Source organism: Lactuca virosa, chromosome 4 (genome assembly GCF_052849685.1).
Source record: "Lactuca virosa cultivar CGN04683 chromosome 4, Lactuca_virosa_CGN04683_v6, whole genome shotgun sequence".
NCBI lineage: Eukaryota > Viridiplantae > Streptophyta > Magnoliopsida > Asterales > Asteraceae > Lactuca > Lactuca virosa.
This window is the reverse complement of record NC_136429.1, coordinates 437,433,795-437,505,883: the sequence shown is the minus strand read 5'-3', so window position 1 is coordinate 437,505,883 and position 72,089 is coordinate 437,433,795.

Here is a 72,089-nt window from a genome sequence, read left to right as displayed (position 1 = left end):
TAATCTAATTTTGTATTTTTTGTAATGTTTTTTTGCTAGTTACTAGTTGGCTGGTTTTTATAGTAACTAGGTGGGAAACCCCGCTATGCGGGGTGTGGATTTGTTCATAGTTTTGGTCGTCTTCTCATCGGTTATGTGTGTTGTGTAGCGGAGAGGTAGCAATATTGTAAAAAACATAAAGTTATACTTATACATAGAATAGAAAAGGTGTACCTTTTGCATTAAAGTATAGTACATTGCATTACAAACGCATAATAGTCAAAGTAAAATGTCAACGAAATATTTGTCTTTCGGTAGGTCAAAGTCTAAGAAATCCATAAACATCTTCAACTCTTCTTTGTAATTTCTGCAAAGTGAAAAATATAATGCAGTAAAACTGCATTCATATAACTTTATGTTTCGGACGGATGAAAGACAGAGACATGGGAGGGGGTATTTTGGTCAAGTATTCACAAAGCATGACGACACATATCAATAATCTAAACATTCAAAAATTTTCATCTTACCTGTAACATGGAACTCAATGCGCTCAAAGATTGTTTTCAAAGAATGACGATTTTGGCCCATAATGACTTAATTTTCTAGCATAAAAAAGAAATTTCGAAAAATATTACCACGAATGTATTTATGTATTAAACCCCTTGAAACTCTTGGGACAATCACCACTTTGTAAAAGAAACGTATTTCCCCAAAGTATGCTTGCTTCAGTCCCTGCAAGATATGAGAATTAACAGCAACTAATAATAAATTACAAACCCACTTTAAGTTTAAAATTAAAGATCTGCCAAATACTAAAAATTACCTCAAGATCTGGTGGTTGAACATGGAATCTAGCACCGACCACACCTTTAAATTCTTTAATTACAATTTTTGAATCTGTCAAATACAACTTAAATACTTTTCAAAGTGTAATGCAATAATCGATGTGCCATCATAATGTTGGATTTGTGTCTAAGTCCATAACTATATTTGGTATGTACTTGACCCGGTTGTAGCATGGTCCTTTTGGGTTGCCTTCACACTGGTGATTAGACATGATGACTATTGAGGAGAGAGGCTGAGTTATTGTTAAGAATAATAAGTTGGGGTATAAATATGATTTGTTAATATATTATATGAATAATATATTAATTTGGAATCATATTATTAATTAGTATTTAATCAGAAATTAATTTGGAATTAATTTTGGGATTAAAGGAACTGATTAAAAGTGCAGGGGCTGTTTTGTAATTATTTGCTAGTTGAGGCTTGGGCCAATGGATCACCTTATCAGACAAGGGCCAAAAATCCTAGAAGGTTCTAGGAGTTTTCGTCCAAGGCTAATGGATAAGGTGTAACATCCGGATTCCCAGGTATCATATTTTAAGTATTTACTTCGAGTTTTGGGGAGGGACTCGGCGAATAGGCGCTCAGACTCGCCGAGTAGGATCGCGAATTCTTGTCTGGATTAATGAGGGACTCGACGAGTCGATGCGTGGACTCGGCGAGTCCGCGCTGTAAAGTGAAACCCTAAATCTCAGGGCCTGAGCCCTATTTAAAGGCCTTTATGGCCTCCATTTGCGGCTACCAGTCCAGAGAGAGATACCCTAGCGATTGTGAGTGAGTTGTGAGAGAGTTTGAGCCTTTTTGATCATTTTTGGTGTGATTTTGCAAAGGAGAAAGTGTTTCCAGCAAGGGTTGCCCCACGAGTCGAGTCGGGTTGCCCCACGATTCGCGACCTGTGATAACCTGTTGAGTGTAGGGTTGACTCAGTGAGTCGAGTGAGGACCAGGGGCGAAGAGGACACGCATGTACTCGTCGAGTCACGCGAGTGCACTCGACGAGTCCGGTCAATGTTGACCGTTGACTTTTAGGGTTTAGTCAGTGTTTGCACTTATGAGCCATTAGAGGGGTAGAATGGTCTTTTACCCTTCTTAGAGAACTTATAGAGATGGGTTAGCCTAGCCCTTAGAAGTTGTATTAATTAGAGTAATTATTATGTGATTAGGCGGAGGCTAGTGCAATATTTCAGAGTTCGAGGTTTACCGAGTTACCCGAGGTGAGTCTTCTCACTATACTTTACCTTGAGTGGCAAGTAGAGTTATGTGACAGAGTATCTTGTATGCTATGTATGTGATGTGTTGCACTGCATTATTTCTATGTGATTTATGCTGTGTGTATTCCAGAGTTTACAGAGTTAGGACCGGAAGGTCCACAGAGTTAGGACCAGAGGGTCCACAGAGTTAGGGCCAGTGGGCCCACAGAGTTATAGCCTCGAGTGGCTAATATGTGTTATATGTGGTATTTTGGGGAACTCACTAAGCATTTATGCTTACAGTGTTGTGTTATGTGTTTCAGGTACCAGTGAGGATCGCGGGAAGGCGCCGACATGATCAGTACACACACGAGGAGTTTTTATACATTATGATCTTGGGATGTGTTTCTATGGATTGATATGTGATACAATGAGATTTTTATAATATCTATGAATGAAAGTATGCTTTTAAAAATGTGAAAAATTGTTTGAAAAAATTACGGTGTTACATAAGGAGTCCATGGACCTGCTTAGGCCCTAAGCTAAGGGATTAGGGTTTCCACCCTGAAACCCTAGTTGACCTCAAGTATAAATAGACCCCTAAGGCACTACAATTTGACCACCCTTGGAGAAACCCTAGTAGAGCCAAATTTTGGAGCTTGTTACCCTCCCTCCTTTCTCTCATATTCATCCTCTCACTCAAGTGTGTTTGTGAGCCATTAGAGGTACTACACTCGTGGTACTTGCTTTCAAGAGCTAAGGAAAATCAAGGAACTAGTTGTTATTACCATATAGCAACAAAAGGTATGTATTCTATTCTTATTTTTGAATTTCGAAAATAATAGATGCATGCTAGGTTTCGTTTTGTGTTCATAAAGTTGTATGTCTAATAGTGAAAACATAGATCCAATTAGGGTTGCATGCACACATAGGATTGTTTGTATAAAACCCATAAGTGGTATCAGAGCCTTTGGTTTTTGTTTTCAATTAGATTTTATACAAGAGTATGAACATGAAAAATTAGGGTTTATGGCTAATAAACCCTAGGGCTTGGATTTTCGAAATTAGGGTTCCAAAACCCTAGTTTTCGAATTTTATTAGGGTTTCTTAAACCCTTTCCTTAGGCATCAAGATTTCGAAATTAGGGTTGTCTAACCCTAGGGTTTCGAAATGCCTTATCCCCAAGATAAGATTCCCAAATTTTAGGGATTAGGATAATACCATCTTTTGTAATTATCCCTTTAAATGTTTAAATAGATAATTAAAGATCTTTGAATTATCCCATCCCAAATTTTCGAATTTTAGGGGATAAAGGGATTAGGTTAAATTAATTGTTTAATTTAATGGATAATCCTCCAAGATTTAATAATAAATTAATTGTTTAATTTTGGATAATTATTAAATCAAAGTTTTAATATTTAAGATTTTAAAATTAAAAGGTTTTAATTTTCGAAAATTTTAAATTTGATTAAAACCCTAGTATTTTGAAATGTTTAAAATACACCCTTATACTATTATAATATTATAAGATTAATAATTATATATATGTATAAGATTAAGCTAGTATTACCGTTAGTAGGCCTCATTCACGAAGCCGATCTATAAGGGGGTATAAGGTTGCTGCCTATAAAATGGCAGTTTAATGGGTGTCCACTCTCACCCACCGCTCCCTTGATTGGTGGAGGGTCGTTAGCCGAACGGGTAGGATAGGACAACCAATTCCTCATTAAAAGTGTAATGATTAATAAAGTAAGTGAATGCTTTTATAAAATTCCCAATCTTAGTTACTTTAGGAAAAATGTGAAAATGATGCTATTCCATGAAATTACACTTTGTACCCTTGTCAAGTCGTTAGTGGAGCGTGCGTGGATAACCGACACTCTAATATGGACTAGCAAAGGTGGAAAAGGGTGACTCAATGTTTGTCATAGATCAATGGAGCGTGTGTGGTTAACCGGCACATTGATTAGGTGACTGTAACATTGAGGGCACCAAGTACATTTGCATGGTTATTCACACCTTGTTTGCGATCCTCGATATCTCAGTCACAAACTTGAAGGGCATATCGAGATTTAAACATGCCATTGAAAAGTTCAATGAATCTCAAAAGATCTAGGAGTTTTCAATACATTTAAAACTTAATTTCCTTTTCATTTTTCATGGTGGAAATTAGTGAATCGTCATTCACTTACCTTCAAATAATTTGTTGCTTAGATTACGACATCCCTCTTCTCAACTGCAAATAATGTTGTTGGATCCTAGCCCTAATTTCTCATTTGGGTGTTTAATTGGGGATTCTTATCTAATCAAGCTTTGTCTCTTTTCTTTTTCAGATGTCTAACTCAAACAACAACAACGATTCTGGCTCGAACTCTTCCGGCTCATTCTCACTCATGAATTTGTGTGGGAGGGTAATTTTCGATGGGACCAATTTCAATGATTGGATCCGCAACATTCGAATGGTTACCCGCTACGAGGACAAGGAGTATGTCCTCGACAAGGAGCTGAAATAAGTAAATGTCAATACTGCTACTCCCGAGGAGATCGCTGCCTTTGAGGCTCATGAGCGCAATGCTACGAAAGTCCATTGCATCATGCTCGCGACTATGACTGCCGAACTCCAAAATTCCTACGAGGACTTCTACCCCTATGAGATGCATCAGGATTTACTGGACAGGTACCACCAAAGTGCCAGACATGAGAGGTACAAGATCATCACTTCGATGATCACTACCAAGATTAGGGACAGAGAGTCCGTTACAACACACCTGCAGAAAATGCAGAGATATGTCGACCGACTGCTGAAGTTAAATGTTAACTTCGATGAGGAGCTGGCGATTGATATTATTCTTCACTCCTTGCCTCCTTGTTACAACTAGTTCCGCATGACCTACCACATGAGCAAGGAGGAGGTCACTTTGAGCAAGCTTCAAGGCCTGATGAGGACTGCTGAGAGCAACCTCAAGGAAAAAACTGTTGCATCAACTCCTGTTGTTACTGCCCCCGTCTTGGCTATTGGGCAGGGGAAGGGTAAGAAGAGGAAGGCTCCTTCCAAGAGCCACCATAAGGGAAAGTCCCATGATGACACCTCTTCTAGTGGAACCAAGGCTGTTCCCGCTGCACCCTCCTCCAACCCAAAGGATGCAGAGTGCTACTACTGCCACGAGAAAGGGCATTGGAAACGAAGCTGCCCGAAGTACTTGTAAGATATCAAGGATGGAAAGATCAAACCGTCCTTTGCAGGTACTTATACTATTCAATCTAATAACTCATCACATGCTATTTCTTGGGTTCTTGATACATGATGTGGTTTTCACATTTGTTTTGATTTGCAAGGCCTAAGAAGAAGTAGGGATGTGGATCATGGGAAGATAAACTTGATCATGGGGAACAGAAGAGCGTCTCCTGTCACCAAGATTGGAGTTTACTCTTTAGTGCTTAGTAGTGGGTTAGGACTAGATTTGAATAATCGTTGCTATTCGCCAGAAATGGAAAGAAACATCATTTCTTTTCATGGTTTATATAAACAAGGTTTTAGATATTCGTTTGATAATGAAAAGGGTTCTATTAATGCTTTCTTTAATGGTTTTTTCTATTTTGAAGCATTGCCTTGTAATGGAATATATGAAACTGTGATGGTTGTATACAATTTAGGAAATGATGTGTTGCATATCGACTCTTCCAAAAGTTTTGACAAAGCATGCTTGTGGCACTGTCGTCTTGGACATGTCAACAAGAAGCGCATAGCCCAACTCCAAAAGAATGGAGTGTTGGAGTCATTCGACCTTAGGGACGATGACGTGTGCGAGTCTTGTTTACTTGGAAAGATGACCAAGTCACCCTTCACTGGTACTTGTGAAAGGGGTGAGGGTTTATTGGATCTCATACACACCGATATGTGTGGGCCCTTTAGATCCACCACAAGGGATGCAAGCCGCTTCTATGTGACTTTCAACAATGATTATAGCAGGTATGGGCATATCTACTTAATCAAGCACAAGTCAGAAACCTTTGAAAAGTTCAAAGAGTTTAAGCAAGAAGTGGAGACTCAGTTGGGCAAGAAAATCAAGATGATTCGATCCGATCGAGGTGGAGAGTACCTCAGTCTTGAATTTTACGACTACCTCAAGGAATGTGGAATCGTTTTGCAATTGACACCGCCTAGGACACCGCAGTTGAACGGTGTGGCTGAGAGGCGTAATCGAACCTTGTTGGACATGGTTCGTTCCATGATGAGTCGGGCTTCGTTACCTATCTCATTTTGGGGGTATGCCTTAGAGACTGCCGCCCATATCCTTAATTTAGTCCCTACAAAGAAGGTTGGCAAAACACCTCACGAAATGTGGACAGGGAAAGCTCCCTCGTTGGCACATATCAAGGTTTGGGGGTGCGAGGCTTTCGTAAGACGAGAGACTCATGACAAGCTCGAACGTCGTAGTGAGCGGTGTATTTTCATCGGCTACCCACAAAAATCCTTTGGATATATCTTCTATAGACCGAGTGACAATGTTGTCTTCGTTGCGAGGAGAGGGGTTTTCCAAGAGCGAGAAGGAACCTCTAACACTAGCGCTCAACCCGAGGAGGAAACTCTGGTTGAACCGATTGACGAGTCCTTACCTCTTATACGTTCCAGTAGAGTTAGTGTTCCACCTGTGTTGTATGGTTTTCATATAACAAGTGAGGGTGATACGTTTATTAGTGCTAGTACACTAGTAAATTTGGATGAACCTAACAGCTTCAAGGAAGCCATGTCAGGCTCGGAGTCTGCAAAGTGGAAAGAGGCTATGGACAGCGAGATTCAGTCCATGTATGACAACCAAGTTTGGAATTTGGTTGACAATGTACCGGGTCGTAAGACGGTCGGGTGCAAGTGGATCTTCAAGAAGAAGACCGACATGGATGGGAAAGTACACACTTATAAGGCGCGATTGGTTGCGAAGGGCTTTACTCAAACTCCCAGAGTTGACTATGATGAGACCTTCTTGCCAGTTGCGAAGATAAAGTCTATTAGGGTTATGCTAGCCATAGCTGCGTTTCATGATTATGAAATATGGCAGATGGATGTCAAAACCGGTTTCCTTAATGGGAAGTTGGCCAAGGATGTTTACATGAGTCAGCCAGAGGGTTTTGTCGATGCAAATCATCCTAATAGAGTGTGTAAGCTTGATAAATCCATTTATGGATGGAAACAAGCATCTTGCAGATGGAATCTTTGTTTCGATGAGAAAGTCAAAGAGTTTGGTTTCTTGTGAAGCGAGGATGAGTCCTGCGTATATGTCAAAGCTAGTGGGAGTATAGTTAGATTTCTCGTTTTGTATGTCAATGACATACTACTCACAGGAAACGACGTCCCAACCCTGCAGGAGGTTAAGTCCTGGCTTGGGATGTGCTTCGCTATGAAGGACCTCGAAGAAGCTGCTTATATTCTTGGGATAAGGATAGTGAGTAACAGGAGTAAAAGACTAATAGGACTTAGTCAAAGTACTTACTTGGATAAAGTACTAAATCGTTTTAGTATGGAGAATTCCAAGAAAGGGGAGTTACCAATCCAAAGTAATACCAAATTGAGTAAGACTCAAAGTCCGAGTACCGAAGCCGAGATAGCAGAGATGAGCCGAGTACCTTATGCTTCCGCAGTTGGCTCGATCATGTATGCTATGACTTGTACTCGCCCTGATGTGGCCTTCGCTTTGAGCATGGTCATCAGATATCAAGGGAACCCTGGTAGAGCACATTGGACCGCAGTCAAGAATATTCTTAAGTACCTTCAGAGGACCAAGGAATGGTTTCTTATCCTCGGTGGGAGTGATAACTTAAGGGTGCGAGGGTATAGTGACGCCAGTTTTCAGACCGACCGAGACAACTTCCGCTCTCAGTCGGGCTGGGTCTTTACCATTAATGGAGGAGCATTGACTTGGAAAAGTTCCAAGCAGGAGACTGTAGTTGATTCAACGTGCGAATCAGAGTACATAGCAGTGAGCGAAGCGTCAAAGGAGGTGATATGGTTGAAGAACTTCATCGGAGACCTTGGAGTTGTGCCATCCATAAAGGAGCCTATGGAGATTTTCTGCGATAATGAAGGAGCGGTTGCCTTGACCAAGGAACCAAGGGATCATGGCAGATCCAGGCATATCGACAAGAAATATCACTTTATTAGACACCGGGTAGAAGAGGGACTCCTCGTAGTGAAGAGGGTATCGTCAAAGAATAACCTAACAGATCCCCTTACGAAGGGACCGAGTAGGGTTAAGCACTTGCAGCACGCTAGGAGCATTGGGCTGAAGAACGATATAAGTTTTAGTGATTAGATAGTTTTGAAACGTGTAATAGATAAATTGTAATTAATATTTAATGATTAAATAAAGGAGTATTATTTATAAGTAAAGTTACTGTCTTGTGTTAATTATTTACCTATTGTTTCACTTTGCATGTTTTGACTTCCTGAATGATAAGATTATTCGAACAGTCCACAGTCGCTCATACTTTGGAAGTAGTTATGAAAGAAGACGGTCATGAATTGGCTTGTAGATTGTCTAATGTGTATTAGACATAGCAAAAGTTTGCTGCAACGTTCATGAGTACTTATGAAATAAGATTTGAGTATTGGAATAAACCCGCGCTCACTTGAATCACTTCATGGAATTAATCACGAGTGATTGTGAGACGATAATATCATATAGTCTTTAAACCTAGATATATGGTTTATTGTTTGCATGTTGGTTGTGCATTGATAATGCGTAAATGCATCAGTAACTTGATGTTATAAAACTCATTTTTGTGTTTGATTTGATGAGTGAATAGTAAATGCATATAAGTCTAAGTTTATCTGCTCCTTTTATCCTACGAGGCTAAAAGCGATATCTTGGGCCCCTCGATGATTTGGTGTGAGTTATGTGTCAGGCTCGGTCAGGACTAAGTTGATGTGTTCAATTAAGTTCTATGTCAGACAAATCAAAGATCGAGAAACAAACTGTTGGACAATAAGTATTACTATGTTCCATGTAATTATCTGCACCATATCTTGAGAACGGAGGACTATACGATCCCTTATCTAAAGGACAAGTCAGAGTTCGACAGCGGCTTTTGAGAGCTACGATTGCTAATCGGATTTTGAAGTCATACTTGCATCTATTGTTATTAGACTTATCCAAGTGGGAGACTGTTGGATTAGTGTCTAAGTCCATAACTATATTTGGTATCTACTTGACCCGGTTGTAGCATGGTCCTTTTGGGTTGCCTTCACACTGGTGACTAGACAGGATGACTATTGAGGAGAGATGTTGATTTATTGTTAAGAATAATAAGTTGGGGTATAAATATGATTTTTTTAATATATTATATAAATAATATATTAATTTGGAATCATATTATTAATTTGTACTTAATCAAAAATTAATTTGAAATTAATTTTGGGATAAAAGGAACTGATTAAAAGTGCAGGGGCTGTTTTATAATTATTTTGATAGTTGAGGCTTAGGCCAATGGATCACCTTATTAGACAAGGGCCGAAAATCCTAAACGGTTCTAGGAGTTTTCGTCCAAAGCTAATGGATAAGGAGTCCATGGACTTGCTTAGGCCCTAAGCTAAGGGATTCGGGTTTCCACCCTGAAACTGTCACAATTAGCATTTTTAGCTAGGAAATTCTATTCTCATGTAAACATCATTTATTGTAAGGCAAGTGCTCTAAGTAAAAATCATACTCTATGCTCAATCAAAACAATCCATTTGGATCCAAAATCTTGACTTAAGTTCAAAACCTAATACAACATATTCTATATAGTCAACTATGGGTTGAAAACCCTAGAAATCCCGGTTCAAGCTAATATGGACTAGGATTCTCTTATTGGGCCTAATGGACCAATAAACTTTCAATTTGACTATTTTGGGCCAAGGAACTCTAATTGGGCTCTAATTGAAACCACATTCATGAAACTAACACATTTTGGGCCATGTGGGCCTAGAATAGTTCATATAATCTCTAATGGGCCATGTTGGGCCATAACTAATTTCATTAGCCCGAATGGGCCATAAACTCAAACTCTTTCATCTTATTGGGTCGTGAACCCTCATAAGGGCCTAATGGGCCGAGAACCATCCATTTGGGCCTGATAATATCGAAATCAAGTATAAAAGGCCCAAACTACTTCTCCTTCCTTCACTTCCTTCCCTCTCTCGGCCCAACATAAAAAAAGGAAACAAATGAAGGATATTTGAGGTGCTACCTCATGATTATCTAGTGGTTCTTCATGTTAATTACCCTTCAAATAAACCACTAATCTGATGCATCAAGGAACCTATCGCATCTCAATATCTCACCTCTCTTTCCCTCTTCTTCTATCTCTCGGCCGAACACACCCCTCACCACCTTCATTCTTCTTTCAAAATCTCTCAAAAACTCTCTCAAGAACTCCCCTCTTCTCCTCAAAATTTTGTGATTTTGGTGGGTGTTTTCAAGAGGCTTTCATCAAGTTTTTCACACTCTTGGTAAGTTGTTATCATACACAAACACCTACTCTTCATTTTATGTTGAGAACTCTTCCTTACTTAGGTTCATTTCGTGTTCTAGCTTGCTAGGGCCATCTAATTTCGAAAACTTCCTCAAGGAGTTTGCTAGGGCCGAAATCTTCTCATCTTCTCACCAAAAACCAAAAGCATCAAATCAAAGTGAGTTCATACCCCTTGATTTTCGGTTTTACTATGTTTTGGGGGAGGATACAAGTTAATATGTGCTAGATCTATGTATTTGTGCATGTTTATGTGTGTTCTTTAAGTTATATGTGTGATTTTGTGAAGAACTTCATAGATCTCGACAATATATGTTAACTAAAACACTTTATACAACTTACCACAAAGATAAAAGTGTTAAACATGTTAAGAATGTTGGAAAAACTAAACAAAAGCTTGTAAAGGGACCATTTTTGACAAATAAACAAAAAGAAGGTGGTTTTATGAAACTTATGGTTTTACATGGACTAAAAGAGTCAAATATACATAAAAATGGTTGTTTATGATAATCATAGTTTTAAAAGGGCTAAAAGTGTTAAATTTCATAATATGGGACTTAATGTGGGCCTTCACGGTTTTGTTGGGCCAAATTTGTAAATTTAAGATTTTTATGGATTAAATTGTCATTTAACACAAACTTGAGCCAAAAATGTAAATTTACGATTTTATGGGCTGAAAACGTCACCTTATTTGAATTTGGGCCTAAAATGTTATTTTTACAAACCTTGGGCCGAATATGACATTTTATCTAAAAAGGGGCTGAAAATGTAAATTATATATATAAATAGGCCGGAAATGTAAACTTTATATTAATGGGCCGAAAACATCAATTTATATTTACTTGGGCCAAAAATGTCAACTTATATACAATTGGACTAAAGGTGTAATTTTTCATGTTTATTGGGCCTAACATGTATAATCCATGTTATTGGGATCTAGTGGCCCATTTACATGCTTATTGGGTCTGGATTATACATCACATGTTTATTGGGCCTCAGTGGCCCATTTACATGCTTATTGGGCCTGGATTATACATTACATGTTTATTGGGCCTTAGTGGCCCAAATACATGCTTATTGGGCCTAGACTATACATCACATGCTTATTGGGCCTTAGTGGTCCTTCTACATGTCTGTTGGGCCTCGTACATTCATATACATACTCGTTGGACTATTCAAACATAAAACGTACTCGGAAACATTATACATATAACATAATACCATATTCGCGTAAACTCAGTTAAGGATGCTAGTGAGACATGTCGGTTGACACCTCTCGAGTGTACAATCGTAGCCTATAGTTATAACCAGAGTCTCCTGGAGGGAGAGCGAGAATTTGTGTATAGATCTATACGAGGTGACACCCAACACCTGAGCTGTTCGCTACAGTTAGACTAGGCCAGTCTAGGGTGACAAACCTTACCGTAATCAAGTCGACGCCTAAGAACGCAACGACAGGCGAATTCGTCATAATCAAGTATGGTTAAAACGGCTCACCAAGAGATCCTCTCCAACATAATTTTATGGAACACCTATAAAATGTTGTTGATACAATAACATACATACACTGATATTCGGTCTTAGGGTTTAGACCACAACACTTTTATAAACAGAAAATATAGGATTTTATGAGGAAATACACAGCTAAATAATACATTTTCTTACAACAGAAAATACATGATTTTTATCCGGATTACATTTTTATATACATTCCAAAAACAGAAAACACACATGCATTAATACTTGATTTTGATACATCACTTTCAAACCATCTTTCAGAAAATATCGGATTTTCTGGGGAAATACACAGCTAAACAATACCTTTTCTTACAACAGAAAATTCTGGATTTTTATCCGAATTACATTTTTATATACATTCCAAAAACAGAAAACACACATGCATTAATACTTGATTTTGATACATCACTTTCAAACCATTTTTTTCAGAAGATATCGGATTTTCTAGTGTTTTACGAACAATACAAAACTTTTCATTCAAATATGCTTATGAACTCACCAACATTATATATGTTGACGTTTTCAAAATAACTTGTATTCTCAGGAAATCGTTAAGCGGAAAGATCAGCAAGAAGTGTGGAATTTGTTATATTTTGTTATCATCATACATTGAATATTTTGGACATGTAATTTATGATACTATACTTGATGTAAACAATGTTGGTTGTATTTTGATATGTATAATGATGGTGTTGTCTTGTTTCAATTATATACATTGTGATGATATTACAAGATGAAGTCACGCACAAGCCCCCAGACGTTTTCCGCCGTCTCGTTCAGAGGTGTGACAGATTGGTATCAGAGCATTGTTTATAGTGAACTGGCATATCTAATCATACAGGATATGCAACTATAAATACAATGAGACTAAAACACTCTGAATAAAATGCATACCTAGGGGTACATTAAAACTATAACACAAAAAGTCTCTGGGAGAAGTTGAACACCATGGTTAAACCCGGACAGTTATGTAGTCGTATTGGGGATAAATATAGCCCGATCAACTATATTTGTTCAAAATACGACCAACATGTGTTCGGGAGTGACCATGATGGGAAATGAACCTAGAAACTTACCTCGTATCCAAAAGCTTTAGGGAACTCAAACATAAACAATTAAAATAATATAGGAGTATTTTGAAATACTATCTACATACTCTCCTTACACGCTTCTCACCCTTCCAGTTTCACACACAGCCTTCATGTAAGAAGTACAACAAGGACTCCTTTACTATCAGGCTTTGGTAGCCAATGGGCTAATCGAAGGAGACCCTGCAATGGGCCAAGAGGCAGAACCCGGTGTGGGGCCTGAGGAGTACATGGAGACGGACTACGAGTTCGGAGAATCTGATGAGGTTATGGTGGTGGAGGGGGACACTAATGAAGTTCCCAGTGAGCCTCCCATTCAGGGATAGTACAGGAACACTCCGCAGCACCACGGGATCCCATCGATAGGACTCGTTCCTTAGAGGAGGAGGTTGCCACCCTTCGGCAACAGCTATTAGCAGCAGAGGCTCGAGCCGTACAGGCGGAGCATGAGAGGGACGAGGTCATCAGGGAGATGACCGAGATGGCTGATCTTGTGGCACGACATTTTGGCACGTGATTTCACCACCAGTCCCTTCTCGTCACGACTAGTACCCATTATCGTTATGATTTTCTTTTATGTACTACTTTATGTACTATCGACTACATGATTAAGTGATTACATTACTCATGGAGTCGTTACTCTGTCGGATTTTATTTCACTTCATGTATTGTATGCCCTATGTAGGAAAATTTTCATGTACTCAAAAGATTATCATTAAGGAAAACGGCTATATATTTTCTCGTGATGTGGTTATCCGTTATGTATCCTATTACTATTATTATATGTTGATTACATGCACTCACTTGCTTATACATAACCAAATCACCGACACCATTCTATAATCAAGAAATCGTGAAACTAAAATACACTGGATTCTCAACATCTTTCCGTTTCATGACAGAAAGATGTCTCGAAGACAGACACGCAGAAACCACAATGCAACACCACCATCGCCGCCTCCACCAGAAATGAACTCAGCAACATTTCAAGCAGTAGTTTCAGCTGCAGTTACAGCAGCACTGGCTCATATTCACCACGTGAACAACGGTGGAGTTAATGGGCAAGGGAATGGAAGCTCAAACCACGGGATGAACCAAGGACCTGCCAGAACCTGTACCTACAAAGACTTCACAAACGCCAAGCCTCGAACCTTCAATGGGACGGGAGGCGTGATAACTCTAAAGAGGTGGTTAGAAAAGGTGGAATCAGTGTTCGAGATCTGCGGGTGTCCCTAGGAGTGCAAGGTGAAGTTTGCGGCCTGCACATTCGTTGATCAAGCTCTCTCCTGGTGGAATGGTCACGTAGAGGCCATGACACTCTCGGTGGCGAACGCTATGCCTTGGGAGGAGCTTAAGGAAATGCTGTTGGCTGAATACTGTCCAAGGGGAGAAATCCAGAAAATGGAACAAGAGCTGTGGAACCTCACGGTAATGGATACATATCAAGGTTTAGTGAGCTGTCTCTCTTGTGCCCAGGAATGATTACATCTGAAGGGAAGAAGATTGAAAGATTTATCTGGGGATTGACCACGCCAATTCAGGGGAATGTGATAGCAGCAAACCCGACCACGTACGACAGTGCAAAGAGGCTAGCCAAGAAACTATATGACCATGGCAACAAAAAGGGTGCCAAAGCAGGGGAAGCGGAAATTAAGAAAGAAGGTGATAACAATAAGGGGAAAAACAACAAGCGGAAGGGAAGACAAAACTCAGAATCATCAAAGAAACAACAAATTGTGGCTGTCCATGCTGCTACTCAAGCCACCACAACACCACATGCTCCAGCCTCATCCACACCAAATGCTCCCAAACAGTACTCAGGGACCCTATCCAAGTGCAACAAATGCAATTTCCACCATCACGGAGAATGCAGAAAGTTTGAATACTGGTGCCATCAAAAAAATTCCGAATAAATCTAAAATAGTAGTTGCACTCATATTTCAAGACATTGCACATAATAAAAAAATTACACTAACGACCCGAATCAGAGTAGTGGCCCGGACCCCCCCCCCCCCCCCCCCAAACACCACATGAGTTTGCCATTGGTTTTCGGTTAGAAAACATTACAATAAGTGAACCGCTCAATTCTTTTATGAAAGATTGTTTATGTCTCATTTAATTGGTTTTCGGTTAGAAAACGTTAAGGCCTTTAAGAATTAGAATGCATAGATACATAATCTAATTTTGTATTTTTTGTAATGTTTTTTGCTAGTTACTAGTTAGCTGGTTTTTATAGTAACTAGGTGGGAAACCCCGCTATGCAGGGTGTGGATTTGTTCATAGTTTTGGTCGTCTTCTCATCGGTTATGTGTGTTGTGTAGCGGAGAGGTAGCAATATTGTAAAAAACATAAAGTTATACTTATACATAGAATAGAAAAGGTGTACCTTTTGCGTTAAAGTATAGTACATTGCATTACAAACGCATAATACTCAAAGTAAATGTCAACGAAATATTTGTCTTTCGGTAGGTCAAAGTCTAAGAAATCCATAAACATCTTCAACTGTTCTTTGTAATTTCTTCAAAGTGAAAAATATAATGCAGTAAAAATGCATTCATATAACTTTATGTTTCGGACGAATGAAAGACAGAGACATGGGAGGGGGTATTTTGGTCAAGTATTCACAAAGCATGACGACACCTATCAATAATCTAAACATTCAAAAATTTTCATCTTACCTGTAACATGGAACTCAATGCGCTCAAATATTGTTTTCAAAGAATGACGATTTTGGCCCATAATGACTTAATTTTCTAGCATAAAAAAGAAATTTCGAAAAATATCATCACGAATGTAGTTATGCATTAAACCCTTTGAAACTCTTGGGACAATCACCACTTTGTAAAAGAAACGTATTTCCCCAAAGTATCCTTTCTTCAGTCCCTGCAAGATATGAGAATTGACAACAACTAATAATAAATTACAAACCTACTTTAAGTTTAAAATTAAAGATCTGCCAAATACTACAAATTACCTCAAGATCTGGTGGTTGAACATGGAATCTAGCACCGACCACACCTTTAAATTCTTTAATTACAACTTTTGAATCTGTCAAATACAACTTAAATACTTTTCAAAGTGTAATGCAATAATCCATGTGCCATCATAATGTTGGATTAGTGTCTAAGTCCATAGCTATATTTGGTAGGTACTTGACCCGGTTGTAGCATGGTCCTTTTGGGTTGCCTTCACACTAGTGATTAGACAGGATAACTATTGAGGAGAGAGGCTGATTTATTGTTAAGAATAATAAGTTGGGGTATAAATATGATTTGTTAATATATTATATGAATAATATATTAATTTGGAATCATATTATTAATTAGTTTTTAATCAGAAATTAATTTGGAATTAATTTTGGGATTAAAGGAACTGATTAAAAGTGCAGGGGCTGTTTTGTAATTATTTGCTAGTTGAGGCTTGGGCCAATGGATCAACTTATTAGACAAGGGCCGAAAATCCTAGAAGGTTCTAGGAGTTTTCGTCCAAGGCTAATGGATAAGGAGTCCATGGACTTGCTTAGGCCCTAAGCTAAGGGATTAGGGTTTCCACCCTGAAACCCTAGTTGACCTCAAGTATAAATAGACCCTAAGGCACTAGAATTCTACTACCCTTGGAGAAACCCTAGTAGAGCCGAATTTTGGAGCTTGTTACCCTCCCTCCTCTCTCTCATATTCATCCTCTCACTTAAGTGTGTTTGTGAGTCATTAGAGGTACTACACTTGTGGTACTTGCTTTCAAGAGCTAAGGAAAATCAAGGAACTAGTTGTTATTACTATATAGCAACAAAAGGTATGTATTCTATTCTTATTTGTGAATTTCGAAAATAATAAATGCATGCTAGGTTTCTTTTTGTGTTCATAAAGTTGTATGTCTAGTAGTGAAAACATAGATCCAATTAGGGTTGCATGCACACATAGGATTGTTTGTATAAAACCCATCACATAATACTTTGTAATGACAACAAAGGGTATATATATGTATTATGATTTTTTAGTCAAATGGCCAAAATACCCTTGTAGGATGAGATTTGTTAGTAAGAAAACTAAAACTTTTTATTTTTTTATAGCTGGACACTTGAAGTATTGGTGTATAAATATAAAATAATTGTATCTGGTATGTCTCGTCTGGCATTAAAGAAAGCCGATAAACCACATGACTCCGTTTTTGTATGTCTTTAGTTGTAGTCTTCCTTTTGCTTCTAATTTAGCCTCCCATCTTTGTCCACTTTGATACATCAGTTGCTCAGAAAAGACAATAAAGGATAGCATTAATTTAACAAATCCTTTAATGATATATTGTTAGTTTGTTCATTATAGGATCCTACATTTCAAAAGTGGAAAAAAATAAAATAAAAGTTTGTGTATTGATGCTGCTCCATCACCACTTAATATGGCCGATACTGCTGCACCACCATGTTCCGTTTGAGCCAATGATGATGCTGCTGTTGCGTTGGTTTCTTCAGAGCGGCCTAGCAGCTGACATCTATGCTCCAGACCATTTCCTGCAGAAATCCCACAACATAGATGATAAACCTACTTAACAAACTAAATGACCAAAATGAGTTTATAGAAAAGTGAAACTTACAAAACATATCATATCTGGCCATCGGTTAAAACCATTGGAATCATCTACATACCCTTTGGGACTGGCCTCCTTCCATATATTATTGGTTGTTTACGTGATAATTTTTTTTAAACGAAATCAAATTAATAAAAAAACAAAAAATTGCATCTAATTTGATAATAAATAAAAACATGTTGAGAAGAAGGGGTAACGCCATATGAGGCGCCCACATACCCCATACGGATTTGGTGAAAAGCCACCATAAACATTTTGAGGCAAAGCCATTTGTGGACAGTTCCTACTGAGAGGTATAATCACTGATTTTTCAACTTCAACAATCCTATTTTATGTTGCTAAATTTTAGTCACAAAACAGCTCTTCTAATACCTGGAGTTATTCAGTTTTTGGAAAGATGTCTCTTAATGTGTATAAACGTATGTTAGTTTTACAAAAAATGTAGGGATCAGTTTTGGGAAATTCTTATTCAACTAATATTGGACTCAATTTCTTCTCTATCTGTACACACTTTTCTGATGATGAATTCAATTAGTTTGAACTTATTCTATTTCTGGGTGTTGGCTGCTTTGGGACATTCATTTCAATCAACTTCTCTAGATGTGGGTATTTATTAAAAAAAAAAAATCAAACCCAGGTCTGTGGATATTACTTCATAGCTGCAACAATTTTCTGTTTCGTTATATTTGAGTCCTTTTCATCCATGGTTGGCTAGTTTGAATATTCACCATCACTTATTGAGACCCTCCTTACATAACCGATTTCTTGTTGAATCCATCAGGTTCCTTCAGTCATCCCAAGGGAGTGACTACCCTAGAAACCCATCCAAATACATCACTCAATTGGAAGAAGCAAAAGAAAAAATTAAAAATATAGAGGTTGTAGAAATCGAGCTGAAAATTCTATTCCATGTGTTGTTGAGTTCAAGGGGAATGCCTACCTAACCTGAAAAAACTGTCATATATTGAGGAGCAAGTCCGAAGTTATAACACTTAAACAAATAAACAAAGAAGCTGATAATAGATATGTGTATGTTGGCTCCCAGTGTCGTTTGTAGAATTGCAGACAAAAAAATGTACCTTAGTAGAAGAAAAGATGAGAATCTGTTTATACAGTGTTAGTTTAGTTGTGGATAACTATGTAAGAAAAAAGTTGACCTCCAAATAAGGGGCAATTGATTTACTAAGGTTCAAGAACATCATAGAAATTCATGGAATCAGAAACTTGGTGTGGTCTGTAGAAGAGTTGTGTCCTTTTCAACCTCCTAAAAAACGTCATCGGTGATATTGTTTGTTCCGACATCTGCTTTGGATCCCATAAATACATCGATATCGGAGAGGGAGTGTGAGGGACTGTGAAGAACAAAGAAATCGACGATGTGTTCAACAACTGTAGCAACAGTGATGATCATTACGAAAATTAAGAACATTTATTACAACTGAAACACAGTAAAGTAAAGGTAATCGTGTGTTCTTACAATTATAATCAAGTCTTGAGCAAAATCGTTAATCCTCCACAAAAATCGAAAGCGAAAGAGGGTGTACGATTACAAGACGAAGCTTTAACAGGATCACGGGCGTGAGAGAGAAATCAAAGATGTTTGAAGGGTTTAGGTTCCTGATTCTAGGAAATTGTTTTAACCTTGAAGAATTTGAGAATCACGAACCCAACATGGCATTAGCTTTCGGTTTAGGAAGATGTTAAGAATTCTACCAGAAAAATTCAAAATTAAAATAAATGGGTATGGTGAAGCTTCTTCAATTCCTCCCTTTGGAACGATAAAGAAATTGCGGCGGCTAACTGATTTAGGGAAAGTAGGATGAATAGCAACGTCTCATTCCCCTAAATCTTGTGGTGGAGGCGGCGTCGGCTATGGCGGAGTCATAGAAGCAAACTGAGTGATCGACTGACTGCACTCTACGGTGGTATCATAGAGGAATCTAGAACTCAGAACTCCTGTGAGTTGGATGTGTGTGTGGAAGAAACCCAGTAATGGAAGCTACTGGAACATATATACCACGTGTACAACAGCAACGATGAACAACACGGTAAGATAAAGATAAAATACAGTGAAACAACAGCAACGATGAACAACACGTGTACAGTGAAACAACAGCAACGATGAACAACACGTGTACAAAGAATGCATGTAATTCCATAAAATACCCGTATAAGAAAAGCAATCCGAAACTGCAACATAAACTATAACCAAAGGACCATTTCTGCCAACCCCTTAGGAAGTTTACTGTTCCTATGGGTGCACAACTTTAATATATATATATATATATATATATATATATAATAATAATAATAATAATAATAATAATAACAACAACAACAACAACAACGATGATGTTCTAAAAAATCATCTATGAATATGCAACTTCTTTCGCACATATATGTTTAATAGATGCAAAATAGAATCGAAACTTCTCAAAAGGATTTATCAGTGCAAAATAGAATTCATCAATCTAGTAATCGCTTTGGGGAACTACTTTATAAAAATTGTTTCTAAGCTGAAAACTTCTTGATCTATATCCAAAGGGAGAAAACCACAAAGACCATTTAAAGCTTTCTAATATTTATATAACATACGTCAAAGTCCTTCTTTAACATGTTTTCTCTAATGCATTTTGTGAAAGTGATTGGAAATTGTGGGCCTTTTGGCATAACATGGTGTGTACGTTTCAAAGATATGTTTCTGATTTTTTACGAATCATAAAAATAAAGGGAAAATGTTTAGAAACTGTTTTCATTTTCGTCTAAGTGCAATCTTTGAAAATCGATACACATTTGAAATCAATTTAATTTTATCTTTATTTTGCTATTTCAAGGTTATATTTGCTCAACATTTTGACAGTAACGAGGTTTGGTTTCTGAATAGCATTTTAGATATGTAATTTATATAAGGAAGAAATGGAAGATATCTTGGGGAGAAAGAATGATAAAATAAAGGTTTTTTTAACAACGGAATTATATTAAAAACTAACAAGAAGCTAGAAAGAAAAGAACACATTACAACAAAATAAAAGCTAAAGCAGGATTGTGAAGCAAAGAACTCCAACCAAGCTTAGATTTACTACACCTATTAAAATCCAAAAAAAAAATGTTTTATCTATTACATTATCAAGAAGTAAGGATTTCCTAGGGACTACCGTTCCAAAAAGAATGAAGTTACGAAAATTCCATAAACACGAAAACGTAGTCAAACCACAACATCAAAAGGCTTTCGTTGACATCCCCTCAACGAAACATAATCAGACCAAGAGAGTAAAGACTACACAAAAAATTGGTAAGCAATACAAACACCCCACCACATAGCGATACAGCTCCATAAGTCAGTCAAGTTGCTACACTCTGCAAAAAGATGATCAATGGTCTCAACTGCACGTAAGTACACAGGACAGATAATCGACTCCACCATAATTCTACGATACAAAAGTCTGGGGATACTCTGCAGCCGCAACGTCCAAACAAGAATATTTAGAATGGGAACCCAGTTATTCCATCCAGTCTCCATCCCCCCTCCTCCCGAGGGGAGCAAACCACTATCAAGAAAACACTGAGCCGAGGAAATAGAAAAACTATCTGAGACATCAAGAAGCCACCCCTACTGGATTAGAATCCAACTAAAGATGCTGCATCAAATGAGAAAAACCATCTCATTGAGTCTACTCAATACCACCTCTAGGCCTACATCTGAAAGCCTCCATACTCCAGCCAACAAACACTCGATCCCTGATAGATTCATGTATGTGATTATCCAACGCATAAATCCTATGAAAAGAAACTGCAAGAGGAAAATCTCTGTAACGCCTCGAATTTCAAAACAAATTTTTCATTTTTAATTCACCAAAACATTATTCATAAATTCAAGTAGTCACAAAATTATACATCATAATTAAAACAATATCAGAGGATCCCAAAATCCAGAAGTCATCATAAGTCGGTGAATGTGTACAATCATGTGTCCGCCTTCCCGGAATCTACAAAAGTACCTGAAACACATGCAAATCAACACTGTAAGCACGAAGCTTAGTGAGTTCCCCAAAATACCACATACACAAATAATTAGCCTCTCATGGCAAAATCTCGATAAGGACCCTCCGGTCATGTGTCTCAGTGAAGACCCTCCGCTCTCACGTCTCGGTATGGATCCTCCGGTCATAACACAATATATACCCAGAATAATATAACAACATAAGTCACAAAGACAGAATGCATAACAACACATATCTCAGTATAAGCAAATAAGACCCTCCGGTCAACAATACGAATAAGACCCTCCGGTCAATAACACGAATAAGACCCTCCGGTCAATAACACGAATAATACCCTCCGGTAACACATAAATTACCACACAGGTAAGTATAGTGAGAAGACACACCTCAAACGCTACGCGAATAATCCTACATTGCTGCTGCTGCTGCGAACTGACTCCCGAACTGATCCAAACAACCCAACACCATAATCAATAACTAAACAAGGCAAAACCCCAACACTACGCCCAAAGGCGGCCCAACTAACCAGACCCACTAATGGCCCAAGCCTATTAGGCCCACTAAGGCCCATATCCATTGGGCCTATAATGGCCTAACAAGGAATACCCATAATTAAGAAAAAAGGGGAGTCCAATTCCAAAAGCAAATACTCAGACCAAGAAGTCCAACTCTCAAAGCCCAAGACCCAAAACCAAAGCCCAAAGTCTAAAAATGTCAAACGAGCCCAAAATGGCACTGGGCCATTTACGGTGGGCGTACCCACAGGTACACTGGGCGTACTCCCAAAATCCTCAGTACACGGGGCGTACAATCAACCACGCTGGGCGTAGATGCGCTTTCTCCAACATTGACTTATGACTTAATCCCTTAATCACTTAGCTCCAAAACCTCATGAAACCTTCATAATAAGCTCTTAACTGATAACGTTGGCAACTTTATTAGTTTGCATGACTGAAAGGGTCCCAACAACCAAATTAATCCTCTAAGACCTATAATGGCCACCTTAACACATGCATTGGTCCATCCTTAAACATCAAGTAAGTATCTTTATGAACTAATAACCTTAAAAATACTAAAACTAGAAACTCAATGCTCCTGGAGTGGTGTCAAACCACTAGATCTCACCCATGAGACGAAAAATGGGACCAAAACTCATATAATGATAGATCTAAGCTTCAAATGAGCAAGGTTAGAGCTTTATACCTATAATGAGCTGGAGATGAAGAAGAGAGTCCAGATACATAAGCCTTCCTTTGATTCACCACCTTACATCAAGCTTACACTTCTTGAATAATCACCAAAACCCACCAAAGATGCACACAATGAGCTCACAACACTCTTGGAGGAGGCTAGGGTTCGAAATTAGGGTTTAAGGACAAAGGAGGCTGATAAATGGGAGAGTCTTGAGGTTATAATGATGTTTATATAGTGCCCAAACCCTAAAAATGTGGGTTTGGCACTTTGCCTATTACGCGGGGCGTACCCTTAGGTATGCTGGCCTGTAACATCCCAATTTTCAAGACCAAAAATTTTGTTTTTAATTAAATTACTTGTAAAACCATTTACTGAAAAACAACATCATCATCATTTCAATTCATCAAACCATATGCACATGCCTCAAAAACCATAACAGAAAGTAGTAATAATGTCAGAGTACAATCCCAGGTTTCTCAAATGCGGAAAGTCATGTGTATATGTGTGATGCGCTGTTCCCCCGCCGGCTCCTTCCCCTTGGATGAAGAGGTACCTGAAACCAAAACTAAAAATTGTAAGCACAAAGCTTAGTGAGTTCCCCCATCATACCCATACAAAATAATGCATAATCCTCGGTATCTTTCAACCGGTAACTGTCGAGCATAGCCAGGAGTTGGACTCCTCTTCGGTATCTTTCAACCGGTAACCGGGAACTAACCTCCCCTTCGGTATCTTGCAACCGGTACTGGTAGCTACCCTCCCATTCGGTATCTTTCAACCGGTAACCGGGGACTATTTCACCCCCTACTACTGCTATCACATATCAAGCATAGTAACATATCAAGCACAATAATCATATCAAACACAATAATCATATCACATATGAACACTATATAATTATCACAAAGACAATCATCTATCCAACATTCTTACTTGTGGGCCGGCATTGTGACCGTAGACCCACTCCTACTAAGAGGAAACTCACCTCAAAGTCGTGTAGTGTCTGCACTAATCTCGGTATGAAAACCAACTCTCCTCGAATCCTCGATCCCTACACAACAACTTTTCTAACTTATCAATCCATACTAGTAACCCTTACAAAGGTTAACTCCAGTCCAAGACAAAGTCAAGGTCAACACCTTAGTCAAAGTCAACTTCTGGTTGACTCGACTCACCAAGTTGGTCTACCAACTCGCCGAGTCCCCATGTCCACAAAATGCCATAATCCCGTCCCTACTTGTCAAGTCTAGCAAGAGCTCGATGATTTCGCCTTCAACAACACATCGGACAATCTTTAACCGAATCGCCGAGTTCGTCCTTGAAATCGTCGAGTCCATCTTCATCCATATGAAGGTGTTCAGTCTATGACTCGCCGAGTTCATCCTTGAACTCGTCGAGTCCGTCTTCATGTGGTTGGGATATTGCCTTGAACTCGCCAAGTTAGCTCACACACTCGCCGAGTTCTATGATTTCCAGGTCCCTAATGAGCCTAAACAACTGAGGGACCTTCAGTCGTAGCATCTGGTCCATTAACAGAAACGATTTGATGGAAACTACGTCCCGACTCTCCGAGTCCCAAGAACGACGCGCCGAGTCCCTGTTTGTCCCAAACTATACAGTCAATTTTAATCGGTCTAAATGCACCCAAACCATAGATCTGACCTCCTAGGGTCCATATTATACGTAAAGCTACGAACTTGATGTCCATGCATGGGGTTTTTGGCTCAAAAAGCCATAAAAAGAGGTTTATATGGTGCATTGGTCTCCCATGGCCATAAAGTTGGCACCTTTATGCCATGGGAACCCTCAATGGTTCCATATCTGAAGTGCAATCCGAGCATATCTTCACTAAAGCTTGGAAAAAGGTAGAAAATAGCCACAAATCAAGATCTAAGTAATGAATAGCCAAGGTATCAGCTTTATACCTCAAATGAGCAGGAAATGTGCCAAGACTTCTGGATCTACTTGCTCTCCCTTGATCTCCCAAGCTTCCTTCTCCCTCACCAACTTCAAATACACACAAAAGGCACCACAAAGCTCAAGAACACTCAATAAATGGCTAGGGTTTCGAGTTAGGGTCTTCTAGAAGTGAGAGGGACGATGGAGGCTGGTTTGAGGCAGAATAAGACGTTTAAATAGGGTGCAAACCCTAAATATTAGGGTTTCATCCAGACAGCTTCTACTCGTCGATTCGGTCCCCCGACTCGTCGAGTAGATCACTAAAGTTCCCGCGCAAAGTCGAGTCTACTCGACGAGGTGGGCCTCCAACTCGCCGAGTCCCAGAGAAAAACATGAAATTACTAGATTTAAATACGTACTAGGAACCGGGTGTTACATGGCCGTACCTGGTCCTCCCACGCGTTCCTTATCATTGGACAAAGGACCAATCTACCAACTTATTCCACCAACGACCAAACTTGCCAAAAATTCAAACTGCCATAACTTCTTCGTTATAAGTCCGTTTCCAACGAACTTTATATCCACGGAAAGGTAACAAGAAGCCCTGCACTTCTATCAACATTATTTTTCCTGAAACCTACTCGAACTCAGATCCAAAATTCATGAAAGGCCCGAACCAATGCCTTCACCGATACCCTTGGGCTCTAAACCACAAACTGAACTCTTTAATCACACAACCTACCTTACCCACATCCAAAAGGGTATAAACCTTTCTTCTTTAAAACCTCAAAACCTTCTGATACCCAAATTACGGCCCACGAGCCTTAAATCACAGAACGATCTGAAACAGGATGTTTCAATATCCCCCCACTTAAATTAGATTTCATCCTCGAAATCGTTCCTTTCGACTTCTTCTGGCACACCAATCGATATTGACTGAAACCCAAAGGAAACGGAGGGGTCATCTCACGTTGAAGACCACCTACCGATACTGCTATCAAAACCCATATGGAGAATGAACCTTAATACTCTTCCTTCAGTCATCAAAAGAATAACATGTCGATCTTCCTGGGAGCTGAAACTATACACTATGTCTGACCTCCCTACAGACATAACCATTCCAAAACCAAACCTAGGATGATTCATCTCCGAACCCCGACCTGAACGACCATGCCCGACCGGAACTATCCACTGATATCCGCAAACATAAGCCCCAACTACTTCCAATACTTAAAACCAACTCCGAATACAAGGTCGACTCTCGACCCAAAAGATGAACCGATAAAGGCTGCTCTAGCCCATCCGTCAAAACGACTCCAACAACCATTCAATCCAACAGAGCTATCTCAACCACTCACACTGCACGCACAATCACTAAGTTCGCTTTACTCCAAGTTAATACTACAAACCAATATGTAGTCGCCATCACCTCCGACCCCAACATCAGCCTATGATCTATCCAAAAACAAAGAATGTTGTGGCTCTCCCACAACCCAACACCCATTTATACGATGGTCCAAATCCTCCTAGAGAATGCTACGAGGCAAGCCGTAGACTTCACACACTCCCTCAACCATTTACCAACCTAGTGGATGCTACAGTTACCTTGCAGTCATACAACACTCCCACACTAACTAGTGAATGCTACGACACCCCGCAATCTTACACCACTCCCATATTTGCCTTGGGCTCGCCCCATGGTCTTTCCACGACAGTCATGAAGCTGCATGTAGTCAGGGGTCAGATATACGGTCGAACAGATGATCCACCTGAGAGCGAACAATCATACAAGAACATCACAAACAGGCATTAGACCAAGAGTTCTCAGGCTATCCAACTTAGACTACGAGAGATCCCGAACCGTAATCCTCATGGTTAAGGCCCCGCTGGCCTAACTGAAACTTGCTCCGCACTCTCAACCGCACTTATCTTGGATTCTTTCTGATCACAAGGAACTCCGGCGTTCCCTCCAAATACACCGATTCAAATTTCGACATGTGTACGAACCCGAAAATGGCTCACACTTGGAGCTATCCCCCGACAGTCCCAAGTGATTACCCTCACTTGGATTCATCCATCCTTTTACAACCTCGTAACCGCTAGATTACCGAAACATCCCATAATCTCATTAATCAAACCACCACCATACTGAGTTTACCAAACTAACACCTCATAACCAAACATTAATAGGTGCCCACACTCAAACTCTTTTAAGCACTTTACCACTTGTGACGAAGATTGTCGTATCCAAAGCACTTTCCCTCAATACAATTCCGCACCCTTGAACAACCCCATCTAACGACAAAGAACTTATAGGCCCGCAATTGGGATAGGTAGATAGTCGATCCGTGGATCCACTTACTATCAAAACAACCCCAGACTTTCAATAATTCTACAATCCAACAATTTAGGGCAACATACTCGGAAGCCAAGATACACCATTACAGAATTTTACGATAGCTTGTCATGACCATTGATCTTCAAATTATACAGCTCGAAACCTTCGAGGTATTCCAACTTATTAATGAAGAACAGAAAAAAGAATAATCAACGATTAGAAATGCGTTGACGACAATCCAAAACCTCAATATTTACTAAACAAAACCCACGCGAAACTACACATACCAACACTGAAGTTGATTGACATATCAATCGCTGCTCTTCCTGGAGTATAGATAGCAATCTATACGTCGAACTGGCAAATTCTTCAACAACCAAAACTTGACCCAAAATATAACATTCCCCTCTGGCACGTATCACAATATTGTCCGCTTTGGGCTCGCAGTGCGAAAACTTCCCAGGGCGTCACCCATCCCTGAATTGCTCTCGCCCGGGCACGCTTAACTACAGAGTTCTTATGGGATCTGCTGCCCTAATGACTTTAAAACGCGTTGTGATAGGAAAGGTATCCACACCCCTTATAAGGAAATTCTTCGTTCTCCTTCCCTGCTGATGTGGGATCAGGTGCAACCCACTTTCACCCCCCCATTATAGGGTTCGACGTCCCTGTCGAACACATCGACCCGTGCCCCAGCTCTGATACCATTTCTAACATCCCCCTCCGTCACGTATCACAATATTGTCCGCTTTGGGATCCCAACACGAAAATTTCCCAGGGGTCACGCATCCATGGATTGCTCTCGCCCGGGCACACTTAACTGCAGAGTTCTTATGGGATCTGCTGCGTTTCTTATAATAACATTTCACCCCTGACTCTAAAAACTTGACTTTCTGAGTTTCTTATAATGACATTTCACCCCCTCAACATCATTTACAACAATTAAATGAATTATATTTACCCTAATTTCCCACAAAATCATTTAATTAAATTATATACCCATTAAATATAAATGACTTCTTTTAGATATAAATTAATTCTTTTTTTTTTCTTTTTTAATACTCACAGGATCAAAATAGATTTATTACAATTAATTCTTGAGTAACGGAAAAATTAACGTTGTTTATAGTAGGATTTTCGGGTCGTTACAATTCTCCCTTCCTTAAAATGATTCCGTCCTCGGAATCAGATATCGATACGAACAACTTAGGGTAACAAACCTTCATGTCTTCAACCACCTAGGTCACTTCTGACCTGTACATGCCCCCAATTGGAACTTAATGAGCTTGAATCGTCGCATCCATGGTTGCTTGGTGTTTATCCAACCAAGATAACTTCCATCTCTCTCAACTCATGTATTAATCCCTTGCCTTGTAACAGAAAGAGACTCACTACATAGCTTGCCTTGACGGTTAATTATCATCGCTAAACTCCTTGACCACCTCAACAAGAAGGTACCCACTGACTTCCTTCTATAATGAGGGGGGGGGGTGAAGGTGGGTTGCACTTGATCCCACATCGGCTTGGAAGGAGAACGAAGCATTTCCTTATGAGGGGTGTTCATACCTTCCTTGACACAACGCGTTTTAAAGCTGTGAGGGCAGCAGATCCCATAAGAACTTTGCAGTTAAGCATGCCCGGGCGAGAGAAATCCAGGGATGGGTGACCCCCTTGGGAAGTTTTCGTGCCGGGAGCCCAAAGCGGACAATATTGTGATACGTGCCAGAGGGGGATGTTAGACAAACGCCCCAACCGCCTCATAAACCGAACATTGGAAAACCCGAAAGAAACATTGACCATAACGAGCTCCCTGACCAACTGCTACCTGCCGTGAAGACACTCATTCATTCCTGAGCACATACTACATGCATCATCTCGTTCTACACCTCGCCTTGACACGTCTAGACCCAAGTCTCATATACCCGGACCACAAACCCCTATAACCGAAATTTATGCAGTCGCAAATCGAACAAATCATTGATCCTTCCAATAGAATACCCAATTCTCCCCCACTTAGGGTTTGAACTACCGCCAATTGGCATTCCAAACAGGTCGAACTTCAAACTGGTTCACCACATATACCATACCCAACTCTTGGGGCATACCACAGAACACACGATGACGTCCAAGATAAAGACTAATCAACTCCATCCATTCCGAATCTCAGAAGGAGGCCTCGGAAGCTCCCCAATCGTGACTGCCTCCAGTCACCAAGAATCTCATACAACTGCATAAACAGATGTTTCGACATTCCTAAAATAGCACCAACTCTTTATCTAGGAATAAATGGACTATCACATACTTCATCTCTGAATCCTCGACCAGCACCCCATCACAAGAATCGTCATAAAAACAGGAGGCCTCACTCTTACAGCCGATACACAGCATAAACAATGAGAGTTGTCGTTTTCGATACACTCCTCCTGATCACCTGAAACAGTTGCTAGAATACACCTTACTATACTCAAATAAGGCATATCCTTGTCCTCATCCTTCATAGTCCACACTGTAATGACTCTCTTACGGCAAGAAATACCTCAAGGCAGTCGTGCCACAAGAACCTTTTGGTGCAAATACCGCAACTATTTGGTACCCTACGTGGTCTACCTCTCCATTATGAAATCTGAAGCTCTCTCTCTCTCTCTCTCTCTCTCTCTCTCTCTCTCTTCCTTCCAATACAGATAAACTAGAATAATATAATCCTCATCATAGAAAATGACATCATAAACCATCGGCCGATCACCCAACTCAGACTGCAAATCCTCAAACAACTCATCGCATCTACTTCCTTTTTGAGTCATGCGACTCAAACTAGCACCTCACCGATCGAATCCTTCGAGACCTAAATTCAACTTTCTCGCAAGGCCTACTCCACTCAAACCCGACCGACTTGGCCCTTAGGCCCAACAATCACCAGACCCATTCTCAGTCTGAACAACCGCAACCGGATAAATGGTAAGGAAGGAAACGCACTCTACAATGAATCATGGCACCCAAACCATGTTTTCAACCCTCAACCTGCTACTTAGAACCCCTGGAATACTCCTCGATTCGAGTATGGACCCTCTGCTTTCAGTAGTACGGGCCCAATACTACCTTCCACATCTATCCATACTTTCCTCAAGAATCGTTCCAGATTTTCTAAGTAGCTACTCTACTCCACTATCGACCAATCCAATTCCACATAACTTCTCTCCAGCGAATACTCACTGGTAAAGAGCACACTCATCGGACTGAAAATACTCCCTAGGCTCTCCTAGGATTCCCTTCACACCTCTTTCCGCCATCAGCTGCAGAAGGAACTCCTTTTAATACCTACTAACTACTTCCCAAATACAATTACCTGCTACATGCATTAGATAATTCTTCGACTGCAAGATCCCACCCTACAACAGTTAGACTCAAACAAGAGCTGTGCAATAGAGCTAAATCTAACCTTCTAAAATTATCTAATCCCTGTAACATGCAACCTAATGTATTCGATTAATAGTTAGTCGATATTAATGGAAGTCGCTAAAAGCACAAAGCAAGCAGCGTTCAGGCATCAAGTAACATCTACAAGCACATAACCTAACAGGCTATCCAACCAACAAATGGAACCACACTAGCATACAACCCCAACCGCTCTATCCACAACACAAAATGCATCATCGAACTCAGGCAATCCTAACAACAACTCCTGGAGATCACTAATCATAAGCATGCAATACTACCAACTCACTTAACTGGCATAAATGCATCTCTCCTAAGCAGGCACACTAGCATGCACTAATGAGCAGATCCCTAGCCCTAAACTAGCATTCAATTCTATTAGCTCATAATAACATCTCATCACAACACATAATCAAGTAAGGGCATTTTGGGTAATCATCGCCCAGGCTTTGGCTGATTGTATGCACCGCTTTGGACCTGCTTTCAAAACTCCATAATTTCCTTGGAAAATCGTGTGATGAAAAAAATCATTTCTTTTGAAAAATTATCAACTCGTTAGTTTGAGTCCAAACATACCAGAGGGTGTGCCCAAATCCCTCAAACCAAGGCTCTGATACCAAATTGTATAGCCTCGAATTTAAAAACAAAAATTTTCATTTTTAATTCACCAAGCATTATTTTCGTCACGAAATTATACATCATAATTAAAACAATATCAGAGGATCCCAAAATCCAGAAGTCATCATAAGTCGGTGAATGTGTACAATCATGTGTCCGCCTTCCCGGAATCTACAAAAGTACCTGAAACACATGCAAATCAACACTGTAAGCACGAAGCTTAGTGAGTTCCCTAAAATACCACATACACAAATAATTAGCCTCTCATGGCAAAATCTCGATAAGGACCCTCCGGTCATGTGTCTCAGTGAAGACCCTCCGCTCTCACGTCTCGGTATGGATCCTCCGGTCATAACACAATATATACCCAGAATAATATAACAACATAAGTCACAAAGACAGAATGCATAACAACACATATCTCAGTATAAGCAAATAAGACCCTCCGGTCAACAATACGAATAAGACCCTCCGGTCAATAACACGAATAAGACCCTCCGGTCAATAACACGAATAATACCCTCCGGTAACACATAAATTACCACACAGGTAAGTATAGTGAGAAGACACACCTCAAACGCTTCGCGAATAATCCTACATTGCTGCTGCTGCTGCGAACTGACTCCCGAACTGATCCAAACAACCCAACACCATAATCAATAACTAAACAAGGCAAAACCCCAACACTACGCCCAAAGGCGGCCCAACTAACCAGACCCACTAATGGCCCAAGCCTATTAGGCCCACTAAGGCCCATATCCATTGGGCCTATAATGGCCTAACAAGGAATACCCATAATTAAGAAAAAAGGGGAGTCCAATTCCAAAAGCAAATACTCAGACCAAGAAGTCCAACTCTCAAAGCCCAAGACCCAAAACCAAAGCCCAAAGTCGAAAATGTCAAACAAGCCCAAAATGGAACTGGGCCATTTACGTTAAGCGTACCCACAGGTACGCTGGGCATACTCCCAAAATCCTCAGTACACGGGGCGTACAATCAACCACGCTGGGCGTAGATGCGCTTTCTCCAACATTGACTTATGACTTAATCCCTTAAGCACTTAGCTCCAAAACCTCATGAAACCTTCATAATAAGCTCTTAACTGATAAAGTTGACAACTTTATCAGTTTGCATGACTCAAAGGGTCCCAACTACCAAATTAATCCTCTAAGACACATAATGGCCACCTTAACACATGCATTGGTCCATCCTTAAACATCAAGCAAACATCTTTATGAACTAATAACCTCAGAAATACTAAGAGTAGCAACTCAAAGCTCCTGGAGTGGTGTCAAACCACTAGATCTCACCCATGAGACGAAAAATAGGACCAAAACTCATATAATGATAGATCTAAGCTTCAAATGAGCAAGGTTAGAGCTTTATACCTATAATGAGCTGGAGATGAAGAAGAGAGTCCAGATCCATAAGCCTTCCCTTGATTCACCACCTTGCATCAAGCTTCCAATTCTTGGATAATCACCAAAACCCACCAAAGAGGCACACAATGAGCTCACAATACTCTTGGAGGAGGCTAGGGTTTGAAATTAGAGTTTAAGGACAAAGGAGGCTGATAAATGGGTGAGTCTTGAGGTTATTATGATGTTTATATAGTGCCCAAACCGTAAAAATGTGGGTTTGGAACTCTGACCATTACGTGGGGTGTACCCTGAGGTACGCTGGGCGTACCTCGTCCTCCCACACGTTCCTTAGCACTGGAGAAGGGACCAATCAGCAACCTTATTTCACCAAGGGCCAAACTGCCATAACTTCTTAGTTATAAGTCCATTTCCCATGAATTTTATATCTACGGAAAGGTAACGAGAAGCCCTACACTTCTATCAACTTTATTTTTCCTGAAACCAACTCGAACTCAGATCCAAAATTCATGAAAGGCCCGAACCAACGCCTATACCGATACCCTTGGGCTCTAAAGCACAAACCGAACTCTTTAATCACATAACCTACCTTACCCACATCCAAAAGGGTCTAAACCTTTCTTCTTTAAAACCTCAAAGCCTTCTCATACACAAATTATGGCCCACGAGCCTTAAACCGTAGAACGATTCGAAACAGGATGTTACAGTATCCCTTCCATATATCGTGCAAAAAAATGTAAAAGCCCCATCCCCCACTTGAATAGGACATAGTGGCTAAAGATCGAACCCATGGTCACGAAGTTGGATCATCATCTAAGTAATGCCATTCCAAGGACCAATCCAAGCTCTCATCGGGACCAATAAAGAACAATAGCTATATGTACTGTATAGGGCTTTGACAAACCTAACCCACATCAAATCTGGAGAATGGAAGAATCTTCATCGCCATCGGAAAAGCATAGCTCTATTGAACAAGAGCAAGTTTCCCACTCCCAACTCTCCAGCTCCTCTTCAAGCAATATGTGACAACCGTCAACTTCCGGCCAAGTCAAAGTCAAATAAAGTCAACAAGTCAAACCGGTCAACTCCGTTAACCCTTGTATATTAGGGTTTCCGTTATGCTTCCTATTGTACAACTCGCGATCTTAATACAAAGTATCACTTAGATTTTTTTCACGTGTTCAGAAATTCTAAAACCTAATCAGGGTAAGTGATGAAACTACTCGACAAACCATTATTCCATACCCCTCGAGGGCGTATAACATTCATAACGAGGCTTAACGGGATTTACGAACCTTGCGTTACGAAGCCAAACACTCAAAAAGGTCGCAAACGAAATCTCTCTCAATCTCTCTCGCTCTATCTCTCTCTATCTCAAATCTCTCCCAAATCTCTCTAAGTATGAGAAATATCTCCAAGAATATGAAATCTCTCCCAAATCTCTCTAAGTATGAGAAATCTCTCCAAGAATATGAAATCTCTCCCAAATCTCTCTAAGTATGTCAAATCTCTCCCAAATCTCTCTAAGTATGTGAAATCTCTCCAAGTATGTCAAATCTCTCCCAAATATCTCCAAGTATGTGAAATCTCTCCCAAATCTCTCTCAGCTTTTTATAATCACTCGAGGCATCCCGGCCCTTGAGTTAGTCGAAAACCGCTCGAAAACGGAAGTTTACCCGAAAAACAGCCATTAAGGGCCGAACCCTCTTAGAGGCGAAACCCTAAGAAGCGAAACCCTAAGAAGCCTCCTGGACCGAACAACGTTAAGAACTGAACTAGGAGGACCGAACTCTGCTGAACCGAAACTGATGAAGAACCGAACCCGAAGCTTCTGACCCGAACCCTGATGGACCGAACTTCGCCTTCGCTCCCTCCCTGCCTTCGCCTTCGGTCCTTGCTGCTGGGGGACCGAACTTCGGCCCCAATCCGAGAAGTTTCGCTGAATTACACCTTTCACCCGGTTTTCGACCACGACTTCGTTTTAAGCCCGTTTTTCATTATTTTAACGTGTGATTTTCACCCAAACTTATATTTTGACATATAAGACCCCATATTTCCATAATCTAATCACATTTTGAGGATAATCATTATCTAGGATTAAAAATATAGTGGGTAAGATATGTAGGTGGAGTGTTGACTTATCCTTTGGGCAAGGACACAAGTTACCTCCCATACCCACTCCATGACCATCCCCAGTCACTATTCCACCATACCTGGTCATTTCATCGTCCTTTTCCCACTCTTTCCAGCCAAGCACCTTGATCCAAGGATAGAAAAATCCTTATCTCTCCTCCCATTTCACTCACACTCCACCAAGAAGCAAAAACTCATTCTCTCTCACTTCCTCTCTCCAAAACTCGAGATTCAAGGGCTGTTCTTGAGTTATTTCTTCACTTTTGGTAAGTACCTTCATCCTACACTTGATTATCTTACACCTCTTCACTCAATTCAAGAGTTCCTTACACAAATATCATCATATTTGTTGTTAGATCTTCGAATCTTCAAGCATCTTCTAAGTGTTCTTGAGTTGAACACTTCTTTTCTTCATCATCCATCTTCTGGAATCACTCAAGGTGAGTTCATACCCCTACATTTTCATGTTTTCTTCAAGTTTTAGGGGGGGGGGGGGAATACAAGTTAAAATACCAAAAACTTAACTAAATTCAAACAACAGCTTTCATCAGAAAAGTTGAGTCTTATTCACGGACTGTTTTGACCATCTTAAACTTAATATATTTCAAAACTGTTTAATATGAAAATAGTTCAGGTTCATACCTTTAAAATGACTACTTGCACATCTCCATACGATTTTCTACGATTTATGGTGATTTTTACAAAACTGCCTATCATTTCAGAAATGAATTCGGACCAGTCTGTGAATATGAACGTTTTCACACAAGTTAAAGACTTCTAAAAATCCTAATAAAAATTATGAATAAACTAGACACATTTTATGAACTCTCAGAGTTTACGGATTCAGTTTTCGACTTCGTATGATTTTTCTATGATTTTTCTAAAACAGTGCAGAAAGGTTAAAAACTAGTTAACATCTTACAACTTTCATAACACTTTGTAACATGTTGAGCAAAGTGCATAACAATAAGTTTCTAAATGTTGAATGTATTTCTTGTTAGTTTATCATCATAAATAGAAATTTAGCCATTCATGATAAGGTTTTTCATTAATTTCGAACACATATAATAAACTACGATAAGTATAGTTTATGTTTCATATACATTATAAACAATTATGTTAAACTATAATAGGTATAGTTTATGTTTCACTTACGTTTCAAACTCATTTACCAAAGGTTTCCAGTTCATATAAACGGGGTGCGAATACAAAGTACCAGGTTTATACAAAAAGGGGTTTTCAGTTCAGTTCACGTAAATCTGTTAATGAATAAATTTGTGAGACATTCGCTTCACGTTACTTCCAAGGTAACGAAATCAAAAGTCCTGTAAATTGTAACCATAGTCTCTTGTAGGGAGAGCGTGATAGTTGTGTATAGATCTATATTAGGTCTGACAAACCTACACCTGAGCTGCATGCAACAGCTAGACCGGCATGTCTGGGGTGACAAGTGTCATTTAACTTTGCGACGCCTGAAGAACGTCGTATTACGAGGCCGTCTGAGTCATAGTATGGTTATAATAACTCACATGGGGTATTAACAATACATAAGATTTACGGGTTTACTTCTAAATTAAACGAGTTTATGTCGATTTAAACTTGCATGAATTACTTTAAGTATGGAAAAAGACTTGTACATTGCGGTCTTGACTTTTAAGACTACATGACTTTTTGTAAGGAAAATATTGGATTTTCTTTGGAAACACATTTCTATTAAAACTACATTTCATCTAGAATTGTTAGACTTCAGCTATAATTGCTAAGTGTATATGCTAGAGTTATATAAGAATCTAGTCACAATCGACTTAGAATTGGTGGGCCCGCCTTACTTCCTGTTCCTTGTTTGGTTGTGGACCTAGGGCAGACCCATTATATTCGACGGTTTATTTAACTTAAATTTTATATAACTTATATACACTGGGTGATTATAGAAGGAATCTACGGGTATTTCTAGGGTACATTATTGCATAACATAGGAGCTTTCATTTCATACTTAATAAAGAAAATATTGGATTTTCTGGAATCATACTCTATCGCTTTTACAAGGAAAACGGCTTCTTTCTCAAATAAAACTCTTATGAACTCACCAACTTAATTGTTGACACTTTTTCAAAACTACTTGTATTCTCAGGATATCAGTGAAACAGGAAATCAACAACATCTTGAGGATGGGACGTTAAATAGTCAAACAGTTCATTTTGTCATCATAATGTAAGTGATTTTGAAACATGTAAACATATACTATGGTGTAACCTTTTGAATTATATTTATGATGGTTGTATTTACTTTGAGCACTATTATACTCGTTGTTGTGATACTATACATGAAGTCCTCCACCCCTGGACGTTTTCGCCATCCTTGGTTTGGGGGTGTGACAGATTGGTATCAGAGCATTGTTTATAGTGAACTAAGTATATCGAACCACATAAGATATACAAACTATAAATGCATTGGGACTAAAGTCTCTGATTAAACATTTTCAAATGACTATACTTTTAGAAATAAATGGTTTCATGTTAAAAGTATACTTGAATGCATACATACTCAGGTCAGCATCATACTAGAACAAAACAAAAGTGGTGATTGTTGAACGGCACAAGTAGGCTTGGGGATGTATAGTCAGGTCTGGGAATGACATAGCCTGATCAACTATGTCTATCCTAGAAGTGATTAGCATATGCCCGGGAATGGTTGTGGTGTTTCAACAAGTCTAAAAACTTACCAACTATATCTACAAAGAAACATTGAAAACATAAGGCAAACATTAAAATACTATAGGAGTATTTGGTGAATCTATAACCAACTTATGTGAATACTAAAGACCCCTATTAGTAGGTCTATAATGACTGAGTGCATATGCTAAGGTTATACATAATTAAAGATATTATAGACTCAGAATCTATGACTATTGCTCTACTTCCTGTTCCTTGTTTGGTTGTGGACTTAGAGTAGAGTCATTTATTCGAAGGTCTATTCTATCTCAGATTATGTATAACTGGTATGCACTATGTGATTATAGACGTGACTAATGAGGATCACCCCTATAAGTAATTATAGGATTAGACGTCTATTAATTATCTCTTCTACCCCTATTCTCGCACAAGCAACGTGACGGGAGCTCAACTACCAAGAGACGTTATTCTTCTTAACCAGGAAAATGGTGGTTGGATTAGAGAGAAATTCGAAGAGGATCCTGAAGAAATAATAGAGGAAGACCCCGAAGACAATTCAGAAGAGGAGCGAGAGGAAGAGAAACCGAGGAAAACAAAGAAGAAATGGGAGAAGACCCCGACGAGGCTTCCATGGTCCGACACCTAGATAAGCCGTAGACTTACAGAGACGGAGTTAGGAACAACGCTAACACCCTCCCTATGACATGGATGAGGCTTTTACAACCTCAGCAGAGGAGGATTAGTAGACAGGGCTCTCCTTGTTATAATACGCCGCATCACTCACTAGAGCGTACAAACACGAGCATCGGTCTGCCGAAATCATGGAGGTTGGCGCTACCACCAAGATCACCGCAATTCGCCTTCGTCACCTGGATGGAGGCCACGAACAGATAAAAGAACACATCAAAACCTTCAGAGGGAAGTGACCGCAACTCGAGTCGAGATTAGAGAGTATCGGGAACGTCAACCAGCGTTAGAGAAAACCCGTAGTAAAAGCAGAACATCAAATGACAGAAGCCAGGGCAGAGGATAAGACAATGCAAACTTTCATGTCTTCGTTCTATGGCCCACGGAACATCACCCGCCACGAGTGGTGTGTACACTACTGACATACCATTACCGACTCAAACTCCTGGCATGCGTTTGAACACTGTCCCATCATATACATAAATTCGACCTTCAAATGTAGAGACTACACAATTCAAGGGGTCGTGTCGCCGTCAAAGTTTTTCCTTACATTAACGAAATATAGACCTAATATAAGGTCAAACTTTCCTGAACTCTATGAACTAGAGTATATAAATAAAATTGGCATGCATTTTATTTCATTGGGAGTTTACCACAAACTTCATAACCTGGTATTACAAACGATTTGCTTATGGTGACTCTAAGATTGCTTAATGTATACCTCAAGATTATGTGTAATTAAGAGACGATCGACTTAGAAATGATGAGTCCGCCTTAGGTCCTGTTCCTTGTTTGGTTGTGGACCTAGAGTAGACTCATTAAGTTCAACGGCCTATTGGACCTTAATTATACACAACTGGTATATGCCAAGTGATCTTAGGAGTGGATCAGGCGTGGAACAAAAATTACAGGATTACATTCGAGTCATTACTACTAAATTCATAAGTTTATTTATATAGACCTCTCCTATGAATTGATTGCCACATTCGAAAAATCGGGAAATACTATACTTGAAATTTAATACCCTAGTTTTGCAACACTCCTACTCTCAGTACTAGTAACATCAATGCGAATCAATTGCAGTAACAATAACATCGATCAAAACGGAACGCACTGAAAAGAAACACATGATGCACTATCACTCTAACAAACATTTCGTGCGAATACAGCTTAACACATGTTTTAGCTAAAAAGATACTGTTGTTGTCATTCGATTTCGATTGGTATATGTCTCTCCTTCCCGATTAAACGGCTACGAAAGGACCCTTCACCTAACCTACTGAACATCGAAACCCTCGTCTCTCATAAACACAAATCCGACACGGACCTCCGGGTCATCTCTCGCTGCGAAACCCCAAAACACTCACCAGAGGAGTATTATACCTTCCGAAACCTTTCCACAAGTAATTCCAGAAGACCCTTCAGGAATGTCACGCATGCAGCAGATAAGGTTCAAGCACAGAAGCTTGGGACGAATACGATTAGTCTATCACTACTAAGTGTATACGCGAGGATAATATATAATTAAGATTCTTCGGACATTGGATGTGTGTTTCCGCCCTATTTCCTGTTCCTTGTCTGGTTGTGGACTTAGGGCAGAGTCACCCATCCAACTGTCTGGTGACAACCCAAAATTTTCATTTGTATAAACTCTACAGTCAAGCACTGCAAATATTAGTCAAATTCATTTCAGTACATTTTTGGCCGGTTTAAAGCCTGTTTGGGTGTTTTTATTTAAAATTCATCAAAAGGACAAATAAAAGGAAGTATCTTCTAGGGGGAAATGTGTAACAAATAAACACTTCAACACCATAACAAGGTGTTTACGGCCAAACTTGGGGAGTTTGGGCCGTAAACTCCTCTTGACCTTGAACTCATGCTTAAGGCATGAGTTTACTCCCCACTTCCTCACTTTACACTTCCAAGCTCAAGAACACCCAACTTTTCTCTCAAGTATCATAACACATTTCTTCCAATCTTCCAAAAATGTAAGTGTTTCTTCTCTTGTTTTGTTGTTATAACACTTCATCTAGTAGTTATACATGATTTCATCCATGAAATATTGTCTTTTTCATAGATCCTCAAGTGTTCTTCAAAACACCAAGAACACCAAGAACACACTAGTGTTTTTGGGCCTTAAACACTGTTACAAGCTTCCTATAAGTAAGTACACTCCTCCTAACTAGTTACTTACTTGGAATACTTGATAAACCATTGACAAACATCGAAAACCCCCAAGAACACATGGGTTTACGGTCAAGGCATCTCCTTGAACCGTAAACACCATCAAGTGGTGTATAAGTGCCACCAACACCTTCTAGGACTTGGATATGGGACTAGAACCTTGCATGCATGAGCTCAAGACCCCAAACCACGAAATGGTAGGAGTTACCATGAGTTTACGGCCGTAAACTCATGGGTTTACGACCGTAACTCCAAGGGAGTGGTCCATGAACCGTAAACTCCAATGAAGGGCCATTTTGAGCCCTAGTCCCTTCCTAAGCCTTGGATACAAACCTAGATCACTTCCTTGAGGGGTATAAGACCTTAAAACACACAATGGTACAAATTACCATGAGTTTACGGCCGTAAAATCATGGGGGAAAAGACCAAAAACCGTAAACTCATGTATTATTACCAAATGGGAAGTAAACTCCAATGTGAGGCCATACTCTCTTTAGATACAACCCTTTAGTACTCCTAGCACTTGAATCAAAGTGTTATCCTTGTATTAGGGTGTCTTTACTTGATAAATGGGTTGTTAAATGACTAATTGGATACATATATGTATCATTACATGTTAAATAGGATCCGTATGTGTGTTCAAGTCTTCACTTGCCACTTAGCATCCTATCCGACACTTCCATCCAAACCACTCACTGCAGGTGAGTTCATACCCCTTAATCAACCTTTGAAATGATTTTAAATGCTTTTATGGGGGGGGGGGAATACAAGTTGAAATATTCTAGTTGTTGCTTTAATCACATGTGATTAATAACTATAACAAATAGAAAGATTTACTACTACTTTCAAGTTACTATCAAAATTATGGTTTTCAAGCGTTTTAAAACCTTTTATTAAACTTTTAGATAAAAAAAACTGTTTCCAAACACTTTTAAACTTGCATTGTTATCAAACTCATATCTACACTAGTATATTTATATAAGTAAGATTTGAAGGACTTAAGACTGATAGCTCACCTTATTTCCTGTTCCTTGTTTGGTTGTGGACTTAGGGTATCCCGTTATTTGTCTGAATGTCGTTGAAATCTTAGTTATATATCATATATATATATATGTGTTGGATATAAAAGCATTCACTTCAATTCAGTACCTTTGTGTAACAAAGGCATAACTACAACATTACTATTTAACTATAATACATATAGTTATGGTTTTACTACTCACTAATACTATTACAACGACACATACAAGAGCCAGTACAATTATGAGTCAATACACGCTATATTCTATACAAGAAAACATACTATACACGAAGACATACTATACACTATACAAGAGAACATACTATACACTATACAGAAACATACTATATACTAGTAAAGAGAAAACATCACTACACTATGACATATTATACAAACATTTGATTACTATAAACAGAATGTGACATACTACCTCTCGATACGACACTTTACTGTGCTATCACCTTGTAACTAGAGTCTCCTGGAGGGAGAGCGGGCATTATGTGTATAGATCTATACGGGACAGACACTCCCACATCCCGACTGCTAGCTACAATCCCAGCCGAAAGGCCAAGGGGTGACAAAATGTTACCTCACTATATATGACCTGGAGGGTCATCCGTTATTCAGCCGTCGATCAGCATGGTTACATACGAGTTGACATTCAAACCTTTAGTTAACCAATTAAGAATTAAAGGCAAAAATAGACTTTTCGAGGCGTATTGTTCATTTAATACCACCTGGAGTCTACATGTTACTACTTTAGACTCCCCAAGGTGTACTGTGCATTTAGTACTACCTGGAGTCTGTATTTCATTATACTGTGATTTTGTCACATACACGTTTAAATAAACTATATTTTTATAATGATAGTTTCACTGAGGAAAAACTCTTACACTACATAAGGAACAAATACACAAACTATTGGGTCTTGGTAGAAGACTACATTTTTACTGGAAAATATAGGATTTTCTAGGGAGTATACTATTTACAAACATTTGAAATCATTTACTACATTAAATTGTTACAAACATTTTCATACAAGCAATGACACTAAATACTTATGAACTCACCAGCTTTATGCTGATAAACTCTTTCAAAATAACTTGTATTCTCAGGTCATCAGTAGACAGGTACAGATGAAGCTTTTGAGAAGATGGAGCACACACAAGACTCATCTTTTATTTTGATTATACTTTTGGTGTCTTACAAACTATACAGAACACGCTTGTATTACAATTATTATATTAACGTAATGAATGTTGTTACTTGTCTTTACTATTATGCATTGTTATGATACTGTACATGACGTCCTCCACCCCAGAACGTTTCCGCCGTTCCAGTTTTGGGGTGTGACAGATTGGTATCAGAGCACTGTTTATAGTGAAGCAAGTATATCAACCCATAAAAGATATACAAACTATAAACGCACCGGGATTAAAACACTCTGACCAAGAAATTATACTTTTAAATAATAAAATATTTAACTAAGTATATATACATCTATTCATACCAGGGTCAGTATCATACTAGAACAGAACAAAAGTATTATGATTGTTGAACATCACAATTAGGCTTAGAGACATATAGTCAAACCTAAGGGGATATAGCCTGATCAACTATATTTTCTGAGGAGTGACTAGCATGTGCCTAAGAATGATTGTAGTGTTGCAACAAGTCTAAAAACTTACCAACACTACTACAACGGGAACATTAGAACAGAATACTATAGGAGTATTCTGTGTTACTATAAATTACGTATGTGAGAACTAAAAAGGTCGTTACTAGTAGGGCAATAGTTGCTAAGTGGATACTCTAAAGTTACATATGACTAAGGCACTATAGACTTAGAATCCGTGATCTTTGCTTTATTTCCTGTTCCTTGTTTGGTTGTGGATTTAGAGTTAGGGTCACTTATTCGAAGGTCTATCCTGCTTTGGTTGCATGTAATTAGTATGCACTATGCAAGTACTGAATTAACTAATAACGATCATCTTATAATTATCTTAGATTAGTACGTCTATTAACTATTCTTTCCCCATTCTCGCGTAGATAGCATGTCTGACTTAAGGGTTCGCCCCAGGGGGTGCCCGTCGCCAGTAGGAGATTATCTTCTCATACTTTCTTTTCTTAAAGGAATAGCCTTACTCTTCAGTGTCTCCATTCCACCTGTCTATAAACATTCCTAACTTTGAAAGTACTCCAACTAGACTTCTAAACTGCCAACATTTTTCTATATGGTTTGATGTAAGACCTACTGTTAGGTCATTTTTCCCCGAACTCATTTTACATCATTAATACCAGTAATATTGGCAGTTATCTAATCTATGAGAAAGTCTTTACCTTTGTGATTCCCTACTCTATTGTTATGACTCTATCTGGTAGTGGGACTATGGCGATTTAGTCCATGAAACACTCTCATCATACTTACAATCGATTCTTACTATTATCATTATCTTTATAAAATTTACAGTAAAAGATGCCGCCTCGAAAGCGTCCGACCAGAAACATGCCTGTGAATCAAACTCCACCACCGCCACCCCCTCTGCAGTTCGATGCGGTGATGTTTCAGGCAGCTGTGACCGCAGCTGTGACCGCCGCCATGGCCTAAGTAAACTCTGGTGGCATTAGTGGAACGAGGACTGGCACCAACTCTAGCCATGGTGAAATCCATCCGCGTGCACGAGAGTGCACCTATAAAGATTTCATCAGCTGCAAACCAACCTACTTCAACGGAACCGGAGGGATCATTGCATTGTCCCAATCGATCGAGAGAACAGAAGCAATCTTCGAGATGTGCTCATGCCCCGAAGGAAGCAAAATTAAGTTCGTTGCTTGCACCTTCACTGAAAGGGCCCTGACGTGGTGGAATAGCCATGTCAAATCACTCTCACTGGTAACAGCCAACGCCATGGGCTGGGATACACTAAAGGAGCTTATGACAAGGGAGTACTGCCCGAGGGGCGAAATGCAGAAGCTCGAGGAGGAACTGTGGAACCTCAAAATGAAGGGTTCCGACATAGTGGCTTATACAGCCAGGTTCTGCGACCTGGTGGCTCTATGTCCTAACATGGTCCCCACCGAAAACAAAAAGATTGAAAGATACATGTGGAGTCTGGTACCCCCATATCGAGGGAACGTTCTAGCCTCACACCCTGCGACCTTTGATAGTGCCAAGGAATTGGCCCAAAGGCTCATCGATCATGAGGTTCCTTCTTTCCCAACAACGACCACAACTACTGCCCCAACACCAACCAACGGGACCGACAACAAAAGGAAGCGTTGGGACCGGAAGAAGGGCAGATCAAATCAACCCTCTTCCAAGAACCAACAGATTGTGGCTGTCCATGCTGCCACTACCCCCGTTGCCCCTGTACCAGCCAAACCATATGCAGGGAACCTACCCAAGTGCACCAAGTGCTCCTTCCATCATAACGGCCCCTGCCGGGAAATGCACTACACTAATTGCGACCGGAAGGGCCATACCGCCCGGTTTTGCAGAACACTACCCAAACCCATCACCCAGGTCCCCGGTGCAGGAGTGAGCCAGGCCTGCTACGGGTGCGGCGAGACAGGGCATTTCAAAAGAAACTGTCCGAAAGCTGGGAATGCGGGAGGAGCAGGAAGGCTACTTGCTATTGGCCACAATGAAGCCGTGGCAGACCCCACAATAGTCACGGGTACGTTCCTTCTCGATAACTCTTATGCTTGTATCCTATACGATAGTGGGGCAGAAAGGAGCTTCGTAAACCAAAAATTTAAACACTTACTTAAACAATCACCGCAAACACTAAAAGAAACCTTCGTCGTAGAAATGGCTAATGGAAAGACAGAGAGTTCTAACGAAATTTACATAGGTTGTACCCTCACGCTAGATAACTATTCATTCCCAATCGACCTCATATCCGTATCGATCAAGAGTTTCGATGCCATTGTGGGCATGGACTGGTTGAGTCTCCATCGTACCGATATTCTGTGCTTCGAAAAGGCAGTCTGCCTGAACCTACGAAATAACGAAACCTTGTTGATCTACGGAGACAAACCCAGTACGAGCCTTCGTATCATCTCGAGTATTCAAGCCCAAAAGTACCTGCGTAAGGAATATCGCGCATTCCTGGCGCACGTTGTCGATACCAACCGGAAAACAAAAGACCTAAAAGACCTCCCCGTAGTACGCGATTTTCCCGACATCTTTCCGGAAGAACTCCCAGGGCTACCCCCGCAACGTCAATTTGAGTTCCGGATCGACTTAATTCCACGAGCAACCCCCGTAGCCAAAACGCCCTATCGTCTAGCACCTGCTGAGATGCAAGAACTGTCCGGTCAACTTAACGAACTGCTCAGCAAGGGCTTTATAAGACCAAGCTTCTCATCCTGGGGAGCACCAGTCTTGTTCGTAAAGAAGAAAGACGGATCGTTCCGTATGTGCATCGATTACAGGGAGCTCAACAAGCTTACAGTCAAGAATCGTTACCCTCTTCCTCGCATAGACGATTTATTTGACCAGCTGCAACGGGCGAGCTACTTTTCTAAGATTGATCTAAGATCCGGGTATCACCAGTTACGAGTGCTTGAGGAGGATGTTCCGAAGACAGCCTTCCGAACTCGTTACGGACACTACGAGTTCATAGTGATGCCATTCGGATTGACCAATGCGCCCGCAGTATTCATGGACTTAATGAATAGCGTATGCCGTCCTTACTTGGATCAGTTCGTCATCGTTTTCATCGATGACATACTTATCTACTCTCGAAGTAAGGAGGAACATAGCGATCATTTACGAGAAGTCCTAGGAACCTTACGATCAGAGAAGCTTTATGCGAAGTTCTCTAAATGCGAATTTTGGATCCAAAGAGTCGAATTCTTGGGACACGTGGTTAGCGAAGAAGGAATCCATGTGGACCCTTCCAAAATTAAAGCCATCGAGAACTGGTCAGTACCGAAGACGCCTATGAAAATTCGTCAATTTCTAGGCCTCGCTGGCTACTACCGCAGGTTCATTCAGAACTTCTCTCGAATTGCGAAACCCCTTACAACATTGACCCAGAAAGGCGTGGCCTTTGACTGGGAAGAGAAACAAGAGAAGGCGTTCCGCACACTGAAGCGAGCCTTATGCACCGCACCGATACTATCCCTCCCCGAAGGGATAGAAGTCTTCGTGGTATACTGCGATGCATCCAACCAGGGGCTCGGCTGTGTTCTGATGCAACGAGGAAAGGTCATCGCCTACGCCTCAAGACAGTTGAAGACACATGAGGTCAACTACACCACACACGATCTCGAATTAGGAGCGGTCGTGTTCGCCCTAAAAATCTAGAGACACTACCTGTATGGTACAAAGAGCACTATCTTCACAGACCACAAAAGCCTACAAAGCATATTCAACCAGAAGGAGCTCAATATGAGACAACGACGGTGGGTCGAACTACTCAATGACTACGAATGCGAAATTCGTTATCACCCGGGTAAAGCCAACGTAGTAGCAGACGCCCTAAGTCGGAAAGAATATTCTGGCCGAAGAGTCAAGTCATTGAACATGACTATCCATTCACATCTTTCCTCACATATTAAGGAGGCTCAGCTCGAAGCCTTAAAACCTGAAAATGTGGCGGGAGAATCCCTGCATGGAATGGATAAGAACTTGGAAGTCAAGGGTGACGGAGCCTTATATCTGATGGACCGGATCTGGACACCGAGACACGGTGGCTTCAGAGACTTGGTCATGAAGGAAGCACACAACACTAGATATTCCGTCCACCCAGGTTCAGATAAGATGTATCTGGATCTTAAAAAGTTATACTGGTGGCCTAACATGAAATCGGAGATCGCTACCTTCGTGAGTAAATGCCTTACTTGCGCCAAGGTTAAGGTCGAATACCAGAAACCATCAGGTCTACTCCACCAACCGGAGATACCTGAATGGAAGTGGGAGCGGATCACTATGGACTTCATAACCAAGTTGCCTAAGACAACGGGTTGACTTGATACCATTTGGGTCATCGTCGACAGATTGACCAAATCCGCACACTTCCTACCTATTAAGGAAACTGACAAGATGGAAAAACTCACAAGAACATACATTAGGGAGATCATACGACTGCGTGGTGTTCCTATATCTATTATCTCAGACAGAGATAGTAGATTCACTTCGAGGTTCTGGCAGTCACTACAAAGCTCCTTAGGAACGAGGCTGGACATGAGTACAGCCTATCATCCACAAACCGACGGACAAAGTGAGAGGACTATTCAAACATTAGAAGATATGTTGCGAGCCTGCGTGATAGACTTTGGGAAGGCATGGGATACTCACTTACCCCTTGTTGAATTCTCCTACAACAACAGTTATCACACGAGCATAAAGGCTGCTCTATTTGAAGCCCTCTATGGCCGAAAGTGCAGATCCCCTCTGTGCTGGGCTGAGGTGGGTGACACCCAGATAGCTAAAGGACGAGTTCCTGACAGCACTCTCACAGGTCTGGAGATCATTCGGGAAACGACATAGAAGATCGTTCAGATTCGTGAACGATTGAAAGCCTCTAGAGACCGACAGAAAAGCTACGCAGACAAACGGAGGAAACCTTTGGAATTCCAGGTTGGAGACAGAGTCCTTTTGAAAGTCTCACCCTGGAAGGGCTTGATACGCTTCGGAAAGCGTGGAAAGCTAAATCCAAGATACATAGGGCCTTTCGAGATTCTCGCTAGAATCGGCCCTGTAGCATACAAACTCAACCTACCCCACGAGCTTTGTAACGTACATCCTACCTTCCACGTCTCAAACTTGAAAAAGTGCCTATCTGACGAGACTCTTCTAATCCCACGCGATGAGATCGAGATCGACGAGAGCCTCAACTTCGTGGAAGAACCTGTAGAGGTCATGGACCGAGAGGTCCAACGAACGAAACAAAGCCGCATCCCAATCGTGAAGGTTCGCTGGAACGCCAAGCGAGGACCGGAGTGTTGGATTAATGTCTAAGTCCATAACTATAATTGGTAAGACTTGACCCGACCCGACATGGTCCATTTGGGTTGCATGGCATCATGCATTTGGATAGACTATAATGAGAGAAATAACACTTAAGGTTGGTTTATATATTATAAGTTCTAATATATTAATAAGGTTATTTAATTAGTATTGATCAAGAATTAATTTGGAATTAATTAAGTGATCAAAAGGAGACTAATTAAATATATGGGTTGATTGTGTAAATCATTCATTCTTATATATATGGGCTTGTGATCCAAGATTCCTTATGTTGGACTAAGTCCATGGGGTGACCCATGGATACTCCATGGAGGTTAAAATCCATGGAGCATAAGGAATGGGTAAAGTTATGAGTTACATGGTGTAACCCTAATAGCCACCATATAAAAGAATCCCATGGCTCAAGAAATCGTGCACTAATGTGTGAGTGTGAGGGCTAGACGATTTCAAGGAGTGTTCAAGTTTCTCTCAAGTTATTCCAAGTGTATTTGGTGTTGTGTGAACCATTTGAGGTGTCACACTTGGGGCACTAGGCACTCAAGCTTCATGAAGACATTCTACATCAAAGAGGTATGTATTCTATCTTGTTATATTTATTATTTTGTATGCTAGATTAGGATAATACCTTGGATGTTCATAATTGTATGTATAATAGAGAAAACATAGATCCAAGGTATTTAGGGTTGCATGTACACTTAGGAGTGTTAGAATGCTCATAACCCAACAGTGGTATCAGATCCTAGGCTTGTTTTCTTGTTATACTTGCAAAAGTAGCTGAAAAATCGAGTTGGATGCATATATTCGATTGTTTTGGCTGGAATTGGACTAGGAACATTACCCTAAGATGTTTTTGTAAACTTGTTTTTGATGTGGTAATGTTCATGCTAATCCAATTTCAAAGATAATTGTCATAATTTCAAGATTTGTATTAGTTTGTATGTTCATGCTAATTTCTTGAAGATTGATGATTTGAATTATCTTGTTCTTATGAGGTTCTTAGATTAATAGAAAAGTTGTGTGAAATAGTTGTTTTCAATCCATTTTAATCTAAGAGTTGATTCCAAAGTGTGTTTTTGTAACTTGTCCTCAAGTTATATGAAAAGTCACATTTAAGAATCATAAAACTCATAAAAGTTGGCAAAGGTTACAAAATGAAGAGTCTAGTTCTAATTAAATGGTTTTATGACTCCATAACTTGTCCTCAAGTTATGGAGGTTCAAGAGTCTCTTCATTAAATTAAAAAAAAAAGTGTAACCTTAATTAGTTCCATAAGTTACAATAAAAAAAAGTTATTTTTTTTATTAATTAGTTTAAAGTCTTCCATAACTTGTCCTCAAGTTATGGAACTTGAAGAGTTTTTTTTAATTAAAACTACTTTAAACTCATAAGTTATGGAATTAATTAGTTTTGAATAGTTTCAAAACTTGCCCTCAAGTTTTGGAATTTGAAAAGTTTTCACTTATGAATACTTTAATTCCAAGTTAGCCCTTAGAATTTTAAAAGTTAAAATTCAACCCTTATACTTTATAATATTATAAGTTAATAATATTTATATATATGTATAAGAGTAAAGTCAGTCTTACCGTTAGTAGGCCTCATTCACGAAGCCGGTCTATAAGGGGGGTATAAGGTTACTGCCTATAAAATGGCAGTTTAATGGGTGTCCACTCTCACCCACCGCTTCCTTGACTGGTGGAGGGTCGTTAGCCGAACGGGTAGGACAAGGACTATAATTCTCCTTTCATTAAAAGTATTAATGATAAATACTAAGTAACTAAACTCTTATTAATACCCAATCTTAGTTAGTTAGGAAAATGTGAATTTGGTGCTAACCCATGAAATTACACTTTGCACTTTGCTTAAGTCGTTAGTGGAGCGTGTGTGGTTAACCGGCACACTAACCTGGACTTAACAAGGTAGGCAAAGGGTAACTTAATATTTATCATAGTATCGGTGGAGCGTGTGTGGTTAACCGGCACACTGATTAAGAGGTAAATATTAAGGGTACCAAGTATATTTGCATGGTTATTCACACCTTGTTTTGTGATCCTCGGCATCCCAGTCACAAAACCTGAAGGGCACACTCGAGATTGAAACATGCCTTTGAACAGTTCAATGAATCTCAAAGATCTAGGACTTTCAAATCCAATTAAAACCTAATAAATTATTTCGTTTTTCATTGTGGAAATTGGTGAATCGTCATTCACCTACCTTCAAATATTTTATAGCTTGGATTACGGCATCCCTCTTCTAAGTTATAAAATAGTTTGTTGGGTCCTAGCCTTAATATTTCATATTGGGTGTCATATTAAGGACTTTAAATCAACTATCTTGAATATCTCCCAAAAAGATGTCTGGTCTAGACATTTATGATCTTCCCGAATCTCTTGAAACAAGCTTTCCTAAATGAAGATGATGTCCCATGGATATCATACTTCTTTCACCTCCTCCAATTATTATCCCTAACCCACAAGTTCCTAAAAAGTTTAAGGTCACTCAAGCCCTATTGGCAAGGCAAGGTCTAGGTGTGATCACATCTTGGAGATGTAGTCACATATTGACAAGCCGGGAGAGTTGGGTGTCAAAGTCTTGAGAAAGTTGGTGGCTCAACTACTTTCTAAGTCACATAGTGAGTTCTTTTGGGAATCCTAGGAAACAGACTAAGACAAGACCCTTAATGATCTTATCTATTTGCTAAGATCAACTTCCAGTAAAGCTCTCTCTGCCCAATGGAAAGGGATCGGCCATAGTCAACTCGGTTGACCCAATGGTAAAGAGAGAGGCGAAGTCTGAGATAGTCCCATTATCAAGGGTCCATAGGTAACTATTGCCAACGGAAGGGGCATTGGTTACGAAGCTGCCAAATTTACCTAAGGATGTTAAAGTCAATAAGTTTGGCTCTACTTCAGGTAAAGTCCATTGTCTAACTCTATTAAGTACATGCTGATTTTGATCGCAAAGATGGATTTCAATCGCATGGTTCGGTGATCAAAATTTTGGGCTATTACTTAAGAGTTATGATATTTATATTGCTTAGGAATAGATAACAACAAGGGTTTCATATGGATTGTAAGGATAAGTTTTTCCGCAAAGTTTTAAAATAAAAGAAAAAGGTTTTGATTTTATTTATTTTAAGTATCCTTACAATGGCATTTGTGAAAAGTTGTTGCTTATAAGATTCCATTGATAGCAATATTGGAAAAATGGATTTGATTCTTTCGGTTGTGGTAGTGTCTAATATTACCAAATAAGGAAAGATTCTCATCACCCAAGGTTCAATTGGACCGAAACTTGGAATCATGCAAGTTGTATAGTATGATGAATGAGAACTTTCAGCTTGGAAAATTAAGACTAATTCCTTATGTGAATAAGGAAAGGACTAAGGGATCGAGTATACATTCTTGTGCACTGGTCAAGTCCACCACAAAAGATCAAGAAGACTATTCGTCATGATTTACTTAAGTTCAGTAAATAAGGTTATACTTATAAGTTTAAGTATAAGTCTGTAGCATTGGAGAAGTTTCAATGTGAGACAGAACGAATAAGAAGAATCAAAGTATGACAGAAAGATAAAAGTTTCTCAAAGATTGTAACTTGAGTCATGAATTGTTGAAATGGTTAAATCAAAAAAGATGAGTCATACTTCATTCCAAAACAATTCTTAGAGTCATACTCCAAGATTGTAACTTGAGTGACATATCTTAAAGAGGGTTTGTTAACACTAGTCAAATATAAGAGTAAAAGGTTATCTACTCTTGTACATTTGAAATTGGTAAGTTGTGATGTTTTGGATAAAACAGAGACCAACTTAGGCCAATTGTGTAAAGTGTTAGTCTTGATAAAGAATCCAGACTATCTCTTGAATATTTGACAAGGGAGTCTTATATGTCAAGAGGACAGTGGGAGTCTTAAAGCTCTTGAAAGTTTCAAGACTTAATCAAGAATAAAACCTAAAGTCCTTCACTAGCACACGACTTGAGGTTTATAACCTATCGTGTTGAAATTTTTGTGCCTATTCAAGTTGGCTTTGCATAGGAGTTCTGAGAGTTCTCAATTGGTTGCACAACTACTTGGAAGCAATGGCAGGCACCTGAGCTGCCAAATGGCAAGAATTTAAGGTTGCACAAGTTTAATCAATATGAGTTTGGATTTGTCACTAACCTTGTCTTGTGATTATGGTTTTGACAAATTCACATGGATAAGAACACATACACTATTAAATCTAAGTGTCATAAGGTTTCTCTCCGATTCATGAAAATGATGGTGAGGAAACACTTTCACTAAGTAGATTTTAGCTAGATAGCAATTGTGATATTTGCATTCTCAAAGTCGTTAGTGGAGCGTGTGTGGTTTACCGGCACACTAACATGGACTTGTGAGAAGTGGCAAAGGTCTAAACAATTGAGACTATGATTACGGCATCCCTTTTCATAGTTCTAAATCTGTTTAGACACACATGTGAGCTATCTAAGAGAGGTGTATGATTTTGATAAAGTTTTATCAAAACAATCTAGTATCAGAAATATGAACTTTGGTAAGGAAGTCAGCTGATTTCTGAGTACATGTCAAAGCTAGTGGGAGCATAAGTGTTATGCTAATAATCATTATGCTAGTGGGAGCATGATGATTATGTTGCAAGTTAGCAATGTTAATTATAGAAAACAAAAGTTTCAATTCACTTTGAAAAGTTGTTTTCCTATAATTAAGGGAGAGGGTTTTCTACTTCATTCCAATTCTACAAGCTTAGATTGAGATTTTAATCTACTTTAGTCAAGGATATATAAGAATGTTATGTTGGAATGGTTCAACATAAGGAAATTCTATATATGTTGCGTTCTCAAAATTCGATTATGATTACGGCATACCTCTTCATAGTTCGAATTGTGAGAATATGGCAAATAAAAATTTATAGCATGAATCGTGTCCTATATGCTTCGGGTATGGGTTCGATTACATGTGCTATAATCCATTCTAAATTTTCCAAATGCCTAAGGCATTAAAATGGAAAAGGAATAAAACTGGAAATGACTAAAATGATTAAGCAAATTGTCGAGGACAATCTGAGGTTTACTAAAGATTGGTTGCTCGTGGACAATTAGAAGTATAGAGTAAGGACCATATTGACATATTTTGAAAAAAGGCAACTCTTGTTCAGAAATGATAGTCAAAATGGAATATGGAAATGTTTCAAAGTTAGAAATTATTCAATCTGTGTAAGATTAGGAAACTTAATGAAAGAAGGATGTTTCCAAGGAGCTGATCTCCTTTGGAATGCTCTGTAATGATTGTTGTCAAGTCTTTCTGACTTTGTGCATAATCATTAAGAGGATCAATGCATATAAGTTTAGAATCTAACAGATTTCAGTAAATGGCATGAATTTGGAATTCTTGCATTTGCAGTAAGGATTTGGGACTGTGAAAAGAGGATCATTGGAGTGATGTTCAATTGATCTATTTTACAAAGTAAAGATCATAGAAAAACATAGTATGCATACTTGGTGTATGGCATGACTAGTGTTTAGAAAACATAGTGTACATGCTTGGAGCATGGGACAACTATTGTTTTAAATTCAAGTATAAAGTTGATAAAACCGAAACAATGAATAATGAGTAATCAGTATGGTGATAAATAAAAGTGTTTATTTATATTCATAGGGTTTGATACCATATTTGATTCATTTATTCTTGTGTTTCACTTTGCATGTTTTGACTTCCAGAATAACTAAGTCGCTCTTCCTGAATGATTAAGTTATTCAAACCATCCACAGTCGGTCATATGTTGGAAGTAGATATGAATCAAGACTGTCATGGGTTGGTTTGTAGAGGTCCAAGTTGGTGGACAAAGTGGTGCTACAACACTCATGAGTGCTCATAAGTTCTGAGTATTGGATTCAACCCGCGCTCATTTGAATCACTTCATAGATTTTATCACGAGTGATCATGAGACGATAATATCTTATATTCTTCAAACCTAGAGATATGAGTTGTTACTATGAGTTGGTTATACATTGATTGCACGAAAACGCATTGGTAACTCGATGTTATAAAACGTGCCTTTGTGTATGATTCAACAAGTAGTAGAACAAGCCATATGAGTCGAAGTTTATCCATTCCTTTTACCTTCGGGATAAAAGCGATATCTGTGGGCCCCTCGATGATTTAAAGATGATACATGTGAGTGCTTGGCCAAGCCAGGACTGATTTGATTTGTTCAATCAGTCAGTCATCATGAATCGGAAATCGGGAAACAACAAATGGACAGAGAGAATGATTGATAATCCATGTCTCAGTCCATATAATGGAGGAATATATGATCCCTTATCTAATGGACAAGTCATTGACAAAGGTCAGAGTTCATCGACAAGGTCAGAGTTCGACATAAGCTTTTGAGAGCTACGATTGCTGATCGGTTCCTGAAGTCATACGCAATAATAGTTTTAGACTTATCCAAGTGGGAGACTGTTGGATTAATGTCTAAGTCCATAACTATAATTGGTAAGACTTGACCCGACCCGGCATGGTCCATTTGGGTTGCATGGCATCATGCATTTGGATAGACTATAATGAGAGAAATAACACTTAAGGTTGGTTAATATATTATAAGTTCTAATATATTAATAAGGTTATTTAATTAGTATTGATCAAGAATTAATTTGGAATTAATTAAGTGATCAAAAGGAGACTAATTAAATATATGGGTTGATTGTGTAAATCATTCATTCTTATATATGTGGGCTTGTGATCCAAGATTCCTTATATTGGACTAAGTCCATGGGGTGACCCATGGATACTCCATGGAGGTTAAAATCCATGGAGCATAAGGAATGGGTAAAGTTATAAGTTACATGGTGTAACCCTAATAGCCACCATATAAAAGAATCCCATGGCTCAAGAAATCGTGCACTAATGTGTGAGTGTGAGGGCTAGACGATTTCAAGGAGTGTTCAAGTTTCTCTCAAGTCATTCCAAGTGTATTTGGTGTTGTGTGAACCATTTGAGGTGTCACACTTGGGGCACTAGGCACTCAAGCTTCATGAACACATTCTACATCAAAGAGGTATGTATTCTATCTTGTTATATTTATTATTTTGCATGCTAGATTAGAATAATACCTTGGATGTTCATAATTGTATGTATAATAGAGAAAACATAGATCCAAGGTATTTAGGGTTGCATGTACACTTACGAGTGTTAGAATGCTCATAACCCAACACGGAGTTCACTTGGGAGCGCGAGGATCAAATGAAACTTAAATATCCTCATCTTTTTACTTAGTTATATTGTAATAACTTAGTTGCTTGAACTCTAATTTCGGGACGAAATTCCCTCTAACGGGGGGATGATGTGACAACCCGAAATTTTCATTTGTATAAACTCTATAGTCAAGCACTGCAAATATTCGTCAAATTCATTTCAGTACATTTTTGGCTGGTTTAAAGCCTGTTTGGGTGTTTTTATTTAAAATTCGTCAAAAGGACAAATAAAAGGAAGTATCTTCTAGGGGGAAATGTGTAACAAATAAACACTTCAACACCATAACAAGGTGTTTACAGCCAAACTTGGGGAGTTTGGGCCATAAACTCCTCTTGACCTTGAACTCATGCTTAAGGCATGAGTTTACTCCCCACTTCCTCACTTTACACTTCCAAGCTCAAGAACACCCAACTTTTCTCTCAAGTATCATAACACATTTCTTCCAATCTTCCAAAAATGTAAGTGTTTCTTCTCTTGTTTTGTTGTTATAACACTTCATCTAGTAGTTATACATGATTTCATCCATGAAATCTTGTCTTTTTCATAGATCTTCAAGTGTTCTTCAAAACACCAAGAACACCAAGAACACACACTAGTGTTTTTGGGCCTTAAACACTCTTACAAGCTTCCTATAAGTAAGTACACTCCTCCTAACTAGTTACTTACTTAGAATACTTGTTAAACCATTGACAAACATCAAAACCCCCAAGAACACATGGGTTTACGGTCAAGGCATCTCCTTGAACCGTAAACACCATCAAGTGGTGTATAAGTGCCACCAACACCTTCTAGGACTTGGATATGGGACTAGAACCTTGCATGCATGAGCTCAAGACCCCAAACCACGAAATGGTAGGAGTTACCATGAGTTTACGGCCGTAAACTCATGGGTTTACGACCGTAAACTCCAAGGGAGTGGTCCATGAACCGTAAACTCCAATGAAGGGCCATTTTGAGCCCTAGTCCCTTCCTAAGCCTTGGATACAAACCTAGATCACTTCCTTGAGGGGTATAAGACCTTAAAACACACAATGGTACAAATTACCATGAGTTTACGGCTGTAAAATCATGGGGGAAAAGACCAAAAACCGTAAACTCATGTATTATTACCAAATGGGAAGTAAACTCCAATGTGAGGCCATACTCTCTTTAGATACAACCCTTTAGTACTCCTAGCACTTGAATCAAAGTGTTATCCTTGTATTAGGGTGTCTTTACTTGATAAATGGGTTGTTAAATGACTAATTGGATACATATATGTATCATTACATGTTAAATAGGATCCGTATGTGTGTTCAAGTCTTCACTTGACACTTAGCATCCTATCCGACACTTCCATCCAAACCACTCACTGCAGGTGAGTTCATACCCCTTAATAAACCTTTGAAATGATTTTAAATGCTTTTATGGGGGGGGGGGAATACAAGTTGAAATATTCTAGTTGTTGCTTTAATCACATGTGATTAATAACTAGAACAACCAGAAAGATTTACTACTACTTTCAAGTTACTATCAAAATTTTGGTTTCAAGCGTTTTAAAACCTTTTATTAAACTTTTAGATACAAAAACTGTTTCCAAACTCTTTTAAACTTGCATTGTTATCAAACTCATATCTACACTAATATATTTATATAAGTAAGATTTGAAGGACTTAGGACTGATAGCTCACCTTATTTCCTGTTCCTTGTTTGGTTGTGGACTTAGGGTATCCCGTTATTTGTCCGAATGTCGTTGAAATCTTAGTTATATATCATATATATATGTGTTGGATATAAAAGCTTTCACTTCAGTTCAGTACCTTTGTGTAACAAAGGCATAACTACAACATTACTATTTAACTATAATACGTATAGTTAAGGTTTTACTACTCACTAATACTATTACAATGACACATACAAGAGCCAGTACGGTTATGAGTCAATACACGCTATATTCTATACAAGAAAACATACTATACAAGAAGACATACTATACACTATACAAGAGAACATACTATACACTATACAGAAACATACTATATACTAGTAAAGAGAAAACATCACTACACTATTACATACTATACAAACATTTGATTACTATAAACAGAATGTGACATACTACCTCTCGATACGACACTTTACTGTGATATCACCTTGTAACCAGAGTCTCCTGGAGGGAGAGCGGGCATTATGTGTATAGATCTATACGGGACAGACACTCCCACATCCCGACTTCTAGCTACAGTCCCAGCCGAAAGGCCAAGGGGTGACAAAATGTTACCTCACTACATATGACCTGGAGGGTCATCCGTTATTCTACCGTCGATCAGCATGGTTACATACGAGTTCACATTCAAACCTTTAATTAACAAATTAAGAATTAAAGGCAAAAATAGACTTTTCGAGGCGTATTGTTCATTTAATACCACCTGGATTCTACATGTTACTACTTTAGACTCCCCAAGGTGTACTGTGCATTTAGTACTACCTGGAGTCTGTATTTCATTACACTGTGATTTTGTCACATACACGTTTAAATAAACTATATTTTTATAATGATAGTTTCACTGAGGAAAAACTCTTACACTACATAAGGAACAAATACACAAACTATTGGGTCTTGGTAGAAGACTACATTTTTACTGGAAAATATAGGATTTTCTAGGGAGTATACTATTTACAAACATTTGAAATCAGTTACTACATTAAATTGTTACAAACATTTTCATACAAGCAATGACACTAAATACTTATGAACTCACCAACTTTATGCTGATAAACTCTTTCAAAATAACTTGTATTCTCAGGTCATCAGTAGACAGGTAGAGATGAAGCTTTTGAGAAGATGGAGCACACACAAGATTCATCTTTTATTTTGATTATACTTTTAGTGTCATACAAACTATACAGAACGCGCTTGTATTACAATTATTATATTAACGCAATGAATGTTGTTACTTGTCTTTACTATTATGCATTGTTATGATATTGTACATGACGTCCTCCACCCCAGAACGTTTCCGCCGTTTCGGTTTTGGGGTGTGACATGTCTTACCAACCTTAATTACATACGACCTATATGCGCAAGTTAATGATAGATGGATCAGGTACGAGTCCTACCATGAACCTCGGGACAAGGCTACCCAGGAGTGCGAGTGAACGTTGTACCATCCGAATAAGTCTTATCTCCTATATAAAAACACAGGGTTTTTACTAGTAAATCTATGATGGCTAGTGTAAACTTTATGGTCATTTATCATTAAGATTCTATGGACTTAGAATGAGTAATTCCGCCTTATTTCCTGTTCCTTGTTTGGTTGTGGGCTTAAGGCGGGGTCACTCATCCGAATGCCCTTGAAATCTTAATGATATACGACTAGTTTACACCAAGCGATTATAAAAGATCTGGTAGGACTTATATTGCAAATTTCATCACAAATTGTTGAAGCACTCGTAATACTAGTACTCGCTAATTACATTATAAAATATTCGGAGTAGTAATACCAAGTATAAAGCGGAGAGCATAAAGGCATATACATAGAATGCACCACCATTCCAAAACAATCAGTGGCGGTTTAAAATCGACTTAACACCGGTTACAATAAGATGTCCAAACGTCGTCAATTAACATAAGATGGCTTGGTCCTTACCATATCAATTCCATGTGCTACGAAAAGTACCCACATCTTTTCCCCAAACTCGTAGTCCCAGTCAAAACGCTAATTTCGGGATGAAATTCTTTCTAACGGGGGGATGATGTGACAATCGTTAATTTCCGGCCAAGTCAAAGTCAAATAAAGTCAACAAGTCAAACCGTTCAACTCCGTTAACCCTTGTATATTAGGGTTTCCGTTATGTTTCCTATTGTACAACTCGCGATCTTAATACAAAGTATCACTTAGAATTTTTTCACGTGTTCGGAAATTCTAAAACCTAATCAGGGTAAGTGATGAAACTACTCGACAAAACATTATTCCATACCCCTCGAGGGCGTATAACATTCATAAAGAGGCTTAACAGGATTTACGAACCTTGCGTTACGAAGCTAAACACTCAAAAAGGTCGCAAACGAAATCTCTCTCAATCTCTCTCGCTCTATCTCTCTCTATCTCAAATCTCTCCCAAATCTCTCTAAGTATGAGAAATCTCTCCAAGAATGTGAAATCTGTCCCAAATCTCTCTAAGTATGAGAAATCTCTCCAAGAATGTGAAATCTCTCCCAAATCTCTCTAAGTATGTCAAATCTCTCCCAAATCTCTCCCAAATCTCTCTAAGTATGTGAAATCTCTCCAAGTATGTCAAATCTCTCCCAAATCTCTCCAATTATGTGAAATCTCTCCCAAATCTCTCTCAACTTTTTATAATCACTCGAGGCATCCCGGCCCTTGAGTTAGTCGAAAACCGTTCGAAAACGGAAGTTTACGCGAAAAACAGTCATTTAGGGCCGAACCCTCTTAGAGGCGAAACCCTAAGAAGCGAAACCCTAAGAAGCCTCCTGGACCGAACAGCCTTAAGAACCGAACTAGGAGGACCGAACTCTGCTGAACCGAAACTGATGAAGAACCGAACCCAAAGCTTCTGACCCGAACCCTGATGGATCGAACTTCTCCTTCGCTCCCTCCCTGCCTTCGCCTTCGGTCCTTGCTGCTGGGGGACCGAACTTCAGCCCCAATCCGAGAAGCTTCGCTGAATTACACCTTTCACCCGGTTTTCGACCACGATTTCGTTTTAAGCCGGTTTTTCATTATTTTAACGTGGGATTTTCACCCAAACTTATATTTTGACATATAAGACCCCATATTTCCATAATCTAATCACATTTTGAGGATAATCATTATCTAGGATTAAAAATATAGTGGGTAAGATATTTAGGTGGAGTGTTGACTTATCCTTTGGGCAAGGACACAAGTTACCTCCCATACCCACTCCATGACCATCCCCAGTCACTATTCCACCATACCTGGTCAGTTCATCGTCCTTTTCCCACTCTTTCCAGCCAAGCGCCTTGATCCAAGGATAGAAAAATCCTTATCTCTCCTCCCATTTTACTCACACTCCACCAAGAAGCAAAAACTCATTCTCTCTCACTTCCTCTCTCCAAAACTCGAGATTCAAGGGCTGTTCTTGAGTTATTTTTTCACTTTTGGTAAGTACCTTCATCCTACACTTGATTATCTTACACCTCTTCACTCAATTCAAGAGTTCCTTACACAAATACCATCATATTTGTTGTTAGATCTTCGAATCTTCAAGCATCTTCTAAGTGTTCTTGAGTTGAACACTTCTTTTCTTCATCATCCATCTTCTGGAATCACTCAAGGTGAGTTCATACCCCTACATTTTCATGTTTTCTTCAAGTTTTAGGGGGGGGGGGGGGAAATACAAGTTAAAATACCAAAAACTTAACTAAATTCAAACAACAGCTTTCATCAGAAAAGTTGAGTCTTATTCACGGACTGTTTTGACCATCTTAAACTTAATATCTTTCAAAACTGTTTAATATGAATATAGTTCAGGTTCACAACTTTACAACTTTAAAATGACTACTTGCACATCTCCATACGATTTGTCTATACGATTTATGGTGATTTTTACAAAAATGTCTATCATTTCAGAAACGAATTCGGACCAGTCTGTGAATAAGAACGTTTTCACACAAGTTAAAGACTTCTAAAAATCCTAATAAAAATGATGAATAAACTAGACACATTTTTTGAACTCTCAGAGTTTACGGATTCAGTTTTAGACTTCGTATGATTTTTCTATGATTTTTCTAAAACAGTGCAGAAAGGTTAAAAACTAGTTAACAGCTTATAACTTTCATAACACTTTGTAACATGTTGAGCAAAGTGCATAACAATAAGTTTCTAAATGTTGAATGTATTTCTTGTTAGTTTATCATCATAAATAGAAATTTAGCCATTCATGATAAGGTTTTTCATTAATTTCGAACACATATAATAAACTACGATAAGTATAGTTTATGTTTCATATACATTATAAACAATTATGTTAAACTATAATAGGTATAGTTTATGTTTCACTTACGTTTCAAACTCATTTACCAAAGGTTTCCAGTTCATATAAACGGGATGCGAATACAAAGTACCGGGTTTATACAAAAAGGGGTTTTCAGTTCAGTTCACGTAAATATGTTAATGAATAAATTTGTGAGACATTCGCTTCACGTTACTTCCAAAGTAACGAAATCAAAAGTCCTGTAAATTGTAACCATAGTCTCTTGTAGGGAGAGCGTGATAGTTGTGTACAGATCTATATTGGGTCTGACAAACCCACACCTGAGCTGCATGCAACAGCTAGACCGGCAGATCTGGGGTGACAAGTGACATTTAACTTTGCGACGCCTGAAGAACGTCGTATTACGAGGCCGTCTGAGTCATAGTATGGTTATAATAACTCACATGGACTATTAACAAAACATAAGATTTACGGGTTTTACTTCTAAATTAAACGAGTTTATGTCGATTTAAACTTGCATGAATTACTTAAAGTATGGAAAAATACTTGTACATTGCGGTCTTGACTTTTAAGACTACATGACTTTTTGTAAGGAAAATATTGGATTTTCTTTGGAAACACATTTATATTAAAACTACATTTCATCTAGAATTGTTAGACTTCAACTATAATTGCTAAGTGTATATGCTAGAGTTATATAAGAATCTAGTCATAATCGACTTAGAATTGGTGGACCCGCCTTACTTCCTGTTCCTTGTTTGGTTGTGGACCTAGGGCAGACCCATTATATTCGACGGTTTATTTAACTTAAATTTTATATAACTTATATACACTGGGTGATTATAGAAGGAATCTACGGGTCTTTCTAGGGTACATTATTGAATAACATAGGAGCTTTCATTTCATACTTAATAAAGAAAATATTGGATTTTCTGGAATCATACTCTATCGCTTTTACAAGGAAAACGACTTCTTTCTCAAATAAAACTCTTATGAACTCACCAACTTAATTGTTGACACTTTTTCAAAACTACTTGTATTCTCAGGAAATCAGTGAAACGGGAAATCAACAACATCTTGAGGATGGGTCGTTAAATCGTCAAACAGTTCATTTTGTCATCATAATGTAATTGATTTTGAAACATGTAAACATATACTATGGTGTAACCTTTTTCAATTATATTTATGATGGTTGTATTTACTTTGACCACTATTATACTCGTTGTTGTGATACTATACATGAAGTCCTCCACCCCCGGACGTTTCCGTCATCCTTGGTTTGGGGTGTGACACAATAACTCTATCTCATCTAACCCAATACATACGTCTCTCATTCAGGTTCGCACCCCCAAAAAATCTAAATAAAGTTAAGTTCTACATGTTGGGTAATTAAACTAGTTGATCCACTTGAGTGAGAACTTAGTTTAACAAAGTTTATTACATAAAAGTGTGGAAACGAAGATCTTTATTTTGGGACTTTTAAGTGTAAGTAAAAATCCTCTTGTTAATTGATATTTCATTATAATTTTATTTTTTAGTTTTTACTTAATATTTTATGGGAGTTGGGAGTTTAAGAGCATCTATAATAGCGGTTTGCTTTAAAATATCTATAATTGAGAGCTTTTTCAACACAAGTTCTTTATTTTTGTATTTTTATTTAAAAAAAAAGCTTGATACTTAACAAACTCGTATGAAGAGTTTTTCAATTATTGTGTGGGCCTTTTGTGTTTTCAACCAATTAAATTTGACAATTTATAATAAAAACGAATAAAAATCAAGTTTAAAAAGCTCTCTTATTTTGAAGATATATATTGTTTTTAAATTTTAAGTTTTTCACGAAAAAACTCTATTAAACAGATTTCTTATCATTTAATTAATGACATTGTCATGATTACATTGTAAATGTGATCTTCTTATTTATAGGAAATTCAAAATTACAAGTTTAGTGAAAATATTAAAGTATTTTATTTGCAATGAAATTAAAATTTTAAAGATGATATTACACCAAATTTAGAAAATATAAAGTTCTTTTATTGACAAAATTGCAAAAATGCTCTATGTGGTATGCATTTTTTCCGATATTAGTCCAAACCTCGACTTTTTTGGCTTCATCGTCATTTTGGCTTAATTTGTACGTTGAAATGGTCATTCGGTAAACTGAAATTACTTTAATGTCCTTGTGTATTTTTTTTAATAAAAGGGGTCTCTCTCTCTCTCTCTCTCTCTCTCTCTCTCTCTCTCTCTCTCTCTCTCTCTCGTTACATGATTCATCAGATGAAGAAATGGGGATCCGTTGTTCATTATCTTCTTTATGAATAACCCATCATCATCTCTCCTTCTCCACAACTTGCACCTAAAAAACAAAAACATATTACCATCATCTTCTTTGAGAGGGAAACGGGATTGTGTGAGAGATTGATCGATAAAGAGGGAGAGAAATGGGTCCAGGAAAAGAAAAGGGTTGCAAAAGAAGAATTGGTTCACTCTTTCTATTCCACCAACATCTCCGTTCTCTAATCATATAAACCAGGGGCGGAGCCATAATTTTTGAATAATGGGGGCTTACACTTGTATCTTTTTTTCGCAAAGTTCTATTGATTTTTAGCCGAATTAACAACTCTAAATTAAAGACAATAATATTAACAAGTTAATAATTAAATCATAGGTTAGAATAAATATATATAATCAACCTCCTAAAAAACTAATAAAAATAATCATCTAAGAATAATTTTAGAATAACTGATAGAAGTTTTAAATTACAAATTTTTTCTAATTCTACTTCCTCTTTAATCTAACAAATAAATTTGTTACATTTTGTGTTCTACAAACCTAACGCCATGACTTCTTGGTTCTTTAAATTTATAAATTTAAAATATAATTTTTTTGTATTGGTTTACAACATATGTTATAAATGAAAGAGGAAATATATCTTTTAGTAGATTGTGATGAGAAAAAGTAATTTGAATTTCAAATTTAGATTATCATTCGTGGGAAAGTTGTTTGAATAAGAAATTCATCGTTTTTCATGATAATTATAATCTGTTTTTAAAAAATTGATTTTTTCATTTTGAAAGATGGAAGCCACAAAATAGGACATGCAAGTATATGACGAGAGTTCATAATTATTTAATATATAATAACTTTTTTAAAGAGTCAAAATCATACTTCCAATTAAAATTCAAAGAGATAAGGGTAGTTGTAGGTAAATTGGGCTAGCAACCAATCAAATATAAGAGGCTTTTTAGGCTTTACAAATACATGAATTGAAATAGTTGGGGGTGGCTAAGTACCAGCTTGAACCCCCACCAGCTTCGCCACTGATATCAACCACCATCTACCCACCGTCACCGTTACCGCCATACAAATTCAATCTCACCATCACCACCTCCATCCATTATCAGAAGAAAATTTCATAAATCTCAATCATTCAAGAATCACCATCAATTATCACCATCGATATTAGTGTAACAGATACAAGAATGAATCGACATTATATGAGGTAGAATCGATTTACAAATTGTAAAGCAAATCGTTAATGATAAAACAAAGAACGTGATAACCATTCAACCTTTTTCAGATTCTGGTTCAACATACCAACACCCCTACCATCTCAATCTATTTCAAGAATCATCATCGATTATCAACCCAACACCTTAACACTACCCTTATTTCTCCTGATAAACCATCTCCCAAGTCACCTTAATCACCCACAATCGAACACCTTCCTTCACCCCCTTTCCCGAACCACCAAACATCATCCTTAAATTGGATCCTTGAGAGTTGCGGTTGAAAATACACACACACACACACACCCAAACACACACCGATTAATCGAGCCATTAAGGTTTACTGGGTTTGAAGTGGTTGAATCTTGATAGAATCGAAATCGATTCCGTCCCCTGATATGTCTTCAACTTCTCAATCAATTTCAAAACGTGTGTATATGTATGTGAATCCTTCATAAATCGATTATAAGGTAAGAATGCAGAATAGAATGTTATTTAAAGCTTTCTTCTAAATATGCAGATTGTTGTTTCAAAATGAGAAAGAGATGAGAGAGGGACAGAGATGGGATGAGGAGATGAGAAGCAAAGATTTGAGTGTTGTGGGATGGTAGGTTGAATATGTGATTTGATGAAGAATATGATAAAGAAGATAAATCTCAGAACCTGCAAATCATTTCACTTCAGAACTAGAAATCGAAAACCCATCAAGAGTTTTGAAATCATGACGGTCCTTAAGAATCTGGGTTTGTTCTTCACCGAAAACCCAGTTGGAAGCAGAAGTGTAGGTATGTGTGTGTGAATTTGCAGGGGGGAGAGAGAAAGAGAGTGAGAGAGAAAGAGAGAGAGAGAGAGAGAGAGAGGTGAGGCCCCCTACTTATTTGTTTTTTACTTTTAAAAATTTAAATAAAAGAGAAAAATGGTTAAGAAAATAGAAAAACAAATTAAAAGGGTATATTAGTCTTTTCGAGTTTAACAGGGACTAATTCCACAAACAAACTGCTTCAAAAGGACCATGAAGCCAAAAAACAAATCGAGGCTTGGACTAAATCTCGGAAAAAATTGCATACCACCGATGTAACATCCCAAAAATCATGACCAAAAATTTCATTTTTATGTATTAAATAAACCATAGTTATCAAAATCATTCCATCTAAAAAACATAAGTCATAGTATCATATCAAAACATCAAAGTAAGCATCCCAGGCTGAACATCATGGTGTGTGCAATGTAGTCATCCCGAGCTCTTCCTTTTGCTACCGGAAGTACCTGAAACCAAAACTGAAAACTATAAGCACGAAGCTTACTGAATATCCCCCAAACTACCACATACCATACACATAATCATGCTACTAGGAGATACGGGCCCTGCCCACGCTAGATACGGGCTTCGCCCACACTCTGTTAACTATGAGATATGGGCCTCGCCTATACTCAACTAACTATGAGATACGGGTCTCACCCACACTCACCTATCTATGAGATATTGGCCTCGCCCACACTCAACTATCTATTAGATACGGGCCTCGCCTACACTCAACTATCTATGAGATACGGGCCTCGCCCACACTCAACTACTAAGAACACATACAAGTATCACACATCTAACAAGTATAACCAAATTTATCAATCAATTCTATCTCCATAATCAAATAATGCTATGAGATACAGGCCTCGCCCACACTCAGCTACTAATCAACACACATAACATATACGGGCCGGCCTTGGTGCCTTCGACCCGTTCAAACCAGAAGGAAACTCACCTTACTGTCAGATGATAACTGATATGTCTCTGCCTGGAATTAGCTCCACTCACTCCCTGAAACAAAACAACCCCTTAGATACCATTCCATACTCATAACCCTTAAGGGTCAACTCTGGTCAAGTCAAAGTCAAAGTCAAGTCAAAGTCAACGCTCCGAGTTGACTAAACTCCTCGAGTTTACCCTTCAACCCGTCGAGTTCTCATGAATCACATAATCGTGAAATCGCGATCTAACTCGTCGAGTTTTCCTCCAACTCATCGAGTTCCTCCTTCTCAACAGAAACGGGACTTTCCTAGTACAACTCGTCGAGTTCCCTTGTGGACTCGCCAAGTTCCATTAACAGAATCGTGAATGTTCGACCTAACTCGTCGAGTTCCTCTATAAACCCGCCGAGTTCCTCGCATTTCTAATCTATTCAGCCCTTTCCTCAGATCTAAGCTTCCAGAATATAGATCTACATTTTTTCCATGGCATATTTCTGTAAAGTCGACAACTTGATGGATTTGCATGCCTCAAATGGACCCAATCTCGAGATATAGCAACCTACTTCTATGGACATGGTCTTTTCTTGGACAAGAACGGGTTTAGGACCCTTTTTATGAATCTAAGGACCAAATAACACTGAGAATGGGAGTTTGTAGCATCAGGTCAATGAAGGTTTATCATGCTTCCAACAATGGGGTCAAAACGACCCATAAAAAAAGACTAAGAGAGATCTAAGCTATTAATCATCAAGTTAGGGACTTTTTACCTCAGAAAGTTGCCAAAGATGGACGAGATCCCAGATCTAGTGCTTCATCTCAAGCTCAATGATCTTCTAGTTCTTCCAAGTCCTTCAGCAAGCACAAAACACACAAACATCCACTCAAAACCTCAAGTTTCTCACCATGGAGCTCACAATATGATTTAGGGTTTCAGGGAGGTCGATGAGGGTTGGTGGGAAGAGATTAAGTCCTTTAAATAGGGTGCAAAACCCTGGAAATTAGGGTTTCCTCCCAGCCGGTCTACTCGTCGAGTTGAGGCCAATCAACTTGTCGAGTATATTACTTAAATCACGCGGTCCTAATAATATCTACTCGACATGTTTGGGGCTTCCAACTCGTTGAGTTGCTATGTAAACATGAATAAATTATAAATTAAATGTGTACCAGGAACCAGGCGTTACAATTCTCCCCCACTTGTCTCAGACTTCATCCTCGAAGTCTGCTGCCTCAAATAACTCTAGGTAATGCTCTCTTATCTCCTCCTCGGGATCCCAACTCCACTCTGACCCCTTACGGTGCATCCACTGCACCTTCACTAACTGTACAACCTTGTTCCTCAAGGTCTTTGTCTTGTGATCCAGAATCGCCACTGCTCTCTCAATGTAGTTCAGGCTGTCATCCACCTAGGTATCCTCTAAAGGCACAACTGTGGAATCATCCACCAAGCACTTCCGCAACTGGGAGACATGAAAAGTGTCGTGGATCTGGCTGAGCTCTGCTGGAAGATCCAAATGATAGGCCATACGGCCCATCCGATCCGAAACTCTAAAAGGACCGATGTACCTGGGGCCCAGCTTGCCCCGCTTCCTGAACTGGATGACACCTTTCCAAGGTGACACCTTCAGGAGGACTATATCCCTTACCTTAAACTTGAGGTCTGAACGGCGCTTGTCGGCATAGCTTTTCTGCCGACTCTAAGCAGTCTGGAGCCTGCTCAGGACTTGCTGGATCTTCTACGTGGTCTTGAGTACCACCTCAGTACTCCCCATAACTCTCTAACCGACCTCGCCCCAACAGATTGGGATCCTCCACTTTCTCCCATAGAATGATGCCACCTGGCATATGATCCGCTCACACTTTCGACGCTCCTCCTTTATTCCCTCGACATACGCCTCCCAGATCCATTCCAGCAACAGAGTAATCACTATCATCCTCAGACATATGTCTCGTATCGGTGCTGCAACCGCATTACAGCTGAGCGCATCGGCCACTACATTGGCCTTCCCGGGGTGGTAGAGGATCTCACAATCATAGTCCTTCACTACATCTAACCACTGATGCTGTTTTATGTTCAGATTTGGCTGGTCCATTAGACACATTAGACTCTTGTGGTCCGTGAAAATGGTACAACGAACCCCATAGAGGTAATGTCGCCAAATCTTGAGGGCGAAAACCACAGCCCCCAGCTGATAATCTTGTGTCGGGTAGTTCGCCTCGTGAGGCTTCAACTGCCTCGATGCATACGCAATCACGTGACCCCGATACATCTGCACTACACCCATACATGTGATCGAAGTGTCACAGTAAACTACAAAATTGTCGACGCCCTCCGAGAAATTCAGAATCGGTGCCTCGCACAACTGTCGTCTGAGAGTCTCGAAGGCTGCCTGTTGCTCAGGCCTCCAGTGGAATGTCACCGACTTCTTGCTCAGTCGGGTCAAGGGAACAAAAATCTTGGAGAAATCCTGGATGAATCTCTGATAATAACCCGCCAGACCAAGAAAACTCTGAATCTCAAATGGAGACCTCGAAACCTCCCACTGCATCACGACCTCTATCTTGGCCCGATCGACCAGAATACCCTTCTGGTTGACAAGGTGCTCCAGAAACTGCACCTCGCGCAACCAGAACTCACACTTGTAGAACTTTGCGAAAAGTCTCTCCCTCCTCAGTATCACACCCCCAAACCGGAACGGCGGAAACGTTCGGGGGTGGATGACGCCATATGTAGTATCACAACAATTGCATCATAGTAATCAAAGTAAACACAAGCATTACATTGAATATATATAAAGGTATTTACATCTGTTTGATTCATATTTATATACATCAAAAGTAGGAAAAATAAAGACGAGACTCTATATGCTCCGTCTTCTCAAAAGTCTGTCGAGGTATCTGTCTACTGATTTCCTGAGAATACAAGCGGTTTTGAAAAGAGAGTATCAGCATAAAAGATGGTGAGTTCATAAGCATGTTTTTGTAATGAAAATCTTGTCATTAAATCTGAAAAATGTTTGTATGCTTCCCAAGAAAATCCAATATTTTCTAACATATATGTTTATTACTGTGTTCTGTAGTAGTGTATCATGTATTAGTTTGTATGTCTGATTACCACCAGTTGTATTGTATATCGTTGTTTTGAATGAAAAACCCTTTATATGAAAACCCTGGCTATCACCAATAATGTATAGAATGTTCCGTTTGAAAACTCTGGCTACCACCAGTATGTATAGTAGTTTTATTACATAAAATAAAGCTATGAGTTGAAATCCCTGGAATCCTCCAGTTGTATTTATGAACTAGTTTTATTAATGAAAATAAAACTAAAGAAGAATGAAATCCCGTAAACACTAAGGTTAGTTTATACTATTGTGAGTTGTATAACCATGCTTGATATGACCTAGTGACCTTTACGACGTTCTTCAAGTGTCGGATATATGACATTTGTCACCCCAGGCATGCCTGCCTAACTATAGCTAGCAGTTCAGGTGTGGGATTGTCAGTCCCGAATAGATCTATTCACAAAACTTACGCTCTCCCTCCAGGAGACTCTGGTTATACTATGATAGGATTTAACCTGTACCCCGAAAGGTACAATTGAAGAGTTGTCTCATAATCCTATATTTACTAGTTTACATGTAGCTCTGTATTGTTCTATTGTGTTTGAATCCATTTGTATACTTTGTAGAGAAATAATTATACATAAATAATTATTTAGTAATGTACTCTTGTTACCCGAGAAATACCATTGAATATCATAAACTAAGTCTGTCATAGTTTATATGCCTGTAAATGTAAAACCGTGTATTGAAATCCCAAACTATACCTATTATAGTTTGTATGTATGTTATGTACTTGGTTTGTGGTTTGATCTGAAAACTATGCAATTATGCTTGTAAGTTGAAAACGTCCCTTATGCTCAACATGTTACAAAAGGGATGAAATATCTAAATATTTTATAAAAATGTGGAAACCGTATGGTTGTATCATGTGACATCCCCATTTTCACGACCAGAAAAGACCGATTTGTTTATGCTTTGTTTTATAAAATCAGAGTAATCCTTTGATTAAAAGAGTTGCGGAATTTGTTTCCAAAACAAAATATGATAAGAGTTTATCAAAACATTTCTTTAAAGAAAGGTATTTTCATTAAATAACAAAATCTCGGGATGTCATGTTCCGATACAGACCAAAAGCATAAACAATATAAAATAGACCTTACAACAGTTATTTATAACTACTGATCTATAATCCAAAATCTCTCGTCAAGTCCACCAACTTATACTCTTGTGCCATTACCTGAAATGCAAAGAAAACTGAGTGGGTCAGGCTTGGGAGCCTGGTGAGCATATAGGGTTTTCAACCCACAATAATATATTTTTTATATTCAATCATCAAACAATCAACCCAATTACCCATCCCCATTATCTTCTTTATTTCTTAAGGTTTTACTCTAAGAATCGACTATCCTTCCTTCATTCGTTCCTAAGGATTGACCTAAGGAATTGACACAAAGTCCATTGCTGCCAAAGTTTATCTATCAGGTACTAAATCCATAGCTATCAGGCGCTAACTCCATAGTCACCAAAGTTCACTTAACAGGCGCTAACTCCATAGTCACCAAGGTTCACTTTAACAGGCGCTAACTCCATAGTCACCATGGTTCAATTTAACAGGCGCTAACTCCATAGTCACCATGGTTCACTTTAACAGGCGCTAACTCCATAGTCACCATGGTTCACTTTAACAGGCGCTAACTCCATAGTCACCATGATTCACTCATACCATCTTTCATTACACACCAATTATTCCATCTACCCATGTTCTACCCAACATATTTTTAGATCTAAAATACAAATACAGGTTAACTCATTTAGAACCTATATAAAACATTCATCTCACGTCCACCTTAAATAAACAAACAATATATAAACACATAGCATGCATTCCATAGCAAATACTTCATATTTATGTGTTAGAAGAAAGTAACCACACACTCACTTGATAATACGATGATCGGACAGTACTACGACTGTAAATGTAGAATTCTTCGGTGAAACCGGGATGCTTCCTTGAAAACCGGGCCTCTCGCGGGCAGATTTTCGGCTCGGAAACTTTAATTCTCGGGATCTTCGGGGCTTCGGGACTTGCTTCGGGTGTCGGGATTGATACCGGGGCTTCGGGGGTATAAATTGCCAAGAAGAAGAAAGAAAAAGGGGAGAGAAGTGAAAATTAGCAAATAAGATCGGCAGCCCGCGTCTTCTATTTATAGGCTGCTGGTCATCGGGTTACGCTGGGCGTAACTTCCATCTACGTGGGGCGTAATGCCTCTTTCATGCGTACGCTGGGCGTACTCCTGGTATGCTGGGCGTACCGGGTTGA